A 71,641-nucleotide genomic window follows, 5' to 3' on the forward strand; every position below is an offset into this window, starting at 1 on the left:
GGAGGCTGGAATCAGATGAATTCTCTAATGAGGGTCTCTTTTAATCCTTCACCCTTGTGCTATATCCACCGAAGAATTTCATATTTCAGATAAGTAAGAACAACCATTCCAACAGGAATAACTATCTCAGCAGAAATAACTATCTTTATCCCACTTTTATGTGTTCCCGAATAATATATATGCAGCCTAATCATATGGACACCATTTTTCATCAAAAAGAAAAATTATATATTTGGTCACTAGTTTTATTTAGCCCTCAGAGCTGAACAATGAGAAGGCTTGTAACTCGTGGCCAGTCACAGGAAAAGGAGGAGGAGAAGAAGAAAAGGATTAGATTCTTAATTATCCAAACAAGCTCTTAAACATGCTAGCTTTCATCTATGCATCTTAGTTCTAGATCTCATGCATACGTAATTAAGTAACATGCCACTCTTTTACATCTTACGAAATTGCATTTACCATTGTCACTCTTAACATCATATATCTGAGTTTTACATCTCAATTTTAAGTAACAAACATTCCTTCTACATCACTCTGTTACATTAAAAGACAGAAGGATTTACCATTCTTACTCCTGATATTTTTTTTGTGATAAGAAACGGAGGTAGCGAAGTACCTCCCCGAAATTTATTGAGATACTTTTATTTTTATTGGCTGGATTGATTCTAAAAGGCACTAAAATCACACAGCATATAGATGAACCGGGAGCTTCGGCTCGACGACTACTTCGAGTGGCACCTTCCTCGGGGTCGTCAACCCAAAGATCTCCTCCATGCTCAGGTCCTCCACCTTCATCCCATCAGGTAGCCTCCATGCAAAGCCATGCAGCAGGTTGGCCAGGCTCAGCTGTATCTCCATGAGCCCAAGGCTGTAACCAGGGCACATCCGCCGCCCGGACCCGAATGGCAGAAGCTCGAAGTCCTTCCCCTTGACATCTATCGAGCTGCCGATGAACCGCTCCGGCCGGAACTCCTCCGGCGCATCCCATATTCCAGGGTCCCTCCCAATGGTCCATACATTGACCAGAACACGGGTCCCGGCCCGGATGTCATAGCCGGCGACACGGCAGTCTTCCCGGCATTGCCGGGGAATGAGCATGGGTACCACGGGGTGCATCCTCATGGTCTCCTTGATGATTGCCTCGATGTAGGGGAGGTGGTGCACCTCCTTCTCCTCGACCCACCGGCTCCTTCCGATTACCCGGTCGAGCTCCTCGGTAGCCTTCTTGAAGATTTCCGGCCGTTTGAGGAGCTCGGAGATGGCCCATTCCATGGTCACGGCGTAGGTGTCTGTGCCGCCGGCGATCAGATCCTGGACCATGGGAGCAAGGAGCCTGTGTTAATTGGACCTTAACAGAGTCTTGCGAGCTTTCAATTAAGAAGAAAAAACAAACTCTTATGAGCTATTTGAACCGGTCCGGTCTAAATGCTGGTTATGTTTCAAGCCGCTCTGATTTGTGGTCGGCCTGGGCCAAAACTAGATCCTGCTGTACAAAATAACTGCGTACTTAACAAGTATGGGGGTGGACGTTTTTATTTCTCACAAGAAAATATAAATATTTTTAATTGAATATAATTTTGTTCTCTATTTAAGCTTCAAAATCAAGTAGATCTGATATTCTAATTAATTAAAAGTAAAAGATCAAAATCAATTCTTATGGCTGGTCTTGATTTATATAATATACTAAAAATTGTATTATTTTTAGTATATTATATGGTATGTTTTTATGTAAAAAAAAAAGAAGAATAGCAAAACATGTTATATGTGCACGACTCTTGCGGTGGGCCAATCTATTATCATTGAGGACGTATCTAAAAAAATGAAGTAAAATTATTTTAGCAACTCAAAAATATAATTTACATTAATATCACTCAACTATTGCGACACAGTCTTATTTAGAGTTTAGTTTGGTAAATATCTAGACTATTTATTGATGCGGTAGGTAGGACGTCAAATTGGAACACAATATACACTAAAAAAAGAAGAAAAAAAAAGGTATACAAAAAGTAAAATTCCTAACAATCTCGACTATGGGTTAGGTGCAACTAATTGTAGCTTATTGTTAATTTGTAGCTAATATTTCTGGCCGTAAGGCACATATATATAATTGGCCTCTCCCTCGGTCAGGCTTATCGAGAATGACTCATGGGACCCATAAAACATGTTAGGTGCCAACATGAATAGAAATTATATCTTATACCATGTGCACCATATGATGGTGCGCCACATCAATCACCTCAGCTTGCGACTTTCTATAGCCCACAGTAATAAGACGAGGCGATTAGCATGGCGCACCGCCATATGGTGCACAAAGTGTAAGGTACAATTTCCTCCAAAATGGATGATATATTGTCAAACAGATTTCTAAGTTAATCATCCTAGTTGTAAGGTCTGTTCCGATATTCCTGCAGTTATAGACTAAAAATCCTGCAAAATTTGGGCTTAATCGATCCAACATATACTTTCTAAACTATGTGCACATATTATGCCTAATATTATAAAATATGAGGACTTAGACTTCAAAAAGTATCATAGCCATATTTAGCTAACAAGTACCGGTTGTTTGGGGTTACGAGCCTGGTAACCGGTCTAATAGTTGAATTTTCTTTTTTTAGAAGAAATTATTGGTTAGATCAGGTCCAACAGCTCAGCAGTGGGACAGTCCGACCGCAAACTAACATATTCAGAAATGGAGAAAAAGAAAGAGAGAGGAAAATGGACCTGCATGTTAGCTTTGCAGTTGGATGATCTAACCAATAATTTTACCCCTTTCCGGATGAGTTTCTTTCTCTAACAAGTTTCGAGCAAGCCCATATAACCTAACCCACACCTTCTTGGAGTATATGACCCAGTGTGTTTAAAAAATTAATTATCCCTTTATAACAGTTAGCTGTGCGTGGAAGAAGCCGTGACCAAGAAAAATACACCTGAGTGAACCCCTTGACACCACGCCTCTCAAGCTTGACCTCCAAGTTGGGATCGTCGGCAAGTAGCAGGAGAACATCGACCATGTCCTTGGTCACAAACTTCTCCCCCTCCCGTCGCCGCCTCTCGCCGTGTTCATCAAGCACATGCTCGAGGAACCTATCGAACTTCTTGCCAATCTTCTTCATCCTCTTGATGTAGCCTTGCAAGTCTAAGAAATCCAGCCATGGTATCGAATCTCCGATGTTCATGACGCCGTTAAGCAACATGAACTCGTCGAGCATCGCCTTGAACTCCACCGGCGACACAACTGAGCTCTCGGACTTGTCCAAATACTTCTTCCCCAGCACCATTCGGCTTATTATACTGAGACTGGCGTTTGAGAGGTGGTCGCTGAGGTTAACAGGCCTCCCTGAGGAGTTGAAGAGGTCCCGGAGGAGGTTCTTGACCTCCTCCACTCTTATGTACTTATAAGAGTCCAGCCTTCTCGCACTGAAGAGCTCCGTCATGCACATCTTGCGTGCCTGGCGCCAGTATGGGCCGTATTGGGACCAACCGATGTTGGAGTAGTTGTAGGAGGTCCACTTGCCGGCGGCGGTCTTGGGCCGGCCACAGAAGGTGACATCATGGGTCTTTAGGATGAGCTTGGCCGTGTCGACGGAGGAGGCGACGATGACCGGAAAGGAGCCGAAATAAAGGTGCATGAGGGGGCCGTACTTCTGCGAGAGAGCGTGGAGGGAGCGGTGGGGGAGGGAGCTGATGAGGTTGAGGTTTCCGATGACGGGCCATGGCTTTGGTCCGGGGGGCAGGTTTAGTTTACAGAGGCGCCGGCGCCGGCAGAAGAGGGATTTGAGGAGGAGGAGGAGGAGGAGGATGGATGCTGGTAAGGTTGCTAGATATGTGGCCCATGATGGTAATTCCATTGGTGGTGGTAGCCGAGGGTGAGTTGAGGAGGAGGAGGAGGAGGAGGAGGAGGAGGGGTGGTGGTGGCGATGGCTGGGAGAGGTGCTTGTAGTGGTAGCTTGCGCAGGGGGTATGGGGGTTATTTATAACGTGAGAAAGTCATTTGAGCTTCTCATTGCCCAATGCTTAAGATAAGAGTGTAATTACCACATGTTGTAGTATTAGAAAGATGTCCTTGGCTCATTGCTTGCTGAGCTTGTCGGTCTCTCTCTCAAGTTTTATCACCACTGAAGAGTCCAATTACAAGCTACCAACTTTTGTACGAAGGGGACCCACCAATCAATAATGGATGACTAGAGGGAGTCGCGAGATAACTGAGAATCTATTTGGAAGAGTTTTAGCGGATCAGAAAGTACTTTCCAACTGTCCAAAAAATATTTTTAAATAAAATAAATATATTTGATAAAAAAAATAAAAAATTGTTTTAGCTTTGCTAAAAAGCTAAAATAACTTCTTCGGAGAAGCTCCAAAATGTAGCTTCCACGAAAAAGTACTTTTAGCATGCATTAAAAAAACTATATTAATTTATAATATTTTTGGAACTAAAATACCTATGATAAAATATTATAATTAAAGAAAATATTTATTTATATTTATTAATATATAATGATAATAATTATAATATTTTATACATTTATTATTATATTATACTATAAATATAATATAATATAATATAATATCATAATACATTAATATGTTATATTATATAATATCAAATTATGTTATATTATTATGCTATAGTATATAATATTATATATCTATATTATAATTATATTATATTATATTATATTAATATTAATATTATATTATGTCATATATTTATGTATTAATATATATTTTATTTTATCATGCTCTGTTGTATAATACTATGCAATATCCTTTATAGTCATTTTGTTATATCAAATGTACTTTCTTAGCTTGTTTACAAAATACATATTAAAGTTTTACAGCATTTTAGAAATATGGTTAGTAAACGGTAAATAGCTTTTTATAAAAAAATTATTCTAAAAAATTCTACTTTTGAAAACTCTGCCGCCATCCGTTTTCGTCAATCGTTGCATCATACGATTGTAGAAACGAGCGGATTTCAAAATAGAAGACGGCAAGTCACGTTTTGCATATAAAAAATAATGTACTTTTTTATTTTTTTATGCACGCATCTCTTATTAGCTTGCGCTATGATTACTTCGAGATTATGCAGACGGATAACTCCACTACGACAAAAATAAAATATTCCAACTCTTATGTGCCGACGCAAGAAAGAAGCGTCGGCAAATTAGTGAGCGTGCCAAAATTTGCCGACACTTTTTAGTAGCGTCGACGGAGATTAAACTAAGAAATTAAGTTTATAAGACGACGCTTCTAAGCATCGTCGGAGGCCAAAAAACAAAAGAGCAGACGACGCCTAAAAAAGTTGTCGGAATCCTACTTACTTAAAAGAGCCGAATTCCTTCTCATGCCGTCAAGTTGCATGCAAGCTTAGGTTACATCGTATGGGTCGAGCATAATTTCTTGAACTATTATTTTCATGTTTGTTGCTTCTGGTTGATTAATGGGAGGTTTTTTCTTTGTATTTAGTCGACAGTAGATACAATAACGCCATTTCACCTGAATGAAATCTCGTGGATCAAATAAGTAGATATTCTTATTGTTCCAAACCTCCACATCAGCATTAATTCACCTTGCTGGATATTTTACCAAGAGAATATCCATTCTGGGCCAAATGCCTTTTGGATTAAATAACTAGATTGGATATCTGGATCTTTTATTCATGATATAGACTTTGTCGGCAAAATTTGCCCACACATAGCATGGACCTCAAAGCCTTTTTTTTCTTTTTTTCTGAATTGGCCTGCCATCAAATGCATCCCAAGTCCACGGCGTATGGAGATCTTGATATGGTATGAATCACGCATGTAGGGACCTTTTCACTCCATATGTATCAAGTTTAGCAGAGCAAAAACCATATGGGGCGGGCACAGGAGAAGGAAGTATGTGGCAGGCTTGCCATCTTTCACTTAGTGCCCATCTTAAAAAGAAAAATTCGAAAGTTAAAAATTTCTCCTGCTAACAAAGTCGTAAGTCTTATGATTAAAACAAAAAACATCAAAGAATGAAAAGTAAATCGCATGTGGCATTCTCTTACGTCCTCATCAAGCCTCTCCATCTGTCTTATTTCTTGTTAAGTCATATCTCACGTTCGTAAAGTCATCCTCTTTCTTTTCGACTCTTCCACCAAATCCAAATTTTTTTTAGTCCAATATGGAATAATTGGTCCACCACATATAGAGGAGTTTATTTTGGAGTAAAGTGCATGAGGACTAAATTAATCCATTTCCCCTCTTAGAGTAAGTGGATCAGGAGTAGTTTATTCCTGAGGTACCTATCCACCAAGAGCCCTTACCTAAATCCCCAGCACATTTCTGAAGTTGGACAATGTAATAAAACTACTGGGTCACTGGTTGAAGTGGGGTGCCTCAAGTTCCCTGACAAGGTATGGGATCATTAGGATTATACGGCAGTGATTACGACGACAACAGAATAGCGTAGCCTTCTCTTCTTTCTTCTCACTACTACTACTACTACTACTACTAATGCATTATACAAACCTAGTATGAATACATATAAGAAAATCAGAAAATATCACAAAGTGTGATTGAGAGAGCTAATGAAGTGGTCCATAAAATCTCTTTCGAGTGCTCCGCCACAAAGAAAGCAACCCAATTTGTCACATCATTTGCTGGTATGTTTGGCTACAAAGAAAGTGTTTTCCCTCAAACAGCTCCAAATATCGACCAAAAGTGGGTAGAAGGACGTTGCCCCTGCCTAACCCTCGATTCATCCGACCATAATGGCCGAGTCACCCTCAACTGTTATGCTGTCAGCCCTCAAGATCTGCCGAGCATAGATAATACCTGCTCATGCCGCTCTCAATTTTGCACTAGGAATCGAGATATCAAAACCGTAGATCTACCTATTACTGGTAGTCTCGAGTCTGAACCTCGGATCACAAAGCCAATCCCTCTTTTGCTGCCATCGTCGAATACATTACCATCAAAACTGACCTTGAGGAAACTTGAAGGTAAGAGTTTCTAGTAGGCAATTACATCGCCTAATCATTACTTAAAATAATTATTATTATTGCACCTTTATTGGCAGCTAAACTATGGTTCCAAAATTCAAGAAGTGTTTAGCATCATTGATCTTCTGAGATAAAGAAGCCTGCTTGCAAAAATGGACATGTCTCCTTTTTTTTTCTTCTTTTTTATTTACTGGATTTTGCATGTTTTTGTGGAGGACTTTTATTCTAACTAGCCTATTAGAGTCCTGTATCTTCATCGAGCGTGAGCATCGCATTCGTGGACCATCTAATCTTCAAGGTAAATACTACACAAGAGGGTGTAACAGATGAATTCTATGCGACTAACCTTTATGTACAATCTGATTGTGATTGTGTGTGTGAGAGAGAGAGAAATTTAACATACAACACTCAAAGATTTTGCATAGGCGCCATCTTTGTCGGCCCTTAGGGAATTACAAAGCTGTTTTGGAGCCATAAAATGTCACGCCGCGGATTAGGCAATAACACGAAACCCACAAAAAAAATATTCATAAAAAATTATAAAATAATATAATTAGTCCAATTTCATTTGCTAAACAAAAAGAGATGGGTAGAGAGCATCTAATCTAGTATTTAAATATTTAAGACTATATAACCCAAACTTTATAGCTATAACTATATTTATTGATAGTTTGCAGTTATACTTCGAGGTTTATTCTTTCATTCCTTATTCATACATAAGTATTCATGAGACAATGCTATAAAAACATGAATCGTAAAAACAATCATATACTTGATCCCATTGCACAGCCAATCATATCAATATCATTTATATTTTTATAGTCTATATATATTAAATTGACCTATAATTCGAAAATTAGTAAAGTTTGTGCCAGGTCACTTACTTTTGTTTGCCCAAAAATTACTAGGTTCAGTTGGACAAATTTGTTGTACCTATCAAAACCATTTAAGAAAAATATATTACTTGCTATTTATTATTTAAAAATTTAAATACAAATTAAAAAAACTCTAAGTAATCTAAAAAGGACTTAGGCCCTGTTTGGGGGAGCTGTTGGCAGTAGAACTGTTGGAAGTAGAGCTGTTGGAAGTAGAGCTGTCTGAAGTAGAGCTGTTATAAAAAGCTGTTTGTTGTTTGGTAACTATATTTTTAAAGTGCTGTGGCACTTTAACATATTTTTGGTAAACAAACTGAGAAAGTACTTTTATATGACAAAATTACCATAAAGGACATTGCATAGTATTATACAATAGAGCATGATAAAACATAACATATATTAATACATAATATACGATATAGTATAATATTACTGTAATATAAAATATTATTATTATAATATAGTAATATGATATTGCATAGCATAGCATAATGGCAATATAATTATTAGTATTAATTAATTTCTCATAATATAACATAATATTAAATTATTTAAAATAACATATTAATGTATTATGATATAAGGTAATATAATATAATATGTATAGTATAATACAATAATAAAGGTATAAAATAATATATTATTAGTATAAATTAATTTTTCATAATATAACATAATATTAAATTATTTAACATTACATATTAATGTATTATGATATAATGTAATATAATAATATATTTATAGTATAATACAACAATAAATAACTATTTATCTGTTTAATAGATTATCTTTTTACTTAACTATTTGCAATGGCGACAAATTCACCGTACTTATCAATATCATAAGGATCAGATTATTTGCCACTCACTCATTATTTTTCTTTATATTTATTTATTTATACGTTCATTCGTATATATATTTTTATTTATGCAATTATTTATTTATTATTTTATCCATTGAAATATATTTATTTATTATCTTATTTATTTATTCATTCATTCATTTATTTATATAAATATTTATTTATGCATTTATTTATTTATTTATTTATTTATTCTTTTCTTTTCTTTTCTTTTCTTTTCTTTTATTTCCTTTTCTTCTTTTTTTTCCTTTTCTTTTTTTCTTCTCTTCTTCTCCTTCCTTCCTCTGCCCCCTTCTCCGTTCTTCTCCTCCCGCGCACCCGGCAGCACCGGAAGGGGGCCAGGCCACGGCGGCCGCGGGAGGGGGCCGGGCCGTGGCCGGCGGCAGTCTCGGTGGCCGACGGCGCCGGAGGGGGTGCGGCCCTACGGCGGCGGGGGAGAGGGACGGGGTGCAGCGGCGGGGGAGAGGGAGGGGGTGCGGCGGCGGGGGAGAGGGAGGGGGTGCGGCACTGCAGCGGCGGGGGAGAGGGAGGGGGTGCGGCGGCGGGGGAGAGGGAGGGGGTGCGGCGGCGGGGCACTGCAGCGGCGGGGTAGAGGGAGGGGGTGCGGCGGCGGGGGAGAGGGACGGGGTGCGGCGGCGGGGGAGAGGGAGGCACAGCAGCGGCAGCGGCGGCGGTGATGCGGGGGGGAGGGGTGGGGGTGCGGGTGGGTTGGGAGGTGGTTTGGGAGAGGAACAGGGCCGGGGGGAGGGGGGCGGGTCGGTTGGGAGAGGAACAGGCGGTGAGGAACCTTTTTTGGGGAGGAATTTTTTTTTTACCTGGGGGTATTTTGGTCAAAAATACAGCTTTCCGAAAAAGCTGAAAACAGCATTTTCGGAAAGCTCCAAATTGGAGCTTCCTTCCAAAAGCTGTTTTCAGCTTCCCGCAAAAGCTGAAACAGCTTTTCAAAAAATTTACCAAACACCATTTTTTAGCTAAAAGTACTTTTGGAGGGCCAGAAAGTGCTTTTTGGCCCTCCAAAAGCTCCCCCAAACAGAGCCTTAAACAAGCTTCAAGTTTCGACTGGATAAATCGGTCTATGATCTACAAATCAAGTAGAGAATAAAATGTGGAACAAAACCTTTCTCTCGATTTTTTTTTCTTCTTTTCATTTTTTTCTCTATAGCTCTCCTCTCTTCATCGCAAAATAGGGGTGGGGGTTTAGATCTCACTGGGGTGCTCTGGCTACCCCAATAAGAGACAGAGGAGGTGAAGAGAAGGCCTTCGGCGCGACATCGGCTGCAGCCGGAGGAGTAGCCAGAGCACGGTATATGGCCATCAGGTAAGCACTTTTTTTTTTTTTTTTGCCTAAATTTAGTGACCCTTTGCCAGATTTTGGCCATCGCCGGTTCGATCGGAAAGGAAAAGAAGAAGGGAGGAGATGGACCTTTACCTTGACTCCAAGATGGCGTTGTGACCATGAATCTGACAGCCCGGAGCTTATTCGCCTCGGTACGGATCCTATTTAAACCCCTCTTCGAGTATTGGCCCAAGAGGACTCAATGTCGACCGACCTACAATTAATTTGAATTTTTCTTTCCTTGTCCTCATCTACTAGGCTTGCTTGAACTGATGGATTTTTTGAAACCTTGACAAGAAGTTACAGTCTTATAAATTCAGAATGATGTAAGATCTTGATTTGTTTAGGCCCAGAAGGGGAATAAACTTGATGGTCCATCTAGTTCATCGAGGCAATCCGAAGGAAAATTATTAAGTACTAACAAAAGTTGGAAGATTGCAAACTATGGTCCACGTAGCACATTGAGACACCTTCTTGTCTTCAAGGAAGGTCCCCGGAGGGTTGTGTCTTTTGTTTTTCGGTCATTTTTTTGTGAGGAGAGGGTTGTGGCAGCTTACCACCGTGCGTTTGTCTAAATAATCAGATAATAAATTGTGCTGAAGATGTAGAAATATTTTATAGTTCTTGGGCTATTCTAAGTAGGCCTGTTTCTATTTCTCAACCGTCAGCTAACTAGGAGAATGCATCTCATATTATTTTCTCGGTCCATTGTAATTTTTTTTTTATTTTTTAGTATAAAATAATTATTTAATTTTTTGATCATTTGATGTATAGATCATAGCATCACCAAATTATATATATTTTTATAAAAATAATTTAAAAATAATATATCACATCCAATAATTGCCCATGATGGAGCTTATGTTGTAGTTAAAACTTCATCTCGCCCACTATCGGCAATGCTTCGATGTTAGAGAGCATCCAACAGCCAAAGGCAAAAAAAAAAAAACAAACAAACAGGAGGGGAGAGAAGGAAGAGAGAGAAGAAAATGAGGGAAAGAAATAAGGGGAGAGAGAGAGAGAAAGGGAGAGAGGTAGAGAGAAGGGGAGGGAAATGAAAGAAACAAAGGAGAGAGGGGGGAAGAGGAAAGAAGGCCGGAGAAAATATATAATAGAGATATAACAAAATCGAATGCTTCCTTGGTTCGCCTTCATGTGCAAACTCCGCTTGAATCCATGGATCGCTTGCTGGCTACCTGCTCCTTCTCATAGACTTATCTGGTCTGGAATTGTGCTCTAGGCTTGGAGTCCCTCAAATTCCCCTCCGAGTTATTCTCTTCTTGAATGACTGGCTTCTTCAAAATGGACATGCATCCTCCCATTCTGTTGCTTATTCGTGCATTCGCTTGGGTTTGTTGGTGAGAAAGAAATGCTGGAATCTTCCTTTAACATGAGATCTTCACTAGCCGCAATCTCTTTGAAGTGTCTTCATCTTCTCATAGATTGGTCTCTCATATGCTCCCCAAAAGATCTTCCAGGCTTCACAAGGATTTGGGCAAGAATCAGAAGGTCGCTTGATGAATCGGTCGACGCCTAAACTTACTCTTCTGGCTCATCGGTGATCCTACTCTTTGCATACTTGCCTTGCTCTCTGTCTTTTTCTTCTTATTTCGATTCACCGTAATCAGCTGAACTCTCAGCACTCTGTTTCTGCATGTAGCGTACATTCCTTTTTTTGCTATAAAAAAAAATTCTGGGTGGCTTTGCAGCCTCCCTTCTCATTAAAAACAAAACAAAACAAAAACTTCAAGAAGAGTCTAATCGTTGATCTATCATTTTGCATACATATAGGGCCACCAATTAAGGACGCATGATGTGAAACAGATGAGTGGAACCTCTTGCTGTATATAGCCGGCCATATTCATCACCGGCTAGTGCTATGATGAGGTCATTTGCACATATGGTGATGTGTAAATAATTGGACTTTCTATCTAATTTTTTCAGGAATGAGAATGCAACTTCCCTTTGTTTTCTCTCTCTCTCTCTTTTGGAGAAAAGAATATAGGACATCTATATTCAAATATATACATACATACATACCTATATATATATATAGTGGATTATTTCCATATAACTGCCTGATGTACTTCTCCAGTTGCAACATTGTTTCCTTCTTGACTTGCTCGACAAACCACATATATACTACTTAGCAAAAGACTTCATGACCACCATAGAAATTAAGATGACCTCCTTAATTATGGCTCGCTCATTTTATTAGTTTGGTACATTTAACCACATACTTGGCAAATATATCGACTACATATGGTCAGGATAAGCCGTGTCCTCAAGCCTCAAGGTGTGCGACCAATACATACATACATACATACATACATACATACATACATACAATTTTTGAAAATCTAATGAAAAATGGGCCCTTTCAAAGTCTTTCTTTTTGGTCTTCTCCATGGCATACAAAATGCATGGCTAAGATTTAGATAATGCCCATGTAGCTGTAGAACAGCACGCTACTTGAAGTAAATTGACTACTTGAAGTAAATTGACTACGGTGGTCCAAGATTCAGAGCAAACATAAAAAAAATAAATTAAAAAAAAAAGAAAAGAGGCATTGTAAGAAAAAAATTAGGAAAGAAAAAATATTTTATTAAAAACAAATACCACACAAAAAGACTCTCTCACGCTTGACCAATGAGGACACCTCACGCTCTCTCTTTCTTTTTTTTTTTCTTACGCCATATTAAAGGAGATGTCAAAAGTCCTTTTAAATAGAGTATCAAATGCATGGAATGTTTCATTCCTACCTAAATTCAATCAAAAACCAACACCACACTAACTGTTCTAAAAACAATAACTAAGTAGAATAAAGAATATTTATTCTAAATGAGACAACAAAATAGAATAAAACTAGGAATAGAAAATTCTAGTATAAATGAGCAATGGTTCTCAAAAGTAGCAACGTCATATGTATAATGATGCTGCCATCATTTTTTATGCTTAGTTTAAAGGAAGATAGTTATGATAAGTGACACGTGTCATCTAAATTATAGACTATTAAAAGTTAATTATTTCAAAATTAACTTTCAATTTTCTTGGTGCTTAAACTGGATAGGATTCCCGCAATCATAGCCATTCACGTATCATGCGGCAATCCCCAATTGAATGGCCCGGAGCATGCCACAAAGCCCATTAGATAATGGGCCGTTACGCAATGCACGAAGGCCCACCCAAGCTTGACTCAGTTACATGCATGCACCTGTTCTTCTAGTTGACCAATACTATTTGTTGGATCGCATGCCCCCTAACGCGTTTGATTTGAGAATAAGGCACGGAATAGGCTTTATTAGACTAATCAGGTGTACCAAGATGAGGAAGAGCAGTTAATTCCAACAAACTTGCTTATACCTAAAATAACAATTCCGACAGGAGGCTGGAATCAGATGATTTCTCGAATAAGGGTCTCTTTTAATCCTTCACCCTTGTGCTATATGGACCGAAACACTCTGAGACCTAGAGTTATCCCAACCAGGACCGAAGAATTTCATATTTCAGATAAGTAAGAACAACTATTCCGACAGGAATAACTATCTCAGCAGAAATAACTATCTTTTTCCCACTTTTATGTGTTCCCAAATAATATATATGCAACTTAACTATATGGACACCATTTTTCATCAAAGAGAAAAATTATATATTGGTCACCATACTTTTATTTAGCCCTCAGAGCTGAACAAAGAGAAGGCTTGTAACTCGTGGCCAGTCACAGGAAAAGGAGGAGGAGAAGAAGAGAAGGGTTAGATTCTTAATTATCCAAACAAGCTCTTAGACATGCTAGCTTTCATCTATGTATCTTAGTTTTAGATCTCATGCATACGTAATTAAGTAATATGCCACTCTTTTACATCTTACGAAATTGCATTTACCATTATCACTCTTAACATCATATACCTTAGTTTTACATCCTTCTACATCACTCTGTTACATTAAAAGCCAGAAGGATTTACCATTGTTACTCCGGATACTTTTTTGTGATAAGAAACGGAGGTAGCGAAGTACCTCCGCCAAATTTATTGATATACTTATATTTTTATTGGCTGGATTGATTCTAAGAGGCTCTAAAATCACACAGCATATAGATGAGCCGGGAGCTTCGGCTCGACGACTACTTCGAGTGGCACCTTCCTCGGTGTCGTCGCCCCAAAGATCTCCTCCATGCTCAGGTCCTCCACCTTCATCCCATCAGGTAGCCTCCATGCAAAGCCATGCAGCAGGTTGGCCAGGCTCAGCTGTATCTCCATGAGCCCAAGGCTGTAACCAGGGCACATCCGCCGCCCGGACCCGAATGGCAGAAGCTCGAAGTCCTTCCCCTTGACATCTATCGAGCTGCCGATGAACCGCTCCGGCCGGAACTCCTCCGGCGCATCCCATATTCCAGGGTCCCTCCCAATGGTCCATACATTGACCAGAACACGGGTCCCGGCCCGGATGTCATAGCCGGCGACACGGCAGTCTTCCATGCATTGCCGGGGAATGAGCATGGGTACCACTGGGTGCATCCTCATGGTCTCCTTCATGATTGCCTCGATGTAGGGGAGATGGTGCACCTCCTTCTCCTCGACCCACCGGCTCCTTCCGATCACCCGGTCGAGCTCCTCGGTAGCCTTCTTGAAGATTTCCGGCCGTTTGAGGAGCTCGGATATGACCCATTCCATGGTCACGGCGTAGGTGTCTGTGCCGCCGGCGATCAGATCCTGGGCCATGGGAGCAAGGAGCCCGTGTTAATTGGACCTTAACAGAGTCTTGCGAGCTTTCAATTAAGAAGAACAAACAAACTCTTGTGGGCTAATTGAACCGGTCCGGTCTAATTGCTGGTTATGTTTCAAGCCGCTCTGATTTGTGGTCGGCCTGGGCCAAAACTAGATCCTGATGTACTTGGTAGAAAATAACTGCGTACTTAGCAAGTATGGGGGTGGACGTGTTTATTTCTCACAAAAAAAATAAATATTTTTAATTGAATATAATTTTGTTCTCTATTTAAGCTTCAAAATCAAGTAGATCTGATATTCTAATTAATTAAAAGTAAAAGATCAAAATCAATTATTATGGTTGGTCTTGATTTATATAATATACTAAAAATTGTATTATTTTAGTATATTATATGGTATGTTTTTATGTCAAAAAAAAGGGTAGTAAAACATGTTGCATGTGCACGACTCTTGCGGGTGGGCCAATCTATTATCATCGAGGACATATCATGTTTCTTAAAAAAAATGAAGTAAAATTCTTTTAGCAACTCAAAAATATAATTTACATTAATATCACTCAACTAGTGTGACGTAGTCTTATTTAGAGTTTAGTTTGGCAAATATCTAGACTATTTATTGATGCGGTAGGTAGGTCGTCAAATTGGAACACAATATCTGCTCAAAGAAAGAAAAAACAAAAGGGTATACAAAAAGTAGAATACCTAACAATCTCAACTATGGGTTAGGCACAACTAATTGTAGCTCATAGTTAGCTTATATTTCAGGCCACAAGGCACATATAATTGGCCTCTCCCTCGGTAAGGCTCATCGAGAATGACTCATGGGACCCATAAAACATGTTAGGTGCCAACATGGATAGAAATTATATCTTATACCATGTGCACCATATGATGGTGCGCCACACCAATCACCTCAGCTTGCGACTTTTTATAGCCCACAATAATGAGATGAGGCGATTAGCATGGTGCACTGCCATGTGGTGCACAAAGTGTAAGGTATGATTTCCTCCAAAATGGATGATATATTGTCGAACAGATTTCTAAGTTGATCGTCCTAGTCGTAAGATCTGTTTCTAGAAAAAATTATTGATTGGATCAGATCCACCAGCTCAGCAATGGAACGGTCCAACTGCAAACTAACATATTCAGAAACGAAGAAAAAGACAGAGAAAGGAAAATGGACCTGCATGTTAGCTTTGCAGTTGGATTATCTAACCAATAATTTTACCCCTTTCCGGATGAGTTTCTTTCTCTAACATGTTTCGAGCAAGCCCATATAACCTAACCCACACGTTCTTGGAGTACATGACCCAGTGTGTTTAGAAAATTAATTATCCCTTTATAACAGTTAGCTGTGCGTGGAAGAAGCCGTGACCAAGAAAAAGACACCTGAGTGAACCCCTTGACACCACGCCTCTCAAGCTTGACCTCCAAGTTGGGATCGTCGGCAAGTAGCAGGAGAACATCGACCATGTCCTTGGTCACAAACTTCTCCCCCTCCCGTCGCCGCCTCTCGCCGTGTTCATCAAGCACATGCTCGAGGAACCTATCGAACTTCTTGCCAATCTTCTTCATCCTCTTGATGTAGCCTTGCAAGTCTAAGAAATCCAGCCATGGTATCGAATCTCCGATGTTCATGACGCCGTTAAGCAACATGAACTCGTCGAGCATCGCCTTGAACTCCACCGGCGACACAACTGAGCTCTCGGACTTGTCCAAATACTTCTTCCCCAGCACCATTCGGCTTATTATACTGAGACTGGCGTTTGAGAGGTGGTCGCTGAGGTTAACAGGCCTCCCTGAGGAGTTGAAGAGGTCCCGGAGGAGGTTCTTGACCTCCTCCACTCTTATGTACTTATAAGAGTCCAGCCTTCTCGCACTGAAGAGCTCCGTCATGGTTACTCAGGAGTTGGGGGCTTATAGGCCTGTGGTGGTGGGCCCATCGATCTCCCACTTGCTTTTTGCGGATGACTGTTTGTTGCTAGCTCGTGCGACATGTCGTGATGCTCGGGTGTTGGGTAGGATTCTACTGGATTATTGTGCCATGTCTGGGCAACGGGTTAACTTCTCGAAATCCGCAGCTTGCTTCAGCCCGTCTACCAGGCAGGAGGTGAGACACTCTATCAGTGAGATATTAGGGGTGGGTGAGCATGGAGGTGTGATGAGATACTTGGGGGTCCCGCTCTCAGGCCGGCGTCTGCGAGGGAGCGACTGCTCTTTCCTGGAGGCCACAGTTAGGCAGAGGCTGGAGGGCTGGCAGATGCACTCACTATCCATGATGGGGAGGGTCACTTTGGCTCGGTCGGTACTCTCTTCGATTCCCATTTATTTGGTTTCACATGCTTTTATTCCAGTGTCAGTTTTGAGGTCCATTGAGCAGCTGGTTAGGAATTTCATCTGGGGGAGGCAGGATGGCAGGGGTGGTATCCATTTGTTGGCCTGGGAGGTGGTGTGCCAGCCCACTAGAGATGGAGGTTTGGGGGTGCAGTCACTATTGGTACGGAGGGAGGCTTTATTGGCTCGTCACGTAGCGAGGTATGTTTTGGAGCCTGATTGTATGTGGTCCTCTCTGCTGAGGGCCAAGTATGGGGCCTTGGTTGCTGATGCGAGAGCTGGCCGTCGCCATTCGGTGGTATGGCGGGAGATGTGCGCCAGAGCACGGAGGGTTCTACCGGAGATCAGATGGGTTATAGGTGATGGTCGCTCCGTTGATGTCCTGGAGGATTGCTGGGTGACTGATGTGCCGATTAGCCGTATGCCGACATTGGTGGACTCGGTGCGTCTTGCGGGTCGGAGGGTCAGCGACTTGTTGGATCCAGACGTGGGCAGTTGGAGGGTGGGGCTTGTTCGAGAGGTGTTTGGGGCGCAGTTGGCTGAGATGATTTTGGGTCTTCCGGTGCCTTCCCAGGGGGAGTCTGACAGGTTGGTATGGGTGCCGACGGGGCGATCACAGGTGCGAGCGAGGGATTTGGTCGCCCTCTTCAGTAGAGAGTCACCTAGACGGATGGAGGGAGGCTGGATCTGGAGGATGCGGATACACCCACGGGTGGCGCTATTCATCTGGAAGGTAGCCTGGGGCTGCCTTCCCACCAGGAGTCAGCTAGTCAGGCGGGGCATGAGGGTTCCTCAGGAGTGCGAGGTGTGTCCGGCCAGTGAGGAGACCATTCAGCACGTGCTTTTGCAGTGCCCTAGGGCTCGAGAGATATGGAGGTCGTCTTCAGCACCTATTCCCCACTTCGTCGGGACGACACAGGATTTCATACAGTTATTGCGGGCTTCGGTTCGGAGTCCTAGGCTGGTGGAGGTGGGCATTACTAGGGCATACCTGGCCTACCATATCTGGTTGGACCGGAATGCTCGTATGTTCGAGGGCAGGAGGTTCTCGGCGAGGATGGTCGCAGAGAGAGCCGTGCTTCAGGCTGGGGAGGTTATCTCTTGCTTTGGCGAGTCTTCACTTGGGATGACTAGGGACATCTGGGGTACCCGCAGTGCTATTTTAGCGCCCAGGTTTGCCATTGTGTCCTGGGTACCCCCACCCCCTGGTTATCTTAAAGTGAATTTTGATGGCAGTGTGATGACGGACAGGAGGTCGGGAGGGGCTGGATTTGTTATACGGGACCATTTTGGGAGTCTGGTCGCAGCAGGAGGCTGGGGCACGACGGGGCTCACGGTCGTTGGGGCAGAGCTGTGGGCTGCCTGGGCGGGTATTTCCTATGCGCGGCGGGTGCTCGGGGCTGGCCGGCTGTATCTTGAGGGGGACTCCTCCGTAGTCATAGACTGGATCCGGGGTGCTGATAGATATGGGGATGGACATCCGCTCATTCGGGAGACCCGCAGACTGGCGATGGAGATGGACGAGTTTATGGCAGCGCACATTTTCCGGGAGGCAAACAGGGCTGCTGACTGGGTTGCCTCCCATGTTGCACGACATTCTGGGGAGATCCATTGGACTTCCACGGTGGAGTTACCGCCACAGCTGTATTATTTACTTTCTTCTGATTTGGCAGGATGTACTCACGTTAGAGCTATATGAATTGCCGTTTTGACCAAAAAAAAAAAAAAAAAAAAAAAAAAAAAAAAAAAAAAAAAAAAAAAAAAAAAAAAAAAAAAAAAAAAAAAAAAGAGCTCCGTCATGCACATCTTGCGGGCCTGGCGCCAGTATGGGCCGTATTGGGACCAACCGATGTTGGAGTAGTTGTAGGCGGTCCACTTGCCGGCGGCGGTCTTGGGCCGGCCACAGAAGGTGACATCATGGGTCTTTAGGATGAGCTTGGCCGTGTCGACGGAGGAGGCGACGATGACCGGAAAGGAGCCGAAATAAAGGTGCATGAGGGGGCCGTACTTCTGCGAGAGAGCGTGGAGGGAGCGGTGGGGGAGGGAGCTGATGAGGTTGAGGTTTCCGATGACGGGCAATGGCTTTGGGCCGGGGGGCAGGTTTAGTTTACAGAGGCGCCGGCGCCGGCAGAAGAGGGATTTGAGGAGGAGGAGGAGGAGGAGGATGGATGCTGGTAAGGTTGCTAGATATGTGGCCCATGATGGTAATTCCATTGGTGGTGGTAGCCGAGGGGGAGTTGAGGAGGAGGAGGAGGAGGAGGAGGAGGGGTGGTGGTGGTGATGGCTGGGAGAGGTGCTTGTGGTGGTAGCTTGCGCTGGGGGTATGGGGTTTATTTATAACGTGAGAAAGTCATTTGAGCTTCTCCCTGTGTGTTTAGTTATAATCTCATTGCCCAATGCTTAAGATAAGAGTGTAATTACCACATGTTGTAGTACTAGAAAGATGCCCTTGGCTCATTGCTTGCTGAGCTTGTCAATCTCTCTCTCAAGTTGCCATCACGACTGAAGGGGACCCAATTACAAGCAAACAACTTTTGTACATCGGGGACCGACTAATTAATAATGGATGACTAGAGGGAGTCGTGAGATAACCGAGAATCATTTGGCAGAGCTTTTAGTGGCTCAGGAAGTACTTTTCGTCCAAAAAATATTTTTAAATAAAATAAATGTGTTCGATAAAAAAATTAAAAAACTGTTTTATTTTTATCGGAAAGTTAAAATAACTTTTTGGAAGAAGATCTAAAATAGAACTTCTTCGAAAAAGCATTTTTAGCATGCATTGAAAAACTGTAATAATAATAATTTTTTTCTTTTTGAACTAAAATACCTATGATAAAATATTATAATTACAAAAAAATATTCCTTTACATTTATTAATATATAATGATAATAAGTATAACAAGTTATACATTTATTATTATATTATACTATAAATATAATATAATATAATATAATATCATAATACATTAATATGTTATATTATATAATATCAAATTATATTATATTATTATGCTATTGTGTATAATATTATATTACTATATTATAATTATATTATATTATATTAATATGAATATTATACTATGTCATATATTTATGTATTAATATATATTTTATTTTGTTTTGCTCTGTTGTATAATACTATGCAATATTCTTTATGGTCATTTTGTTATACCAAAAGTACTTTTTCAGTTTGTTTACAAAACACATATTAAAGTTTTACAGCATTTTATAAATATAGTTAGCAAATAGTAAATAGCTTTTTATAAAAATTTTATTCCAAAAAATTCTACTTTTGAAAACTCTACCGCCATCCGCTTTCGTTAATCGTTGCATCATACGGTTGTAAAAACGAACGGGTTTCAAAATAGAAGACGGCAAATCACGTTTTGTACATGAAAGAATAGTGTACTTTTTTATGCTCTATTATTGGATTGCGCTATGATTACTTCGAGATTTATGCAGACGCATGACTCCACTACAACAACAATAAAATATTCCGACTCTTTTGTGCTGACGCAAAAAAGAAGCATCGGCAAATTAGTGAGCACACCAAAATTTGCCAACACTTTTTAATAACATCGGCGGATATTAAACTAAGAAACTAAGTTTATAAGATGACACTTCTAAATATCGTCGGAGGCCAAAGAACAAAAGAGCAGACGACGCCTAAAAAAGACGTCAGAATCCTACTTACTTAAAAGAGCCGAATTCCTTCTGATGCCACCAAGTTGCACGCAAGCTTAATTAGGTTACATCTTATGGGTCGAGCCTAATTTCTTGAACTATTATTTTCATGTTTATTGCTTCAGGTTGATTAATGAGAGGTTTTTCCTTTGTATTTAGTCGACAGTAGATACAATAACTCCATTTCACCTGAATGAAATCTCGTGGATTAAATGAGTAGATATTCTTATTGTTCCAAACCTCCACATGCATGTGAGGTTGTTGTCCAACTTCCATAGCATTCCTTTGTGAGGCAGCATTAATTCACCTTGTTGGATATCTTACCAAGAGAATATCCATTCTGGACCAAATAGCTCTTGGATTAAATAACTAGATTGGATATCTGGATCTTTTATTCATGATATAGACTTTGTCGGCAAAATTTGCCCGCACATAGCATGGACCTCAAAGCCTTTTTTTCTTTTTTTTTGAATCGGCCTGCCATCAAATGCATCCCAAGTCCACTGTCACGCCCCCGCTTCCGCGGAGCACGTGAGGCACCTAGTGCCCACGTGAGGGCCACATGAGGGGGGAAAACACGGAGCTCCCCTGCCAGATATTGTCCGGTTCCGGAGCTTCACGCAAGCATCCTTCACCCCTCTCCGGTTTTGTTTTCCACCCAAAACGCGTCTGCAGGATTTGGAGACACCCGCCTCATATGCCCAGGCTCTGGAACGAGTCTTTCCGATGTGGGACTATTGGGTCTCACATCCTTCCCATTATCGGACAGAGCCGTCCTCGGCTCTGATACCAAAATGTCACGCCCCCACCTGCGCGGGGCACATGAGGCACCCAGTGCCCACGTGGGGGCCATATGAGGGTGGAACACGGGGCTTTCCTGCCGGATATTATTCGGTTCTGAGGCTTCACGCAAGCGTCCTTCACCCCTTCCCGGTTTTGTTTTCCACCCAAAATGCGTCTGCAGGATTTGGAGACACCCGCCTCATATACCCAGGCTCTGGAACGAGTCTTTCCAATGTAGGACTATTGGGCCTCACATCCATGGCGTATGGAGATCTTGATATGGTATGAATCACACATGTAGGGACCTTTTCACTCCATATGTATCACGTTTAGCAGAGCAAAAACCATATGGGGCGGGCACCGAAGAAGGAAGTACGTGGCAAGCTTGCCATCTTTCACTCAGCGCCCATCTTAAAAAGTTAAAACAAAAAACATCAAAGAATGAAAAGTAAATTGCATGTGGCATCCTCTTATGTCCTCGTCAAGCCTCTCTATCTGTCTTATTTATTGTCAAGTCGTATCTTACGTTCGTAAAGTTGTCCTCCTTCTTTTCTAATCTTTTTATATTTCTTTAAAATTCTTCTTTCTTTTTAGATCTTTGCGCCTAAAAGCTCATAGAATCTAAAAAATAATATAAATATTTGCTTACGTCACACAAAACTAGAAACCTGTGTTGTGCACTGGCATTAATTTACCGATTTTTATATTATGTTCTAGAAATCATATATCGATTTACCAAGAGATGTATAATAGCTTATTAGGTGACTAATTTACTTGGTAAAAAATATATTATGAAAACTATATATCAATTTATCTGAAGGCGTGTATTAGATCACTGCTAAGTATGTATCAAATAAGCTTATAATATGTATCAGGAAGTCGATGAGTATGTATCACTTGGACATATAGTGTATACTGGTAAATATAATATTCTGCAAATTATATATCAATTTGTTTAAAAATATATAATGAATCGTTAGATGACTAATTTACTAAGTATGTATCATTGGCTATGTACTATATACTGATGAATATCTTGTTTTAGAAACTATGTATTGATTTACCTAGAGGTGCATATTGGCTTGCTAGATGACTAATATGTCTAGTGCGTATTATTTGGCCATATAATATGTGTCAGTAGAAGGCATATTCTGAAAATGAGAAAAAAAAAAGAAGATACTGCATACAATTTTCTTTCCTTTTTTATTTTTTAATTATGGGACTGATTACTCCGTTATTAGGAGTCCCTAGCTTTTGAGTTTTTTTCTTTAAAATGGGCACCAGAGAAAATATGGCAAAATAGGAAGCCCGTCTTATTTTTTCTTGTCTGGTACCTGCCCAATACGATTTTTGTTCGGTTTAGCATTTCTCTCCTGTTCAATCTCACATGCCATGCATGCTACATCGGCAGAGTTTGGTAGTTTTTTATGTACTAGTAAAAATCAACACCTCAATTTTATATAATCAAGTGTTTGCTAGTGTAGATAATTCTAAACCATTTTACCCCAAAATGAATTAGCCCATCCTATACGATGGAATAGTTTAGTCTAAATTAGGTGAAAAAGTGGCTTCGCAAACTTCTTAAAAATGTTTATTATACCCATAAAATAAATTGCTTTTCTATCATTTGGTGGGTTAAACCGTAAAAAAAAAAAAAAAGGCCTTCACTCCATCTAACCTTCCTTTAATTTACAACAAAATGCGAAAAAGTCATTATTTTATTCCAAGGACAAAATGGATGTCTTGAAGTTGCTAAAGCCACTCTTCCACCAATCTAATTTTTTTTTATCCAATATGGAATAATTGATCCACCACATATAGTGGAGTTTATTTCGGAGTAAAGTGCATGAGGATTAAATTAATCCATTTCCCCTCTTAGAGTAAGTGGGTCGGGAGTAGTTTATTCCTGAGGTACCCATCCACCAAGAGCCTTTGCCTAAATCCCCAGCACATTTCTGAAGTTGGACAATTTAATAAAACTACTGGGTCACTGTGGTTGAAGTGGGGTGCCTCAAGTTCCCTGACAAGGTATGGGATCATTAGGATTATAGGGCAGTGGTCTTTGCTGGAGTCTACGATAAGAACAGAATAGCGTAGCCTTCTCTTCTTTCTTCTCTCTCTATTATTATTATCATTATTATTATTATTATTATTATTATTATTATTAGAATAGATAGTGCATCATATAAACCTAGTATGAATACATATAAGAAAATCAAAAAATATCACAAAGTGTGATTGAGAGAGCTGACGAAGTGGTCCATAAAATCTCTTTCGAGTGCTTCGCCACAAAGGAAGCAATCTAATTTGTCACACCATTCGCTGGTGCATTCCCTCGAGCTGCTTCAAATGTCGACCAAAAGTGGGTAGAAGGACGTTGCCTCTGCCTGACCCCAATTCAACCGACCACAGTGGCCGAGTCACCCTCAACTGCTATGTTGTCAGCTCTCAGGATCTGCCTAGCATAGATAATACCTGCTCATATCGCTCTGAATTTTGCACCAGGAATCGAGATATCAAAGACCGTAGATTCACTTATTGCCGGTAGCCTCGAGTCCGAACCTCGGATCATAAAGCCGGTCTCTCTTCTGCTGCCATCGTCGGATACATTACTATTAAAGTTGATCTTGAGAAAACTCGAAGGTGAGAGTTTCTAGCAGACAATTACATCGCCTAGTCATTACTTAAAATATTTATTATTTTGGCACCTTTATTGGCAGCTAAACTATGGTTCCAAAATTCAAGAAATGTTTAGCATCATTGATCTTCTGAGATAAAGAAGCCATCTTGCAAAAATGGACATGTCTCTTTTTTTTTCTTTTTTATTTTAGTAGATTTTGCATGTTTTTGTGGAGGACCTTTATTTTAACTAGCCTATTAGAGTCTTGTATCTTCATTGAGCATTCGTGGACCATCTAATCTTCAAGGCAAATACTACACAAGAGGGTGTAACAGATGAACTCTATGCGACTAATCTTTATGCACAATCTGATTGTGATTGTGTGTGTGAGAGAGAGAAATTTAACAAACAAACACTCAATATTAGGGATGCAAAATGGGCCAACAAAGGGGTTCAATTTTGTATGTGCTTCGGCTGGTTGTTGCACAAACCCCATGAAGATTTTGCATAGGCACCATATTTGTCTGCCCTTAGGGAATTACAATGCTGTTTTGGAGACATAAAATGTCACGCCGCGGATTAGGCAATAACACGAAACCCTCAAAAAAAAAATTCTTCATAAAAATTTATAAAATAATATAATTAGTCCAATTTGATTTGCTAAACAAAAAAAGCTGAGTACAGAGCATCTAAATCTAGTATTTGAATATTTAATACTATATAACCCAAACTTTATAGTCATAACTATATTTATTGATAGCTTGCAATTATACTTCGAGCTTTATTCTTTCATTCTTTATTCATACATGAGTATCCATCAGACAATGCTATAAAAACATGAATCGTGAAGATAGTCACATACTTGATCCCATTGCAAAGCCACTCATATCAATATAATTTATATTTTTATAGTCTATATACATTAAATTGACCTATAATACAAAAATTAGCAAGGTTTGTGCCAGGTCACTTACCATTATTTGCCCAAAGATTACTAGGTTCAGTTGGGCAAATTTTTTGTACCTATCAAAACTATTTAAGAAGAATAAATTACTTACTATTCATTATTTAAAAATCTAAATGCGAATTAAAAAAACTCTAAGTAATCCAAAATGGACTTAAGCAAGCTTAAGTGTTGACGGGGTAAATCGGTTTAGAATCTACAAATCAAGTAGAGAGTAAAATGTTGAACAAAGGAGGAGACCTCTTTCTTCTCTTATTTTTTTTCTCTATAACTCTCTTCTCTATCATCGGTTGAGAGCCCACCCTAACAAGAGATAGGGGAGGTGAAGAGAAGGCCTCCGGCTCGACATCGGCTGCAACCGGAGGAGCAGCCAGAGCACAGTAGACGGCTCGTTTGGTTCGCGGGAAAAGAAGGGGGGAAAGTGTGGCCAACGGGAAAGTAATGAGATGCCTCTTGTTTGGTTGGAGTTTTCAAAGGAGAGAGAAGGGAAAGTTGTATTCCCATGGGAATGTGATTCCCACATTTCATGGGAAAGTCTTTCCCATGAGAAATATGGGAAAGTTACTTTCCCATGAGGCGGGAATCACTCCATTTTTACTTTTTCCCAAAAAGTCCCTTCAGCATTAAAGAAGCATTAAAGAGGTATTAAAAACCTAATTTTTATTAAGGGCAGAATAGGAATTATATAAAACTTTCCTAGAAAAGTGGATGGCTAACCAAACAAAAGCACCTTGGAAATTTGTCACTTTTCCATGGTCAACCAAACATGCCAAAAGTACTTTCCTAGGCATCCTCTTTCTAGGAATTTGTTTCCCAGGAATCATATTCCTAGGAAGAAAAATGCTTTCCGCGAACCAAACGAGCCCTAAGTAAGCGTTCTTTCTTTTTTTTATATATCTAAATTCGGCGACTCTTTATCAGATTCTGGCCATTGTTCGATCGCAAAGGGAAAGAAGAAGGGAGGAGACGGGACCTTTACCTTGGTTCCAAAAAGGCAATGTGACCATGATTCTGACAGCCCGGAGCTTATTCCCCTCGGTACGGATCCTATTTAAACCCCTCTTCTAGTATTGGCCCAAGAGAACTCAATGTCGACTGACCCACAATTAATTTGAATTTTTCTTTCCGTGTCTTCATCTACTGGGCTTGCTTAAACTGACGGATTTTTGAAACCTTTACAAGAAGTTTCAGTGTTATAAATTCGGATTGATGTAAGATCTTGATTTGTTTAGGCCCAGAATGGGAATAAACTTGATGGTCCATCTTGTTCATGGAGGCAATCCCTAGGAAAATTATGAAGTACTAACAAAAGTTGGAAGATTACAAACTATGGTCCACGTAGCACATTGAGACACCCTCTTGTCTTCAAGGAAGGTCCCCGGAGGGTTGTGGCTTTTTTTGGTGATCTTTTTATGAGGAGAGGGTTGTGGCAGCTTACCACCGTGCGCATGCTTGTTTGATTAGTCATGTTAGGTGGTGAGTTTCTCAAAATAATCAGATAATAAATTGTGCTGAAGATGTAAAAATATTTTATAGTTCTTGGGCTACTCTAAGTAGGCCTGTTTCTATTTCTTAACCGTCAGCTAATTAGGAGAATGCATCTCATATTATTTTCTCGGTCCATTGTAAATAATTTTTTTTATTTTTTAGCATAAAATAATTATTTAATTTTTTGACCATTTGATACATAAATCAAAGAATCACCAAATTATATATTTTTTATATAAATAATTTAAAAATAATAGATCACATTCAATAGTTGTTTATGATGGAGCTCATGTTGTAGTTAAAACTTCGTCTCCCCCACCATCTGCAATGCTTCGATGTTAGAGAGCATCCAACAGCCAAAGGCCAAAAAAAAAAAAAGAGAATTGGAGAGAAGGAAGAGAGCAAAGAAAATGAGGGAAAGAAATAAGGGAAGAGAGAGAGAGAGAGAGAAAGGGAGAGAGGTAGAGAGAAAGGGAGGGAAATGAAAGAAACAAAGGAGAGAGGAGGGAAGAGGAAACAAGGCTGGAGAAAATATATAATATAGATATAACAATTATGGGCTACTGTGGCTTCTTATTGTACTCATGCTTTTGTTGAATTTCTAACTTATTTATTTTTTGATTAAAAGAGTGGTGGTGCTTCAGCCACCATTTTGCTACAATTGAAGGAGTCCTCTTGAGATGAAGAAGTAGACAAGTGGTTATAAAATTGTTAGGCTAGAAATGCCAAAATATTATAGTTGAATCATGGCTCTCTATCAATCAAGCATTCATCACATGCTTCACTTACACTTATTACTTATCTATTTTATAATATTGAATTAATATATTTCATATATCCAAATAATATTTCAGTAGTCTATAGGATCATGACTGCCTATCAATTGTAATTTATTTTTATTGATCACACACAAGATACATCTCATTAATAAGATTACTAGCTTGTATCACATGTATGATCGTCTCTTGACCAATCAAATGCATCTAAGCTCTCAATAAACTAATATCTCTCAGCAATGGACCTCCTCCAAAAATAACAATTTATTATTGAAATTAAAATATTAGCTATTATTTGCCTAGCAAAGCACTGGATCTTTAACAGAGAATCCCAAACAATAAATAGTGTATAATTTCAGATTGAATCAATGGTTTTTTTGTTCATGTTACTAATCATATAATTGGATTTATTTATTTGTTTAACTATATGAAGATTAAAATTTTTATATGAATGGAATAAGCATTAAAATAACCATCATTATAACTAGATAAAGGGATAAAGAACAGCCGTTTCCATAAATAGAACCCCCAAAAATGAATGCCTTCGTAAGCTACCACTCCTCTTATATTTTACACCATGCAAGCATCACACATGCCGAATTCCAAACGTAGCCACGCGATCTCAAAATTCACCAATGCCACCATAAATAGTAAAATTATAAAACAACCGATGCACGAGATGACAGGACCTGCCACTTGGCCTGCTCTTGGGCGCAGATCACTAAAAAAATTAGAAAAACCGTACCCATCCTCGCGTGGCACAACTTGCACTGCACTGCTGACTTGGCACCTGTCGATTGGTCGGAAATAGAATCTTTAACCTTTATATTATATATATATATATTGAAAAAGTTAGAAACATCTACGGGATCGGATCTCAGTGTTAAATTTTAATTTATTTTCAACGTATCAGTAAACTTCTTCTTTGAAAAGAATTAATAAAAAACTTAGAAACCTCACCGAATTTAGAATAGAAGCCGACCACTTCCTGCTCCCTGGAAAGAAGCTTACGTAATGGAAATTAGTAATTAATTGAAGCAGATAAAACAAGGAGTAGTAAACTTTTTTTTTTTTTTTTTTTCTCATGCATATCGGATGGTGACGTAAGAGGACAAGCCCCACGTGGATGGAACACGTGTCGAGCGATGGGGTTTGCTTGGCTGTACGTCGCACTCTGCCCGAGGGCGTCACACGTCAGGCGTCGACTTTTGCCCCACCGGCGCACGCCCTGGTCCACGTCTGGTGGGTCCCGCTCGATATTTTTTTTGTCCCGGTTTTGCCCCCCGGCTCGCTGTTCCTGGCGGGGCCCGCGCCGCGACAACAAGGATCTCACCCGGTGTTCGTGCGGTCCCGGTCGGGGGCCACCGACGTCCGTCTCTGCTCTCGAAGATGGGCGGGAATCTCGAGGAGATCGAAAGGCGCGGGATCTCCGTGCGGGCGCGACAGTCTGCGCCCCGCTTTTAGATTCGGGACCATAATCCTGCTGTGCTCTGCTCGATTATCTTGTGCGATTCCATCGATCAGACGGTGCAGAAGCATGCTTCATCTGTCTTGGTCAGACGCACGGGTTATGCACACTGTTGGGGCAAATTTGGATTACGTGGATCCACTACTCCGTGATTAATCTTGAACTAAGGCTCAAATCCCACCCAAGTTGTGATCAGGCTCACCAAACATGAACAAATTAGTCTGAGAGTGCAAGTCAAACTGATCATGAAACATATAACTATTCTAAATTTAGAGTGCAAATGGAGTTGACCCAAGTAAAGCAAAGAGAGTAGCAATTCCAATTTAGATCTCATGGTCAGATTTTTTATTAGATTGATAAGAATTGGCCCACTTGCTCTGGTAGCTACCAGTACTAGTCAACACTATCATCATGGGGACCAACATGTGGTTCTACTGGACTTCAAAGAAGTGCGAGCAAACTTAGCCATCAATGCTTCAAAAAAGCTAGTCTCTCTCATGAGGCCACGTAGGAGCGAAAAGGGCGTTTGCTGTTTGATACCAGACAGGAAACCGACGTGAAAGGAAGCTCTCCATCTATCAAATCCGGCGGTCCCGTGGCCTCTGGCCTTTTCCCGCTCTCCAACTCCAAACTCCCAAATAAGTCGTCTCCAGACGTCCGCATAATTCTAACAAACTCTATGGGTCTCTTTCCGGTTGCGCCCACGCCGGCCCCACTTCTTCGTGAACGTCACGTGCGCGTCTGCAGTGCGGGCTCCCCCCGCCGCTCCCTCCCTCCCTCCCTCGGCCGCGGGTTGTATCTTTCGCGACGCCGACGGTTGGATCGCGCCCTGCGCACCCTCCTGCACGGATCTCGAAGCGACCATTGTGCGATCCAACGGTGAATTCGCAAGAAGGAAGGCGGATCCATCTTCCGGGAGAAAGACAAAACCCCTATCTCTTTCTCTGGCATCGCGGCCCAACACACCACGAGAGATCATAGTGAGAGAAATAATTTATTTAGGGTGGGGGGGAGGAGCAGCGCGCTGCAACGCCCTCTGCCCGTTGGGACGGCATCCGTACGAGCTCGCGCAGGCTTTTGAATTGCCCTTTTCTTTCGTGAATATTTTTGCCTTCTCCCTTAGTGTATCCATCGCATTCGGCGCACTGTTATTGCAGCGAGACCGGACAATAAGCACGCTCGAGCCGGGGCGAGCGAAGAGATATGGGGGCTGTTTGCGCGGCGTGGAATGGGGCGGTGACCGCATCGTTGCTGTTCCTCCTGTCCTCCGCCGCGTACCGCATTTATAACCCTGCAGTACCTCCCCTCCCCACTCCCCCTCTGTGCCGGGCTCGCAGTCGGTGTCCCCTCCCCTCCTGCCCCGCGCGCCCAACTTACCGCGGCGCGCAGTAACGCCCCCTTTACTATTACTTAAACTCTCCCTCGGATATATGCTGCTGCTGCTGCGGCTGCTGCTGCTATTCACGCTGCGGAAGCATTGGATCCGGTGAGTCGCCAACGATAATGGCGGCCGCGGACCCGCGAGCGACGATGACGACGCCGCCGAGCCCGAAGTCGCCGCCCAGGTACCCGGATCTCTGCGGCCGGCGGAGGCTGCTGCTCGAGGTGCAGATCTTGAACCGGGAGATCGGCTTCCTTGAGGTAATCCGAAGCTATTCTTGGCTCGTTTCTTGATCTCGCTCTCTGTGTGTTTGATCTGATTTCTGGAGGGAAAGCCGAGTGATTTGAAGACAAGTGGATGTCTTGAAGCTGCGGTTGTTATCGGACTGGCGTTGTCTTATGAGATTAGAGGGGCTCGAGGAGATTAGTTTTTCTTTAGTTGAGTGAGTTCGATGGCGTCGTGTAAAAGTTCGTGGAATAAGATGGGATGAGGTCAGGATTTTAGCGCTGCGAAAACGTAGCTGGTTAGCCAGCGGAAAGGGGAGAAGGAGTTCGGCAGTAGCTAGGAGCATCCTTACTCTCGGACATGCTTTCTTTGGTCATTCTTTACTCTTCCAAAGAAGCTATTCGCAGTACCATTCTTTCCTAATCTCCGCAAATTGGTCGAGCTTCTATGCGATGTGAAGGAAAAAGAGCAGTTTTGTGAGATAATGATTGGTCTTTTGGAGTGGTGATGCCATTATTCGCAAATCAAAGTGGTAGGTCGAAGGATTATGAGCGACGGGGGATTGTTATGATTCAAACTAATTTGAGACAGGAAAGTATTTTTAAATTTTACGTTTTTTATGATTTCTAGAAAGTGATTTAGCATATGGTGCGGTAAAGAATATTGATACTTTTTATATGACAGAGGCACACAAGTTTGAGACTAAAGGTTGCTAGATACTGCGGTTCCTTTTGATGCTATGATTTGCAAATAGTAGCACCAGCTTGAAACCATAAAACGGCTTTATGAATGTAAAACAAAATGTAATAAATGTTGATAAAGCAAAACGTGAATTAAATGGATACCCTGTTATTATACCTGTTATTCGCTATATTATGCTTACGATAATTCTTTTCAAATTAGAGAGCTACAGAATAAGATTGTAAAGACATAAAATAACCTGACAGTTAATCTTTTGGGTTTGAAATGGGGACAATGTTTCCCAAGTGATTATTATAGCCATTATGTAACACTATTGAAATGGTTAAACATCCTTTGAAGGGATCATCATTTTATTTGGAAGTAAAAAAAAGTGAGATATACTTGTTTATTATGCATTCAGATTTTAATTTCAACAAAAAGCCATTTCTCCACATTCAAGAGAGGGATACACTTGTATTTGCGAAGATTTCAAAACATGTCTTCTCAAGGAATTAAGAATTAAATCAAGAAGATTTCTGCTTTCCTGTTCTGTCTATGGACTTGAGGGATAGAACTGTGAGCCAATTTTATGGGGCGTATTTTCAACAAATAGTATGTAGAATGTTGGACCTTTAAGTGAGTCTATAATGACGAAAGAAGTAGCCTAAGGTGCAAGCAAAATGTACATTAATGGGACTTCCTGATTTTGTATGTATTCTACATCTCTACTATTCAAAGCATTTCCATTCATTGCTCGACAGTAGGATAAAACATTTTGGGTTAACATTTTGAATTCTAGCCTTACCTTAACGTACTCCGTCATCCTTAATGTGGAGGTTTCCAAGTATTTCTTTATTTTGTGAAGACTCTTTACTGTGACATTTTAATGAACCATTTTTTTATTAAGAGGTAATTACATTCCAAGGGATTACGTTTTCAGGCTGGGCTTAATAAGAAAGGCTGGATCTTAACCCCTAAAAAGTTTCTTGAGAATGAGACAAATGAAACTTAATATGATAAAATAATAAATTTATCTGGCTTGCCATAAAGATCTGTAATTTGATTCCCAAATAAGGAGAAACACAAGCAAATTTTGGCATGTTTTGGGAGTTTCTTTTGACAAAAGAGTGAGTGTGATGTATCCAACCTTTTCTGTGTCTTATTTTTCGTTTTTTTAATAATTTTTTTTAGGGCACTTGCTTTCTCGTGCACTGTATGTGTTCCATTTGAAATAAATATTTTACATTCTTTCTTTCTTGCTTATTCATTCTATCTTTCTATTGCAATTTTAGCATTTGGAGGTACTTGCTAGCTTGTTCTTTATGTCTTTACCTTCTTATCATCCATGGTTTGTTTTGGTAAGGTTTCCTAAGGATCTTAAAAGAATAAATATTTTAAAGTCTCTTCTGCTTGCTTGCTCATTTTATCTTTCTGTTATTGTATTAACATTTGAAAACTCTTGCTAGCTTGTCTGCAATTTCTTTACCATTTTATGTAACTTGCATCATAATTTTTAAGGATTTGAATGGAAGAAATTGCCTTCATGAGGCTTAGGTATTGAAATTGAAAACTAGGAATCTCTTTGGCTGGGATTGATGATGAAGTTAATTTCTTTATTGTTGTATATTTTTTTGTATATGTGTTCGTGGGTTGTTGGGGGTTGTGAGGTGGGTGGTTGCAGTGCTAGAGATTTTGTTTCTAGCATGCAGAAGATATACTTAACCCCAACAAATTTTTATAAACACAACAGCAGGTCAATGTGTTGTGTTTCATGCTCAATGCGTCACATTTTCTACCTTTCTTATTTGCTTTTAAGTGTAAATTTGGGCAATAGGCAGTATAGAAAACAACTCATCTGTTTAGATGATGTCAGGTTCTGAAGGCATATGCATGTCCTGAATGACAATATAGCAAAATCCACAGTTCTGCACTCCCAATTGTATTTAGTGAAATTATATTACATCAATTGTTTCAGGTATTGTAGGTCACTGTTAGATTTTTCATCTCCTCTTTTGGTATTTACCTTGTTTTGAGCCCTTCGTTTGCACACAAGCCATCTGCCTTTCAAAGACATAATCTTTAAGGCACCTTTGTGGTCTATTTTCAAACAGATGTTAGCTTTTAAATGAAATTTGATGATTTAAGGTGATATAGCATTATTCCTGAGTTTGTTCTTTATATAAGCAACAGGATTATAGGAATGAAGTAGAAAAATGGACAAACTTGGAGGCCAATACATGGTCTAACAAGTAGAAGGAATGAAGAAGACCTGTCCAAGGGAGTCACATGGGCAGTTGTATTCTCATCCTTGATTTTTTAAGTTTCCCACTTTAGACTTTTTCTAATATAGTGCTGAAAAATGTTTTTCATCAATATGTCACCCAAAGAAGTGATATCTATCTTCTTCAATTCTGATCTACATTATTTGAGATCATCAATATAACTGTGATTGAGCCCATAAAAACCTCCCAGGCACTAATGCTACTATGTTATTTATCTTGTTTCTAATTTAGTTTTCAAAAGAACAAAAACTCATGAGAATTTCATATTAAGCAGGAGGAGTTACAATCGCTTGAAGGACTTCAACCTGTCTCACGGTGCTGCAAGGAGTATGCTTCATTAACTTGTTTCTTATTTATGCAGCTTCCTGTTTTTTTCTATTGCTTAATGTCAGATGCCCTTCAGTTTCTCCTCTATAGTCCTTAGACCTCAATTGCCTGGCTAAGTGATAAATGTACAAAATCAAAAATTTATGTGGCTTTCCTGATAAATGCTTGACAACATGATGAGGGGATAAAAATTAAAATCTGAAAATGGAATACAGCAAATACTCCACACAAAAAAATTCTTGTTCATATGGGTTGAGTTGGGTCATTTGAGTCTTCCTAATAAACTTGTCAACTCCACTGAGTTTCAGACCAGGCTGTTAACTTTAATTATGCTGAAGACTATTCTTTTTCCTGTTAAGAGTGGAAATTAGCTTTCTTCTTTCTAAGAATATCTGATATTTGCTTATTGATTTGATCTATTGATAATCTTACAGGGTCAACGAATTTGTGGGGATAAAACCAGATCCTCTAATACCTATGTATAGTTCTTTAAACTTGTGCTTTATATTTTGACCTTTATGAATATCATATCTTTATGTTTTTTTTTCTGCTGAACAGAAATAAGAAGAGACACAAGTCTTGTCGCATTTGGAGGTGGCTTGGGTACTTCCTAAAATCCTTTACCTTTTCCTTGTCTTGCACTCTGATGCTCTGTTTCATTCATGAATGAAATCAGAGTAAAATAAGGGATGTATTCAGCCAAGTGCATAAAGTTATTTTTACTTAATTCACATAGCTTTATTCTGCTTAGCAGGTGCATAACCACTTTTTGCCAAATAGAATATTCACCGTTGTGCTCACATATGTACCCTGTGGTTGGGTGTGAATGATTCTATTTAGGTGTGTTATTCCTCTCAGTTTCAGCTTATTCCAGATTTTGAACCAAACAAAATTTGGACTTATTCCTGGAAGAACAGGATAAATTAGAATATAGATTAATTTAAGAACTCATCGAAGTTTGCTTTATTCATGATTATCTGGGATGTTCCTTTAACATTTGCATGGACGGTTGAACTTTTCCTGCAGTTACTGTTCTACAGGGATAGCAATTCTATTTTAGTCCATAATCTAACTTTGAGGACATGGCTACCATTTTTGCCCAACCTTGTAATTACCTTAGTTGATCTAATATCTGCTCAAACCCTTTTTTTTACTAGTATTCCTTACCAGTATATGCTACTTAGTATCTATCAAGATAATGCTTGTTTTTGAAGCTAATGTTACTGTTACTAATGATTTATTATACGATAAACACTTCTGGAAGATAATCGTATAATGAGATGTTAAAACTGTATGTTTGTTAGATACGGTACATCCTATGAAAGTGCTTGAGTGTTCTGTAATCATAATCATCTAGCTTCTCTCAGTTATTGGTGTTAGCTTTTAATGATATTTCACCATCTCTATCAAGGCTATGTCTCATGTCATAACAAGTTTTCCCAAATGCTGTTCATCTTTAGTTCTTATCTCTGACAGAAGTCAACTCTCTTTACTACATCCTCCTTAGATGACCATAGCAAATGTTCAAACCATTGCAAGTGGTTTTCCATCACTTCGCCTTCGATAGGCGCAACTTGTATGCGCTACAGGACCACCAGGGCATGTCGTATTTATGCTTGGGTGGACCTAAGGATGGGATTAGTTTATGCTTTGTCGGTTCGCAAATAAGAAAAACAGGAATAGAAAAAGTTTGTGCCTATGGGAATAGTTGTATAATGAGTTAGTCCAATTCTTGTTTGGATACAATTTTTGGAATAACTTTTGGCTAAGGGTTCTTTTGTCCATAAAAAATAGAAAGTAGGCATAAATGATAGATTTATGCATGGAGTAGCTTATGGCAACCTCCTTTTGGAATAGTTATGTGTGGCAAGGTCTATAAACTTTGTACTGGGTATCGTAGGGGTACCTTACCAATATGGTATGGTACAAGTCGATATGGTACAGTACACACCCCATACCAAAACAGCTTTGCAACCATTTTTCTCGATTTTTGATCTTGGTACGTCTCAGTATGTGTTACGCCCTAAACTCGCCATCTATGTCATGCCCTAAACTCACCATCTATGTCGACCGCATGACATAGCCGCATGAAGCCTAGAGCTGTGCCTTAAAGTTCATGCAAAAATTTGCCTTTGCTTAGGCATAAACCAAAAATAAATTGCCATAGAAAGAATTCCTTTTTGGCTCTCCCGGTTGAAAAGGACTCTCCTTAAGCATCCGTGTCAAAATCGCCATAGACAATTTCTTTTTGGCTCCTTTGGTTGAAATGGACTCTCCTTGTGCACCCGTGTTAGGCCTACATGAACGGTTTCCAATGAATTCCATAAATTTAACTCAAGAATTATAACCAAAAGGATCCAACTACTAATTTCATCATAATTCAAATATTCAAATACAAAATTATAACAGATCATTGGCATCAGAAAATAAACTAGCTAACTAGATGATGACTGTCGCTCGAACTCCACGCCAACCCATCCAAAATCTACGCATCATGTGACTCTAAAAAAATATGCAAAAAGAGATATGAGCTTCATAGCCTAGTAAGAATTTCTACACATCCACACCAACACAATAATATAAGTTTGAAAATAGCAAGAAATTATTACTGAAATCACAAACCATCAAAATTGCTCGAATAACAATATACACATGTATATCAAATATCAATAGAAACCCAACCACTCAAAGTGATATATCGTACGATATCTCATAAATCTTCTATAGTATTTTCAAACAACTTTTCGTTTCGTTCCTTTTTAAATCGATCCGAATCTAGAATCAATTATCTTTTCGACTTTGGGCCAAATTTCGGTCAGATTTTCCACTCGTGACGGGGCAATTAAAAGGTGTCATATTTTCCGCCCGTGATGGGGCAATCGATATTGTTACATTTCCAGCTTGTGACGGGACAATCGATGATAACGAGATTAGTCTAGACTTGTTCATTCAATCAAGTTCACATTCACACCAATTTTTTTTTATTTTCAGCATTAGACTAATCACGGCTACGTTTCTCACCCTGACGGGGCAATCGATAAGTCACATTTTCAGTCTGTAATGGGGCAATCGATAAGTGTTACATTATTCGCCTGTGACGGGGCAATCAAAATAACATGGTTAGTCCAAAGTACTACATTTATTAGTCCGATTATATAAGTGTAAATTATACTCATATATGCATCCATTATACTATCAATTACAAGCATACATAATCAAAACATGGTTTAATATAGAAACCAACATAAAAGAATTCTTGCATCTTTCTTATCTTAATCAAGAGCATATCATACATACGTATACAAAATATCTATAATCATGCAAGCAAGTGTATAAGGATTCTTACCTCTTTGCTAACAACTCAGACAGATTAATCACTTGTCCGCATCGCGATCTTTAGACTTGGGTGCGCAGAACCTTGTTCAATGTCCTGTTGTCCAGAAGGTTGTTCTCCTACATAACCAAATCAATATAAACAATTATATGAGGTATCTGACAATCCAGAGCCCTCTACTGGTCCATTAAAGGGTCACCATCACGTGGTAGTCTAGGACTACCCTCTGAGTCCCTTTTTCCAAAATTTTTTCTAGATTAAGCTGGAGGAAAAATACCAAGATAGAGAGAAAAAGGAAGGAAGAGAGAAACTAGAGAAGAAAGAACCGTGAGGCTCTCTCTAGAACGGAGGAGGATGCTTGGCGGCAGCAGCCGCTCGTGGCCGGTGACCCCCAGCGGTCGATGGCCATACAGTGCCAGCGGCATGCCATGCCCGGCTATGGCCGGCTGAAATGGGAGGAAGGAAAACGAAACATGGGAGTCCCTATTTATCACCGATCCGGCAACTTGCAGGCCGGATTCAAGGGGAAACGATGGCCCTAAAGAGTGGAGAATGGAGGGAGGAAGCTTACCATGCCTCCGACAATCTCCTTTGGTCAGATTGACGGCAAAAACCCCAAGTACCTCTCTCGGATTACTTAGAGTCTTATGCCTCAATGGAAGGACCCTTAAAGTTGATGGCAAAGGAGAGGGAGAGAGAGGTCCTTTTATGGATGAAAATCGACTCAAAGAAGGTAGGATTTGAGCCCCTTAGACTCCTTCTAGCAGACTTGGAACCGGAGAAGAGGAAGACTTCCCTTAGAGTCTTTCTCCCTGCCACACTTGCCAAGCACATCTTGTGGCCTATTGACCGGCCCAAGCCCAAAAATATGGTTCCTTACAGTACAGGTCGGTATATATCTTGGTACACCATGGTATAGGGTGGTACAGAGTAGTATGGGGCATGTATCGATCCGAACTTAAGTTTTGAACCGGTTCTCACGGGATACTGCAGTCATGATGCCACAGGTGTAAGTAGATTTGACTGGCACAATGCACAACTATACCCTGCTTATACATGTTCCTTTAAAAGCTATGCCAGGCATAAGGATTATTTTGAACCTCGTGCCTGTTCAATTCCCCAACCAATTCCTGCCTTAAGAGCTTAAGCCAGATTGGCCTTGCTGCCCCAAACCCATGGGTCAGACAGAAGTGGACAAAATCAAAGATAAGGAGAGATCAGAAGGCTTTGTAGTCTTATTACAAGGGTTTAGAAGGTAGATAAAGGTGCTAGGTAAGCTAATATAGAAGAATTAGGTTTAGTAATGATGGTCCATAGTAGACTTGTTAAATAAAGGAGAAAGCGCATTACTTAAAAACTAATTCAAAAATGTCTCTAAGAGATCAGTTTAAAGGGAATGCAACAGCAAAGAGGTAAATATAATCCATAATAAGAAGAACAAAGGAGATGGAAGAATTAGACAGGAAGAGAGAGACTAAGATGAAACAGGAGGGCTGAAGCTGGCCTCTATTCTCCAAACTTTTTCACAAAATAAAACCAGCATACAGGTCGTCTTGGCCGCTTAATACCTCATAGTAATAGCTCAGACGGCGCTATATCTTTTCCCAGTCGGAGTCTTTAATATACCCCCCCTCCCCTGAGAAAGAAAAGATCCAAGTCAAGTAGCTTAAAGATTTAAAGACCACTAAACCAGTGAAGAGTCAATATATTATCATATTTGATATGTTAGATGATTTTGATGCTCCAATATGCTTGTTGAATGCAGAAAAGGATATATGTGAACCTAGCAAGCCCTCATAATTCCACATTGTGGAGATCCTTCCTATTGGGTTGTCATTTGTGTCTCTTATACCCTCCCTTTACATTTAATGAGCTGCATTATTATACTTTCCATAAATTCATTGCTGGCCAACGGCCCTATGATCCAATAAAACTAGCTAGATTTACTTGATATAATATTGGGTTTGATGTCTTTTATATAGAAGTGCCTGGCATTGATTAGAGATGGTGATGCCATCAGTTAAATGGTTTTTAGCGTAATGAATTTCTTATAGTATCATAGAGTGCAAACATACCATGCATAACCCTTCATACTTTCCCGCAAATCCACTTTAATACTATCATCTCTGCTGCCCACTCTGGTGTGCTTAAAACTTATATTGTTTTCCAGAAATCTAAACCATGCAACATTGTAGATCCTGTTAGCACTTACAAATATTTCACTTGAGCTGCAAGACTATGTATTGCTTATATAACATCAGATATGTGCCTCTCATCTTCAACCTTCTAGCTCTGTTCTATTAGATACCTTCCTTTGTTTAGTATTACTAATCACGAACACTGGAAATTTTTGAGCTTTTTGCATGGATTGAAAAAGCAAATCTCTAGAAGTCACCTTCTCCAAAGAAGTGCTTCACTTACCAATGAAAGAGAAATGGTTCAAGGTTAAGCTTGGTATTTCTAGAAATTTTATGCAACATGGGTTTCTTTGGCATTGAAGTGGTGATAAATGCTATGGGCAGCTAATATGCCCTTCTGGACCTATCATAAGTCAATAATTTGAATGGACCAAGGTTCTTTCCTTGAGAAATGACCTTGATTAGATGGAAACATTCATCCGGAATAATCATACTATGGATTTATGGAAGGTGACTGATGATTTCATTTGGTGGGCTTTGCATGGTGATAATAGCCATTGAAAAATGTGAATAGTGTTGGTTGAAGTGAAAGACTTTGCTTTTTTCTTGATTGCATAGGATTAAGTTGGGGAATGCTAAACAATTGGTATACTGTCTTGTTATAGAGAGAATAGGAGGGCCTGAATGTCAAATCAGATTTACTTTTTCTGAAGTTTTCTTCTTCCTTGTTGAAGAAGATTTATGTTTATTGCCTTTATTTCATAGGTCTGCATCTGCAAAAAAAACAGAGAGTTCAAATTTTGGTTGCTAATATAATGAGTTATAGAGCTTGCAATAAAAGCTGAGTTATATTGATCCATGGTTGGTTAATGACTATAGAGGTGTTCTTGAATGCTGAGTTGGAGATGAGATAGCACAAGAATACACTCACCAGTCACCACCCTCAACAAATCCAGCAAGGGGATAAAAGCCATGAGATACTAGAAGTCTCCCAAAGGCCAAAATGTAGAATTTCGTTCAAAATAATAACTACAATAACAATCCACAGTATGATTATGCCCAATGCAGGTTCCCATGATGTTTACTTGTCAGTTATATTATTAAATATGAAAACAAAAATGTCGCCTAATTCAACTACTAAATGGTCTAATAAATGATACCTACATGAGATTTAATTAGGTGCTTTATGGTATGAGGGTTGTCAAATGGTCTCATGAAATGGACCTCCTTGCTGGGTTGTCTTAAGGCCAAGTTTGTCAGACACTGACGGTGTCAAACTCTCCTGATTGGTGAGAAATGGCATCCATCCAAATGGGCCAATAATATGTAACCGGATGCTTCATCGTAAAATTCTCGATGAATTGCAATTGAATGTATTAATTAGTATGAGATCACAAGGATCTTCAAAATCTTGGATGAAGTAAAAAATCATGATAATCAATGAGGGTTGCCATCACAATATTATCCAAAATCAAAAATTAGCATAGGTTGCTCCCGACAATACGCTCATTTTTGTGGTAAAAGTTTCCTTCATATTGAAACATGAAATTAATCACATCCAATGCATCCTTTGCATAGGAGGTTTAGTACAATATAGAAAATTTTTTTCCTCAGATTAGAAAGCTCGTTTCTCACAATTGCTGGAGATGCCATGCTATGAAAAAGCTTCATAGGCATTGCTTGCAAGATGTCTTGTGCATGCTACATGAGTTGTTAAGATATCCAACTTGACATCACAAGCATTGTTATGTGATGGTTTAGCCTCTGATGCCAATATTTGATGCTAAAGGTGTCCATGGATCATGCTTAAAGAAGCATTTTTCATGAAGCCCACTCCATGAAACTCATTCTATGCATCTCCTTTCTAAATCTCATGTGGTTAGCACTTATTAGGTTGGTGGATAGTCATTTTGGTGAATTGGCTGCTGTATTTGACTTATATAATTTGTATTTTGGACTTACAGTTACTTGTGTTGTCTTCCATGAAAACATGAGGAGGCTTTTTGAAACTTATCCTGTTGATAATGCATGTAGAGAGTTGGAGAATCCTATGCCAGTATAATAGTAGCCATGTTTGAGAAATTGTAATTGAAGTTGTTGTTTTGAATGAAATTCTAGCCTTTGGCTCTTCTTCTGCTTCTCTTATCCCCTTTGTTGATTACTTGATGATGGTAATTTTATCTCTTTTTCTGCTCTTGTGCTGCCTTTTCATATCCATCTTGGTGTTTGATCCTGAACCATTATATATTTTCAATCTGTTACTCAGAAGACATTCACCTGCATGCTTTCAGAAACATTACTTCCTCAGCTCAAAAATGTCTGCCGTAGGATTTAAATAATGCAACTGCTATTCATAGAAACTGATGATGATCATAGAAAGTTGATACCTAATGTTTTTGTTATCTTCAAATTCTTTTGAGTACTCTGTACAGTTATCCTGTTTATCACATTGTAGCCAATAAAATGCATGATACTTGTATGCTATGCTTAGCAACAATAGATCAATATCTATAAATGATCATCCAAGACACAGGTTTGAACTGTGCCAGTGAAACCACAGCAAAGCACACATTGAACTGCTATCATCATAACCTTTAAAAAGTCAAACCATTTTTTGCTGCAGTTTGACAGTTTGTGGTTTTGCATCATTAACTTGTGGGTGATGGTATTACTCATGTGTGGTCACATCTGAATGATAGTGGTTTTGTTTCTGAGCAGATCGAAACTTTGCCTCTGCTTCTCATGGATGTGCTGCTCCAGCGGAAGCTTGCTAGAGCTCAAAAGACCGAGCTGCAAATGCCCATGCTCAAAGACTAGCAGCTGTTGCCAAAGGAATTGCAACTGTTACCCAGAGAATTGCAGCTGTCGCCCAAGTATCTGCAACTGTTGCCCAGAGAATTGCAGGTGTCGCGACTGTTTCCCAAACAACTGCACCTGCTGCCCTAAGGACTGCAAATGCGACTGCTGCCCTAAGGACTGCAACTGCGACTGCTGCCCGAGCTGCGACTGCTGCCCTAAGGACTGCAACTGCGACTGCTGCCCTAAGGACTGCAGCTGCGACTGCTGCCCGAAGAGCTGCGCGTGCTGCCCGAAGAGCTGCCCCTGCTGCCCGAAGAGCTGCGCATGCTGCCCGAAGAGCTGCAGCTGCTGCCCGAAGAGCTGCGCGTGCTGCCCGAAGAGCTGCAGCTGCTGTCCGAAGAGCTGCAGTTGTTTCCCGAAGAGCTGCGCCTGTTGCCCTTCCGAATGTGAATGCCCTTGTTGCCCTTGCTGTGAGGTCCCATCCTGCAGACCAAGCTGCAATTGCTGCGAGGGTTTCTTCTGCAAAACACATGGCAGCTGCCTTGATGTTTCCTGCTGTAGGCCCTGCTGCAATTGCTCGGAGCTTTCCTGCTTCAAGTCTGTTTGCTGCAATTGGGGTGTTTCATGCTTCAAATCCCAATGCTGTACCAGGGGATTTTCCTGCTCCAAACCACGTTGCTGTGGTTGGGGTTTTCCTTGCTCCAAACCACGATGCATCCTTCCAAGCGTCTCCTGCCCTGAGTATTCCTGTGGCTGTATCTGGTCCTGCCCAAGATGTACAGAGGTACGCCTGTGCCCAAGATGCTCTAAAACTTGCTGTCGTAGTGGATGTCTATGTTAGGTTAGATCATGGCATTGTATTCCTCTTAGCGTCCAGTTTTTTTGACATGCATATTATTCTATTGGAATTCTGAATCATAATATATTTGAAATTAAAATTTTTGTCCTGTTATCAATATCACAATGTTGCTAGAATCCGTCGTCCTCTTTTCAATTCATTCTTCTGATCTTGTTTCAGAAATAGCAGGTGTTTTTGGCCTAATACTAACAATTTTCAGTTTAGGGAGGATATTTTTTTTTTTTCCTTTTTTCTGTCCCCATAGCCTCTATAAAGACTGCCAAGAACATTAGTAATGAAGGAAAAGGAAACTGGGACAATAATATCTACCCAAGGTTGCATGATAGATCCTTGGCGCTCCTGATCACTGTAAATGATCTTCAATTGACAATATCCTGCTCGAGAATTGTGTCCAGGCCTTGTTTGTCTCATACTTTCCAGTTGTGACTGCGACAGGGACAACTTCCTCCCCTTTTCTGAATCATGAGGATAAGAAAATTCTTCTTATGCTACCGAGGATGGTTGCACGGTACCTACTAGGATTTGCGCTCAATGAATCTAGGGAAATAGAAGTTATGATCCAGAAATATTCTAGGAAAAACATGGATGGATAAAATTCAGAGATGATCATGTGTGATACTATGAAGGATGAAAGTTGGTAAATAATGAGTTCTGTAAACGTTTTTTAATCATGTAATCAATGCTCAGATCTGCACCTAGAGTTACATATATTGGTCTGAATCACCATATTGTTGCACTCAATTGCCAAATCAGAAGCGTTGCAGTAAATGCGATGTAGCTTTTAGTAAGAATAATTGGTGTACAAAGATGGAAAACTGAACCCTTTGGACGGGGCTTGATGGTTGTGCATACAACTATGGTTATTAACTGAATGGATTATGCATGGAAATCTGAATTATATGTTGGAAAAGTTTCCTTCTGATTAATTAAAGGTATGTTACAGAGATTGAGGAGTACAACTGCAGCTGTCAGGTTCATCAAGAGTGCTAGAAAGCTCACTTACATTGGTTGTGAGGATTGCCATTACTCAGAAGGAGGAGATTGCAATGAAATGGAAAGTATATCAATAAATCAATACATGAAATTGAAAATAAGCGGCTACTTTTAAATATAATGAAAATTATGATAGGAAACAAAATTTACCTCGAAAATGTTTTCATTAATTACCTTCTAAGATCATTAAGCTTCCTTCAACTTGGCTCTCTTTTGTGCGTTTGCGCATCGCAGTGGTGGTTGTCCGTCTTGGCTTGCATGTGTATATTAGAGGTGATGCCCTGGAAGTGTTTGGTTGGTTGTAAGCAAGCAAACTGAGACCTAGTTTGTAGAAGCTATTTTGATTTATGAGAGAAGCCATTTCAAAGTATTTTTGAGCTGGATTTCTCATAGAGGTGACTCGGTGGGGAAAAAAAAAGAAAGGATGGTTTGCTTGGCGAAGTTATACTTTGAAAATCAATTGAATTAAAGAATTTTTTTTTCGATGAAAGAAATTCTTTCGAAAAAGAAAATTATTAACATGCTAAAAGCTGCTCTTACAATATATTATGCATGTATTTATAAGAAATGATACTCTAAGTTTAGTTTAGATATTAAATCCGATATGAAATTATACTCGAAATAAAATTCAATAATAAGAAAATATTTTAGAACTATTACAAATATAAAAAATTAGTCAAAATTTGATACTGTTTTTAATTAAAAAACAAAAAAACATGCCGAAAATCTCTAAGTTTTTTAAAAAAATTTGCTCGCAAATATGCTACCTACTTCCATACTTGCCTTGATTTATTTGATCCTAATAAATGCACCCTGGGCTGCACCAGTGAGTTCATTCGGGTTTACTTCCGAGTAATTTTAGGAGAACTAAACGTTTGATTTCCCGCCTGCCAGAAACAGCGCCATCCGGCCTTTTGTGACGGCATTTTCCGTGTGACAATCTGTCCAAGGAGGGCCCCATTTTTAAATCCTGTCCTGTTCCATTCTGCTGTTGTACGTGGCAGAATTCTATTTGCCACAGCTCGGTCCGTAGTAAGTGGAAGGACAGCGCTTCGATTAGCCCTCCCAAAAGAAACGTGACGTCTCACGTGGTCGGATCCCTTTTCCACTCGCCCCCACGAGCCAAAATCCTATCCCTAGATGCAATTATGCGAAGCATCCCGGATAACAGCCACGTAATCCAATCCATCCAACGCCCACTATCAAGCGGATTGACTACGTGCCAACTATCCACAAACTCCCTCATAGATGGGTCCAAGGAGATCCCAGCGATTGGACCTTGTGGAATCTTTTCCGTCCTCTATCCTACAAAATAAAGAAGAACCCCAATACGTCCTCTAATCACAAAACTGCCATACAACTACAAAGAGTATAGGGAAGCCGAAAGGACAAATCCGTAAATAAGTCGAAAATATCTGGGCAAACTCATTTCCATCCTGTATTACGGTGTATCCGAACCCTTTCTGATCGGCCCATCTCTTCCTCTCTCTTTCTCTCTCTCTCTCTGCCGACGTTTCCGAGGTCATCGCCAACTCCCACCTCATCCCCGCCACGATGGTCGGTGCGTCGCCGGAGATAAGATCCGGGACTACATCGAGACACACTCTTCCTCCACTGCCACCATTGTTTTCCGAGGGACGGCGATCAGCTCGCCGCCCCCCTCCCCCAAAGGTGGCAGCTTTCTCGAGCCGGGGGCCAAATTACCGCGCTCTGGAGATCCTTTGGTCGGACATGATTGCCCCTGGCATCAACATTCTGGCGGCTTGGACGAGGGCGAGCAGCCCGACCGACCTCGATATCGATCCGACGAGAGTGGATCGAGTTCAATGTAATCTCGGGAACCTCCATATCATGCCCCCATGTCAGCAGCATCGCCGTCCTACTGCATAAGGCCTTCCCGAGTTGGAGCCTGGCTACGGTCAAATCCGCTCTGATGTGAGCCCAACATGAAAAATTTTTAATAATAAAATTAAAAGAATACAAAGATAGAATTCAAACTCAAGATTCCTGCTCTGATATCATGTTAAAATCACCATTTATTTCAAAAATTTAAGCTTATAAAATAAAATAAATTTATTTATATATTTTATATTTTAAAAAAATAAAAATATATAAATAAATTTACTTCATCCTATCAACTTAAATTTTTAGAATAAGTGGTGATTCTAACATGCTATCAGAGCAGAGGTCCCAAACTAGGCCTCGGCAATCTCAATTCCTCGGCTTTCTTTTTTTTTTTTTTGATGAAAACGGGCATTTCATACAACACGGGTACGAATACACCCAATAGAGTCAGAAAACAAAAAGCCCCGAAGTGCTCCGGGCAACTCACTCTCCCCAGACCATAGGGTGCCTCCTGAGTGGCTCGCAACATATGCCGCCACCCAGTCGGCCGCCCCATTGGCCTCGCGATATACATGCATGGCCTGGAACGTAACCTCCCTCGCCATATCCCAAATGTCACGGATCAGAGGGTGAACTCCCCCATAGCTGCACGAGCCCTTTCGGACCTAGCTGATCACAGTAGCAGAATCTCCCTCTAGCAGGACTGAAGTCGCCCGAAGCACTCGCCGCACATAGCACATACCCATCCAGGCTGCCCGCAGCTCTGCCCCAGGAACTGAGGTGTCAAAAATCTGACAGCCCCCTGCCACCACCACACCAGAGCTCGGCCCCCTGATAACGAAACCAGCCCCTCCTCTCCTACCTCCATCCAAGACTGAGCCATCAAAATTGACCTTGAGGAAACTCGGGGGTGGGGGCTTCCAGGTAAAAAATACCCTATGTGAAGCTGCCGAAGCAGTATGGGGGCCCCAGATGTCCCGAGCTGTCAAAGGTCTATGGGCTGAATCTACATGTATAATCTCAGCTGCCTGAGCACTGGCCCGCTCCATCACAAACCGCGGTGACGGCCTACCCTCGCCAAAGACACGGGCGTTCCTGGCCAGCCATATCTGATAAGCTGTACAAGCTGCCCGAATAGCCATGCTGCGCATCTGAGGGATACCAACCCATCGCTGAACCCTCTCCAAAAAACAGTCCCTCCGGCTCCAAGCATCCTCCGGAATCCCAGTCAGCCTCCAAGCATCCCGCGCCCGATCGCACTGGAAAAGGACATGATCCACCAACTCGTCCACCCCACAATCCGGACATAGAGGAGAGAGACTCACTCCTCGTCTGCTCAGCACTGAACACGTCGGCAAACACTCCCAAGCCACCTTCCAGAGGAAGAGAGCAGCCCTCTGGTGTAGCCCAACCCTCCACACCCAGCCACAGTCTAAGCTCGGCACTGACTCCCGCTGAATAACTCGGGAAACATCACCGACCCCGAAACTCGCTCTGCAAGTAGTGCTCCAAACCCTGACATTCGGACCTGCAGAACCCGGAATGGGAAGTGCCCGAACCCGCTCTGCCAAATGCTCTCCGAACAGCTGGTCTAGTCTATCACCATCCCACTCTGCCGCCCCCGGCCTGAGAAGGTCAGAAACCCGGAGTCCCTCTGCCCCCGATCCACTAAACATCGTCGGCCATAATCTCAATGGGAGCACATCCACCCACGAGTCCTCAGTCACATCAATACTCCGTCCATCGCCAATCAACCATCTAGAATGAGCCAAGGCCATCGGCAAGTGCCGCCCAATCTCTCGCCATATAAAGGAAACTCTGCGGCCCCCTACCGCCTGTGCAGTAAATCCCGCACGACCGTATCTAGCTATCATGATCTGGCTCCAAAAGCCCTGCGGCTCCAAAACGACCTGCACAGCCCGTCGTGCCAGTAGAGCCTCGCGCCGCGCCTGGAGTGACTGCACCCCTAACCCACCCTCCCGCAGTGACAAACATACCCTCTCCCAGGCCATCAGATGTACTCCGCGACCTCCCCCACGAGAGCCCCATAAGAACCTCCTCATGAGCCTCTCAATCTCCTCCAGTACCGTCTTCGGCACAACAGTGTGTGCCATCAGATAAATAGGCATAGAACATAGAACTGACTTGATCAGCGTCAATCTGCCCATCATAGAGAGAGAGGACGCTCTCCAACCCTCGAGTCTGCTCCGCACCCTCTCCACCAAGGTAGAGCACTCCGCCACCCGTAGCCTCCTCCCTGTAAGGGGGACCCCCAGGTAAACCAGGGCCCCCTCCTCCTCCTGCATCCCTAGGATCGCCACCCTCCGCTCTGTGCTCGGACTGAAATGTATGGCTGATTTTTGAAAATTGACTCTCTGCCCAGACATCTCGCAGTACTCTGTCAAAACCCTCCGAAGGGCTCTCGCATCAGTCTCTCTCGCCCGAGTGAGCAAGAGGCAGTCATCTGCAAACATTAGGTGAGAAATGGGGGTGCCGGGAGCTGGACTATAGGCGACCAACTCCCGGTTCCCACAAGCAGCATGCAAGGCACGAGAGAGTACATCAGAACAAATAATAAATAGATACGGGGATAGAGGACATCCCTGACGCAGACCCATAGTAGCTCGAAAGAACGGCGATGGCGTGCCATTAATCAAAATAGAGAAACTGGGCCTCTGCACACATCCCAAAATCCAGTCAATCCAAATCTGGTGGAAACCAAAGCTCTCCAGCGCCCGCCGAAGAAAATCCCACCGTATCCGGTCGTAGGCACGCTCCATGTCCAACTTCACTGCCATCAAGCATCGCCTCCTCGAGGCGCGCACTAGGTCCCCCATCAGCTCCTGAGCTAGCAGAATGTACCATAGAATGGTTCGAAATGTCGGAGGGCTCGAAGATGCCGTGTGCGAGGCTGAAATCTCCAGCCCACCTGGTGCGAATGTCATGGTGACTTCTAGCAAGCTTGTATTTGATTCAGTAGAGCAGATCTCATTTGCTTCTATAACCGACGCAGCAGTTGCTGATTCACATAGCTTTGGATGGATCTCATGGCGTGATGGTACGCATAGTGTGAGGAGCCCCATTGCTGTGAGCTGGCGCACGAGTCTTGGGTCTTCCGTTCAGGCTGGCTATGTAATAGTCTCTGAGAGGTTCTACGTTTGATTAGGAACAAGGGAAAAAAGTTTGGAAGATTTGAATTTCTGATTGGCTCAGCAATAGCCACGGGATTTATGACTAAGTAAAGAAGAAATCCAGCAGATGGAGGCTGTAAAATTCTCAGGTAGTTCGAATGATCAAATGGGAAGATCAGAAACTGTCAGAATGTGAATATATTGTTAATTGAAATAAGAGAACCCAAAGAGTGTGTGAAATTTGAAGAACCTGCTCTTCAATTAAAAGGTATCTTTCCCTTTTTTTTCCCGGTTGTTGATAAAGGGACATTAGGCACCTTAACAACCTGCGTCATCATAAAAGCCGGAGCATTTCATACTTTATGCTCCTCTTATAAAACAAAAACCTAATCCCAGATAGTTGAGATGACATTGAACCATCAGGGATCGCTGCATGTCCAGTTTGTGTATCATCTTAATCATCATCACAAAGGCATCTCATTCTATAACAAAGTATTATAGCACAAAGGCAGCAAATAAACCCCCAAAGCTCACAAATCAGTAAGAAACATATCAACTCATTTTTTTCAAGTTATCATTTCTCAATACTAATTCCATTTGGCATAAGATTGTAACATAGTTCTAATTATTATTGCAACATAATAGCCAGAAGTCTTATATCCAGATTCAAAACAGCAAGTCATATCGTTGCAGCGGCTTATTCTTGAATTTTTCAAAGTGCCAACGGGCTAAAGTCACTAGGTGTTGGATACCGGGGTTCAATCCCACCCTCGCCCTGATATTGGCCAGGCTTCAAAACAACAACAACAACAACATAGTAGGAAGCAACTAGAATTGTAACAAAACGGACACATTCTCACCCAACTGGTTGAACTATAAGCCAAAGCCTGCATGATTATACCAGCAGTAAATAACTGTCAAGAACAACTACTGATTCCCCAACCAACCATCGGAATAGAATTGGAACATTTTTTACAATGCAGCCAAGTTATAACTTCCACATATGCAAAACATCTGAAAACAAGAATCACATCATTATGATAGCAAAAATTGTCTGAAAAACACAAGTTCAAGAAAGAATCATCATAAATCCAAAGACTCCATATGAAACACCAAAAGTTCATAATATGATACATTAAAGATTCAAAAAATATATCAAAAGAAAATAATATGATCTCCGTTCAATGATGCATATCCACTGATCTGCTGTATCTTCTTTTTCCTAGAAATCTCTTCCTCCACCCTGTTATCATCTACAGTTTTGCTGAAAACAACGCCATAGATGAAACATCCTAAATACCCCTGATGTTGAAGCAGACCACGCAGATTGGCACCCACAACTGCTGAGCAGATAAAGAAGAAATTGAAACTGAATTTAGGTGAGAGATCTGCAGTGTGCTGGCATTCAATCTGTTTTACAAGAATGGATGCATTATGTGTGATAATCACAGGGATGCACGACCATTCTTTCAATCCATGTTCCTCTTCTGATTCCTCTGGATCTGTTTTCTTACGAATTTGACAACAAGATTGATGTGAAATGAGGTAGTACAAAGGACTACAACAGCATAACCAGCCTTAACTATTGCTGGCCTTCAACCACCAGCGACACAAGCTCATTTTCTTGCCATTGACCTCTGGGCCTTAACCAAGCAGGACAGAACCTTCTAAATTTCTCAGGTATCCACCTGTCAAAATTATGAAGTACAATATTCAGCAACAAAATGGTTTGCTACATAAACCAAGGTTACAGTCAGGAAACTACATAGACTAAAACCAACTCAAGAAAACAACAATAACAAGGCATTATCTTTACAAGTGGTAGCACTTAATCGTCCTTGAATTGTAACTTACGTATTGATTCTTTCTCCAATAGCTCGCCTCACGGAAGAGTTAAGCCCATAAGCAATTGAATTGAATAGCCCCTAAATCAGGAAGACGTGAAATAATAAACTGGAGCAGACATGAAACAGATATACATAACACAACTATTGACAAATACTCTGAAGATACATGACAATGTATATACAATAGGACCATTCCTAATTACGTTCCACTTTACTCAATCTGCAAGCTTATTGATTATGAAAATATGTAGAACATTCTTGTACTAGATCCACTCTGCAGTATAAAAAAACTTAAAAGGTTACTGCTTCAACATGGTCTTACACAAGTTTTTCACTAAGAGAATATTACAGGTTTCATATTGCTGGACTCTACAGAGAAATCCCCCTGATAGGAGTCCTGACAACGCCAATATCCAAAGTTTCTGGAACAATTACTCAATACAATCTGAGGTTCTCATCTAAATGATTAGACAAAATAGTATATTCACCTATATCCTCATATAAACCAGAACCACATCTAGTCTGCCTATTCAGGTATCTGATCTTAGGAAACCAATTCTCTAAATATTTATAACAATAAGAGTATGCTCTCAATAGAGACATGGTTTGCATTTATCAGCGTGTAAAGAAGGGTCTTTTTAGTTTTACCTGCCAAAGGATTTTCTATTGTGTCTTTACCAAGCCCAGCTCTTACAACAAGAATATCAGGATAAAAGGTATCATGGACAAATTTAGCAGGCACTTCTTTATTAAATGTACTTTCAAGCACAGGCAAGTCAGGAGGACTTATCAATATAGGTAAAGCAACTTGTATGGACGATTACATACAGTTCTAGACGGTAACCAGTTCCCTAGCGATGGTATTCCATATAATACTAGAATGTTTCGAAAGATATTTGGAGACAGTTATCAAGTATATCAAATGCAAGAACCATATCATTTTTAGACTCAACAGAAAAAAAAAAAACAAAGCTTACCAGATTGACAAGAATATCAGTGTCTAAAATTATATTCAACTATCGTGGGCACATGCTCTGCACACGATAGGAATTAGGAAGTATGAAATGTCCCCATCTGCATAAAACTTTTTTTCTGGTTATTTACCCAACTTAAAAGTAAGAACATAACAAAGTCGGGTATAATTATTTAAGATGTGAGCAGATGTAGAGTTAACAAGAGTCATGGGTTTGTGTGGAGGAGGGATGCTCGGTCTCATTTCACTTGAAAATGATCTCATTTTTATTATAAAAAAGAAGAAAGTGATATTGGATTCTGTGCGAAGAAAGACTTGAAGGTTTTCACATTATATAATAGAAGTAATATAGCCTTGCTTTCTATGATTGTAAGAAATGTCTGTCAAACTTATTCACACTGTAAATATACTTCAGCCTAAATAATATACACCTCAGTACTTGCGCTGGTCAAGTCAATAAAATAGAGACTATAAGACCAGACCCAAGAACCATTGGTCATTACGGATCTTCTCTATCACTAACCAATTGCATTAGCCGGATGTGTGATCAAGTATAATCAACATGAGTTGCTTATGAGTAAGTAAAAATCCCTGGGTTGTTTTACTCTTCTTCCTCTGCCATTCACAAGTCAAAACACTGTCTTTTTGGTGCCTTTGACATGCTGGGCATGTGTTTCTCAATGTCTACATACATAATTTATGAGGACTATAATAATACCATTTACACACATTGGTTGCTTTAAATTTAATTAGAAATATTGATGGTATGGATTGACAAAACATGATATATCTTGACAAGGATCCTATTAACATAGTAACTAGTTCCAAGATTTCTAAATAACCAAAAGTTCAAAAATTGCATCAACTATTTGGTTGTCACAGGTCCTCATGTCAACTAACAAGTATAGCTCAGGTAGAAACAGAAACATATTTGCTGAGAAAGAAGACAAGCATTCACTTAGTTCCTCAAAATATTAAAGGGATGCCATGTTGAACTTTTAATAAGAAATAGTTGGAATAGCTGTATCTCATATCTTCTACCATTCATTTGATCCAGTCAAATTATAAAGAAAAAGAAAATATAAGCTGCAGAGCATGAGAAATTCAAAAAAACAATTGAAATTACAAAATTAAGAGAAGATGTACCATAAGTCCAGCAAACCCAACATCAAGAAAAGAAAGCCAAAAGATCTTGTGCCCTGGATTAATGAAGTCATATAGACGGTTGATTGTTCCAAATGCCCAAGACCCTATCAAAATCAAAGGATAGTAGCCCCACCTATTTACTGCCTACAAAAGAAACAAAAGTAGATATCAGCAAAAATACTTTGATTTGCTTGCAGCATAGGTCATGATATTTTCAATTTACTTGCAGCCGACAATTGTATACAGTTTAGCTAATACAACAAAAATATCAAAATGCAACATATCTTGGTATGCCCATATGGAAGCTTTGCATATCGATAGTTCAAAGTTCGGGCAACCGGCCGTGACTTTCGAGCTAGAACTGAGCATTTACCAGGCCAGGCCAGATTCGAGCTAGGACGAGGTTGCGCCTGGCTGACCTTGACCCAACCAGGCCTGACCTAACTAGGCCTTCAAGCCACAGCAGGAGAGAGTGATCATGGAAGAAGAGGATGCATCGGCCTCCTTTGCCTACTTTTGGCTATCCCCCTTCCCTCATCGGACCTGCCACTACCATTGTCTATTGTCTGCCACCCCATCACTATTAGTGTCTTGCCCGAGAAGAAGAGAGAAGAGGGGAGAGGGGGCAAGACTTACTTTCAGGTGGGAGGGATGCCTGAGAGTGAGTGAGTGAGTGAGAGAGAGAGAGAGAGAGGAAGAAAAGGATAGGAGAGAAGGGAAGAAAGTGAGAGAGGGAGGGGCAGCCGGTTTGCCCCCTACCGGCCTTCCCTCTACTCTCTCCTCCTTGTATAATGCCCCTATCTTCCCTTGTTTGCTTCATTTGCCTCCTCCCTTCCACTCCACATAAATTGAGGCAAGATCTAGCAAACCACTCTCCCCTCTTTGAAGATTAAGTCAGGATCCAGATTAGAGGTGATCACGGGCCTTCTGGCCCGCCCAGCCCGCCCGGCCTGGCCCGAAAATTTTCGGGCTTGGGCATTGAAAAAGCGCCCATGGGTCGGGCCTGGGCAGGAAAAGCGGCCCGACCAAAAAAATCGGGCCGGGCCTGGAAACTTTTAAAAATGGCCCGGTTCGGCCCGGCCCGACCATAAAACATTAATATAATATATTAAAAAATTTTTTTTTTAGAAACCCTAGACTAAAGTCCTAAACCAAACCCACCCACCCACCCCCCTCGCTGAGAGCCGCCGCACCCCTCCCCTTCCCTCGCAGAGAGCCGCCGCACCCCTCCCCCTCGCTGAGAGCCGCCGCACCCCCCTCCTTCCCTCGCTGAGAGCCGCCGCACCCCCCCTCCTTCCCTCGCTGAGAGCCGCCGCACCCCCCCCCTTCCCTCGCTGAGAGCCGCCGCACCCCCCTCCCTCGCTGAGAGCCGCCGCACCCCCCCTCCCTCGCTGAGAGCCGCCGCACCAGGAGGAGCAGCGAGCGACGATAGCGGTCGACGACAACGACGAGGCGGTGATCGCCGCGCTCCGCGCCTCCCGCTCCAACATCGTCTCCATTCTCCGTGCCTCCGCCCGCAAGGACAAAGGCCTCGCCGCCGTGGACGCCCGCCTCTCCCTCGGCCTCGACTCCCTGGACGCGGTCACCGAGGCGGTGGCACCGCTCGCAGGCCATGGCCACCAAGGTCCTCCACGCCCGCATCAACCGCGCCGTCCCCCCTTATCTCGACTTCGTCGACTGCGTGGACCGCCTCCGCGAGACCATCGCCGCCGTGACGGCCGGGTGCGAGCCGGCAGTCCTCCTCCTCTTCGAGCTCGATCCCGGCTACGAGGTGCAGGATGGAAGAGAGAGAGAGAGAGAGAGAGAGAGAGGGTGGGGGGGGGAGGGAGGTGGGTGTCGAGTCGGGCCTGTCGGGTCGGGTGTCGGGTCGGGCCCGTCGGGTCGGGCCTCTCGGGTCGGGCCTGGGACCAGATTTATAAGGTTGGGTCGGGCCTGGACAAAAATTTAAGCCCGACAGTCGGGCCGGGCCGGGTCTGGGCATAGCCATCGGGCCTAATTTCTGCTGTAGAGCCCGGCCCGAGCCCGGCCCGAGCCCGGTTTTGATCAGCTCTAATCCAGATAAACTTCTCTTGCCTTTTCCTAGATAGGACCAAAATGGGCTTATAGCCTAGGCCTCCTCCCCTTCATTCTTCCACTCCTCAAAAATTGAGGCAAGATCTAGCCAAACAACTCTCCCCTCCTTGAAGATCAAGACAAGATCTAGCCGAAATACTCTCCCCTTTGCCAAGATAGGAGAAAGATGGGCTAGGGGCCCTGGCGTCCTCCCTTCTATTCTCCCTAGATCACCAAAATAGACTATTTTAACCAATATAGATTATTAGTTCAAGCTCCTCGCCAGAAGGTGAGCCATCAAATCAAGACCCACTTGGGTTTTAGCTCAAGCTCAGGCTGAGGCTCTTAGAGACTTTTGAGCTTAGGCACAGCCTAGAGCCCAAACAATTTAGGCTAGACTTGGCCAAAGGGTGGTCAAACACAAGCCCAACCCATTTGCAGCCCTAAACATGTGAGGATATTTTATTGTTGAAAAAGGCAAGACATTTCCATACATCGACAAAAATCACCTGTAAGGTTGTTTTGTGGATTCTCTATATCTGTATTGCTTATTAAACCCTTGGGAACGCTGAGGGGAACGTTTTGAGGAGTGCCAGATGATATCATGGAGAAATAATTTTTGCTCAGGTTTATAGGTGGCACTTACAATTACAATCTTCTAAGATTACTGAGTGGAATCACATAAAGAGAAGCAATGAAGGATATCATGGATTCTGATATCTTTGTAGTTTGTATTTTATGTGTGCTTTATCTCATCATCTTTTTGTACTCAAATAAGAGGGCCAAATGCTGATATAAGTCTATAAACTATTGGGCTATTAACCGGTAACAAATTTACAGCATATCTTGTTTTAAAAAAGATTGCCAACTTCAGTGGCTCTTCTGACCAAAACCTAAAGTACAATCTAAGAATGGAAGTTTTTACTAGGTCTAGCTATCAAGTTCAGCTTATTCTACGCTTGGGAATCATTACATTGCCACAAAAGATTAAAAAAGTCCACCAGGCATTGCCGCCTAGATTGACCTTCGTTCATTCCCCCATCCTAATGGTAAAAGTTGAACAATGAAGATTATCAAGGCCATCTAGGTTATAGCTGGTGGCTCAAAAAATCCAAGAAAAACCTAAAAAGCATGATTTAAAGTTCTTAAGATAAAAGATGAGAGTAGTTCCATATATAGGTGGATAAGATACAACTACAAAAAGAATAAGCTGTTCTTAGACCAAGGAAATCCACTAGAACGGTTATATCACACATAGGATGTGAAAAACAAAGGTGGATAACATAAAATTCTATCATATCCATCTTTAGAAAAGTAAGTTGTTTGTAGACCAAAGGAAATCCACTGGAAACAATCATAACATTGCAGGATGCGGACACAAAGGCGGATAGTTTAGAAAATCTATCATAACTATCAAGCCTTGTCCAAATGGGCCCCCTTAGTGTAAAAGAATCTAATAAAACAAAATAATCATGTCTTCTGAACCCCTAAATCCGTGAACATAATCCTCCACTAGTACAAATTTTACTCACTGACTTGTTTTCTCTCTGACTTTCAAAATCTATACATAGCTTGAACTAGCAGAGTGATTGTTCTAATTTGACACACAAAAGCACAGTCATGATGAGCCAACAAGGTGAAATTACCGTATCAGCAGACTAATTAAATTGTCCGCATAATTCTGGTTCTTAGAAGATGGATTAGAAGTGTGTCAACTGTCAGGTAATAAGAACAAAGTATCAAGGAACGATCACCTATTTTACCTGCAATAATTTTCTTTAAAAAAATGTTAATCCATTACAGGGTAAAGTAGTAAACAGCATCTGAAGCACATCGACTTTGGAAGCTTACTTTTCTTTGTTGTGAACTATATATTCATATAATGGTAATATATTCATGTTACCTTTTCTGCCCTTGTATCAAAATGGCGTGACTGATCTGACATGCCCACAGCCATCTGCAAATTGGTTATTGAAACAATAGCTTACACATTGTAAATATGCCTGGAGTTACAGCAGAATTCTCAACTAAATGATTTTGAATGACGATGAACTGTTCCAAGACAGCAATCATCCCATTACAAATTTAAGGAAACGCCTTAAAGTGAACTTACCCGTGTTGCATTGTTTAGCATGCGAGTCACTTGAAAGTATGTAAATCCATTGTACAGAATGGCACTCCAGAGTGGACCATAAAATGTTATTAAGTGAGCTACCTGCAAAATAAAAATATACAGTCTCAAAACTCATGCAATAACTAATTAAACTAACCGAAAAAAATAGAGGAATGTGCAGTAAACTATACGTATCAACAGTCTCTCACAAATATGTATAAGAAATTGGTTTATGGATCCTGTTAAAAAAAAAAAATTCTGCTTTTGCTGCCTAGGCATGGCCACCTGACAATAGCCTAGGCACTTGCCTTTATATTTCGCATCAAGTTTGTGTACAAAGAATGAGATTAATTGATGAATTGGTATTAACTGTTGCCAAGTGGGTACTTCCTATCAACTCGTTATACTCATTTCTCCTTGTGTTTTTTTTTCTTTTTAAATTTATTATTTGGCTGCCTTGATGTTTTGGTATCTGCCTAAGCATGCACATAACACCTAGGTGCTAGTGGCCACCTGTCTGTATACCATCTTTTAAGACAAATTGAGAGTAACATATTTCAGAAAAACAAATGAGCATATGCATCCCAGTGAAGTTAAAACCAAAAAAAAAAAAAATAGACATCATGTACCAAAACCTATGATCTCATTTGCCATGATGTAATTACAACAGCTAACAACTCTTGTTTATTAAATTACAGCATTTGCTTGCATAACTTCTAAGAAAATGAATAGGCATATATATATATATATATATATATGCCAAGTAAGAAATTGCAAGAATAGAACTCACAGTCTGTCACTTGTTCAATTTCAGGTAGGTTGCAAGATAAACTCTCAGGATACTTTTAAACACCACATCCTGCTTCTAAAACCCTTGTTTATTAATCTGGTATTTTAGGTGTGCCAGAGATATTGATTGTAAGTAGTTGCATAGTTCATCAGTATAAGCCATATGTTTACATAAAATTTGTGAATACAATATGTAATAAAATAACCGATGACTGTTCCACTTGATGATTTTTTTTTGATCATGCAGGAAAGTTCATTACATATCCAAGGCTAAGCAAACACCAGCCAGGTGTTGCCATATTCTATCAAGCTTGCCTATGTTGTCATCGGGCCTAGTTGCTATGTTAGTGGGCCTGAATATGGAGTAGATATATGATCATGTCCATGATAAATTATAAGGGATAAATTGTCATTCTCCCATTTCATATTTCACAAGCTCACTTCCTTCAATAACTTGTACAGGAAGCCACGTATGATGAATATATCTTGAAGTTGCACTTTCTCCAACTTCCTTTATTTTCCTGTGTCTTCTATCTCTTCAACCTCTATCACTGTAACCCATTTCTTTTCACTCAATTCGTGGTACTTTCCTGGTGCTTGAACTAACACCTGGAGAGCCAATCCTTCACTATGCTCCAATGCTTTCTTCCTTTTATAAGATCTGATTGAGCCTATAATAGTTTCACAAATGTGTGAATCAGTCGCATAATTTTCTTTATGCCCAGTCTGTTTGCGATTGATGACCCCCTTTTAAACACCTAAGCAGATACGAAATGCACATTATCATCCCACAGATTTTTCTCAGCACTTATGGTCAACTGAAGCACAAAGCACTTGTGTACAAAGATATAAATCAACGGAAAAAAATGTCAGTTGCTGTCAGATTTGTTCCTGTTCAAGCAAACAAAAGATTTCCTTGTTCAAGTTTGTCCATTCTTACTATCTCTGCTGTTTAATCCAACTATGTAAGTGAAAATTATAAGTAACTTATCGTGTGCATTTTACATCCATTTTGTTCATTTTAACCTTTCTCCAAAGGTCAACTAACACCCATGCTTCCAGTGACCTAAGGCATGCTAAAAGATGTGACCTCCTCTCCTCCAATAGCTGGTGATTATGACTCTGATGGATAGAGCCACGTAAATAGTTGTCCCATGACTAGGCTTTCGAAAGCATGGAACTGCAAGTCAGTTCCATTATAAAATTCATTTTGACATATTAACTGAAAAAAAGAGACCACTTATTGAAATTAGATTCATCCAACAGTATCACAAACATCATTATCTTCATCATTTAATATTGTGTCAGAAAACTATAGTTCTCATACAGGCTTGTTTCAGGAGTTGAGCAAAAAATAAAGAGATTCAATCCTTCAGCCCTTTTTTGTTCTTTTTACTAACATTTGCCCCTTGCTTATTTCGGTTATATCTCTATTACAATAACTGGGGATTAAAGTTTCATAAATGTGTCAAATGACTTCTAAGATTAGCCGTGCATTCTCTATGTCCATGCTTCAGTCATTACTATGGATATCATGAGATTTTTCAAATAAAAATATTGCTAGTTCATCACTATGGATATCTTTTACTTTATATTTCAAAGAACATAATTTACATATTCATACTGCATCTGTCACTTCTCAGATTGTCGTAAAAAATTAAATTATATGTTAGACTCTGCAATTATGTAAATATGCTTTTTTTCTATATTTGTATCTTTTATGAATTATCTTTTTATAAATTCTTGATAGTTAATGTTTCAACCAAAATTATAACCAAAGATACATAGTGTTGTTTAATATATGCCGTTGACTAGTTTTACTTATAGTAGCTATTTTCTTTATTTGGGTTTTTATAGTGTCTTAGGTTTTTTTTCACTAAGCATTGGCCAAAACAATCAAAAAACTAGAGCAAGATTTCATACTTTGTTTCCTAAGAGAGTTATCATGTTTATCTTTAAAAAAGTGCATCCACCAGGAGGAATAATCATTGAATGAAATTGTTTCCTTTACATATACTCTTCAAAACAAAAATATAGATATTTTTTAAAAAATAATACTGGGCGAATCAAGGAATGGTGTCTGAGGGGTTCATGGAAGGCAAGAAAGAATTCACCTCAAGAAAACTAGCTTTTGAATAAAACAATAGTGGGCTTTCTCCCTAAATGGGCTTGCAAATCAATGATTGTGCAACATCGAAAGGCTAGGATCTTCAAGCTACAACATTCTAATATTTTAGGAAAAATTCTAGGGTTCGAAAAACAAAGAAATTTTCAATGACTGCACTTCATAGAAAATTCTATCAATTCCATTTTTCAGTATTCTCCATATTAAAGCTTTCAACAAACTTTATTGAATCCTTCTTCATCACCTTCAGTGTTCCAATCAAGGATTCATGTTAGGAAGAAAACAATTACCAGGATGGGTGCATGAAACCGGTGCTCTCTTGAACTATGATATCCCAAACATCCAGATCTGTCCTGACTATCTTGGCGACATCTCAACACTTAAGACACACCAGAACGGTTGGGATGGAGTAGGACGAACTAGGATAGTTTTTTCTTGTCCTTCTTACTCTTGTTGTTAGTGTCTGTTTCGTCCATCCTGACCATACCTTCCTAACCTGGTTCCCTACCATCCTAGAAGCAAATTGAGATGGATCCGGATACCGAGATTTAAACCCTCGGTTCGAATGGTATGAATTGAGGAAAAGGTAGAAATGCTATCTTGAAATACAAATATCTGAAAAGGAGGCCTTTTTTCTCCTAGTATACCCATGATGCCTTGTGGGTCCTCAAAAACCAAATACGCAAATATGTGTCAGATCCGTCAAAAGTAGCAAACAGTTTTATGTCAATCATTTACCACTACATAATGCATGAAGACTGATTAAATGTGCTAATGGTGTGTAAGAAACTAGAGGCCTTGAGATGCAAAGTTTTATGAGAACTGGTTATCATTTGAAGGAAAAACGAACAAGTCAGTAAGGTTGCACATCTACACAACAAAGTATAACATGCCTTTCCTGTGCGTGCAGGTTCACTCCAACACCAGGCACCTGGTCGTCCATACTCACTGCCTATAGAGCGTATGACAGTCGTAACTAGTGAAGTTCCTGTCAAAAGATAGTAAAAGAATAACTGCATCCTTGAAAATGTACATCATTATTCTAGGCAATATCAGTAGTGGAGAATCACAATCAAGAAAGCAGGCTAATTAAATAGATGGATATAACAAGCTGCACTAAGCAAATTAAACTCTACTTATAAAATAATGTTAACATTTTTGAAAAAAGTTCACCAACAACATTTAACTCTCAATATCTGTAGCATTACATATGAATAGCAATTCAGAAGAGCACATAACAACAGAAGCACAACTAACTAGATGAATAGACATAAGCAACTAAAATGAGTTTAAGAGTTCATTAACTGCATTAATGGATATGTACTTTTTTACACGTCACAAGCATTTCTGTATCAAATAATAGGAAAATGCCAACTTTAGACAATCGACAAGAGTGGTTCTTATGGAAGAAAAGTTCAAAGGAATGTTCCCAGGTGACTATAATTGACAGGCCATAACCACAACTATCCACCTTTTTCCCAACTAGTTGGGGCTGGCTCCTATCATTGGCAGGCCAAGACACTTAAATTCTTGCTGGATTCAGTCCCAGAAACTGGTTTCAGGAGAAATGATACTGAATTGTAATGGGGAAAGCCTAGTAGTAGAGTACTCGACAACAATTTGTAAAAGATAAAAGAGGCCTGAGGTGCACCCTTATCCAAAATTAAATAAAATGGAGGCCATTCAATGCATAAAAGAAATTAGTAGATAAAGCCATATGCATTATGTATGTCTCAAACATACATGGTGTGGAAGTCTGTAGAATAGTCGGCACAAACATCATGTAGCACGTGCTGTCTTTTCCTGTAGACAGAACATCTTATGGCAATCTCTACCAATAAAAATAGCTTCTATTGGTAGTTCAAATCTCAAGCCTTCATAGCCAAAAGAAAGATCGAGCAAAGCTAAGCAAGCCACAATATACTGTTTGGAATTTCATCCATGCTGACTATGAAAAGGAAATAATAAAATATTCAGATTGAGTCATGCAGTTCATAATAAGTTGGAACTGCATTTACTAATTGCAGTTCAAATAGATTCTGTTAGAAATCTCTACCATGAAAATAGCTTCTAATGGCGGTTCAAATCTAAGCCTTCACAGCTAAAGAGAATGATCTAGTGGAACTAAGCAAGCCACCATGCTGTTTGCAATTTCATTCCATGCTGACAATGAGGGGAACAAGGAGATAGATACTCGCTTTGAATCATGCAGTTCACAGTAAGCTGGAAGCACATTTACTGATTAGCTATAGCTCTATAAAACTTGCCACTCAGGATAAGGTCCTGAGATTCTCAGGAGCGGTAAGAGCCAACTCATATAAGCAGGTGGTACCTAGTCCATGTGCTTCTATTACTTGATCAACATCCGTTTGAGGAAACAGAAAGGAGCTATCACATAATTATGCAATATTTTCAGAGAAGAAAAGGTACCTCACCACAGGGACCACTTTGATTTAATAGAACTGGCTTTGATGTATTTCAATTGCATAAGTTCATAACTACAAGTAAGTCTATGAATGTGGCTGCAAAAAACATGTTTATATATGATCATTTTTGTGAATTTAAGTTCAATATGAGCTGTGCCTGTAGAAACTCCAAAAGATGAAATTAATCCTTTTTCGTCCTTCATCTGAATTTTTCTCTTTTTTTTTTTAGAGAGAGGGGGGGGGTGTTTCTTTTTATTTTATACATTCATTTTAAGTCTTCAAATGCCTCTCTCATAAATCATAACTACTCTTCTCCATCCCTTCATCTGAACTTCAAGCCATTATCCTTATTTTTGTTGAAGCTTTCAGTGCATACTGCAAAACCATTACACTTCATCTCTGAAAAGGCTATTCATTACCCAAGATATTATTCAATTCGAATTGTATTTTTGCCAGATTTTTATCTCCATACATGCTATTCTTAGGCTTCATAAGATAAGCTTAAGATATAGGTTTAGTTTCAACCCTAGAATGGGGAAAGGGCTTCAATGAAGTTCCTAAAAAGAGTCAATTATGGATTTTTAGAAGGGTTTTCTGCAGAAAAGTAGAATGGGAAGAGTCAAACGAAAAGCATACCCCAAACATACAAGTGAAAAACTGATTCAAAATCTTCAACATCCGTTTTGTGTCGAACAACTGTTCGGTGGAGAGTGAATGCAATTGTTGTAGTCCACAAAAATGATGCTACACAGAAGAAATGTGCAGTATAGTCTTGAGCATAGCAGAAAAATCCATTTGACGGATCCCTGCAGGATGAAACAAGAAAACAGTGTCATTCTGGAGGAGTCATTAATATAGAGAATGATTACAGAATGAGGGCATCATTAGATAACATTAATGAGGAAAACATTGCAAGTTTCAAAAATTTAATCATAGTCATGATTTCATTTAATTGAAATTTATATCCACAAAAAAGCTACAGATATGATAGCATGAAACTAACTATATTACCTCAGAACTATATGATAGCATGATTTCAAAATTTCTTGGGCCTGCAACAATCAGTTTTACAAGCAAGATGCACATTGAATAGCACAGTAAAGCTGCCCATTTAGCAAATCGATAGCCATATCCAGAAAAATCAAATATCCTGATTAATGGGATAAGCAAACAGGTTTCTATCTGATGATTTGATCTAGTTTCGGGACTGAACAGATCTAAAGCTCAGAAACTATATTAGATCAAGGGTTCTTATTTCAGATCTGCAATGAGACAAGGCTGTTCATCTTGGAAGAAAGTATCTGGCAAACCTCCAAACTACTGCACAACTAAAGTGCTGGGGAAAGAAAGGCCAGGATGGTTCAGCCAAAATAATAATAAAAAAGAAAGTAGTGTTTTATTCTAATTAAAAACTCCATATGTAAGCCAGCCAGTGTAATGCACCAAAGGAAAATAAAAAAAAACTTTGGTGAGGGAGATATAGATATTTTCCTCATCAAAAACAATATATTGATGTTATTAAGCAAATTATCTGTTTGACCCACTAAAGAGCAAAATAAAAAATCCAGAAGGCAATAGTGCTAATTTTGCCATTAAAATCAAAGAAACATACCCAACTATAGTGAAGAAACTGCAAAACATGTCCTGCAACATCAAAACACTTGATCAGAAGAAACCTTGCAGTGTAATAATTATTCATATGTAAGAGATATGCATAGAACCGAAATGTAGACAAAGTATTGACTAAACCTTTAACAAGAAACCAAAGGGAAACGAGCAAAAGAAGAATTCCAAGCTACTATAGAAAGAAAAAAGTTTGCATTTTTAAGGATGTACTGCATGTACATATGAAAATAATGATTAATTCTAGATTAATAACATGTTTCTTCAGCTTAAAACAGAAATCAGACTAAAATTTACAGTAGGCATTTCATTTAGGATTAGAGCCATAAATACTTAATGCATGTGCATGTGACCACTTCACTTAACTAAGATACGAGGCAACTTTGTAAACCATGTCCAAGGAGTTTGATGGCTTTCTACTCAGCCTCCCCCTCTCTACCAATTCCTCTTCCATCATCTCTCTCATGTTTGATCAGCTAACCTGGTGGTTAAACTGATTACCCACTAACGCGGCTCCTGCTCATTTAAATGGCTAGTCTGGATTTGATAACTCTGACCAAGACCTAACTCGAAGGCAAGGAAGCTAACTCATTGCCCTTGGAGGAAACCACAATAGGAATACTTGGAGATGGAGCATAAAGTTGACATTAAATAACCGGGATCAAGTTTGCTGGTTATGGTTACGATTATCTTTAAAAAAAAATAAAATAAGATATAAAAAATACATGCTCACATAAATATCCAAATCAACATAGCTGTGTAGCTGAAATTGACATATTAAACCTGCCAACCGTACCAGCATCCAAGCAAATGCAAAAGAAAATCATTTGTAACTCCTAGAACCTACAGTTTATAAGATGGATATCATTCGTTTCCTCTCTTGACATATTAAACCTTGCATCATTCAGCATTAATGCATCTTGAATCTACTAGAGTGCAGCATCTTCATGTCACAACCTTTCATGTGCATCGAGCACAAGTAGTAACTTCAGATTCCTATCCAGCAATAGGCCATTCATCTCACTTCAGCCATGAAATAATTAAAGAAAAACTTGAGAGCATGCTGAAGCTTAATTGTATGCAAGGAGCTGTCCCAACCATTGAATTAGGTTAGCACATTGTCAAAGTGCCCAGCCGATCCTCATAGTTCAGTGCATCTGACGACCACTTAATGGTTATAACAACAAAATAGTACTCAAGTTTTCGTTGTTGCCCGCAGGATCTATTCGTTCTCCGACATTATTTCTGTATTCATGGAAGTAAATATTGCCATACATAGAGACTATAAATCTATAACTACTAAAAGAAAGAAAGAGAACTAGAACCCTAACTGCATACCTCATCAGAAAGAAGTCAAAGGATATAAAAAAGAAGAGCAGAGAGAAGAGGAGATGGGATTACGGAGAGGGCGAGGAAGAAGACGAGCTTGAAGGAGAACTTGTGGAGCTCTTTGAAGAGGAGGTAGCAGAGCACGATGAAGGCCGATCCCCCCAGCGAGAGCGCCGCCGTCCCCGTGCTCACCGCCGCCAGGATCCGGCGATCTCCTATAGTCAGGCTCGCCGCCACCGTCATCATCGAGTCGATCACGCCGGTCTCTCTCTCTCTCTCTCTCTCTCTCTCTCTCTCTCTCTCGGGAAGACCGGGAGAGGAGAGAAGGAGATGCCGTTAACGGAAAGCAATGGACCGACGACGGCGGCTTTTATAAAGTGGCGCAACCCCGCGTATTTTAGTAGAAAATGCTCACGTTAATGTATTGGCCCATGGGCCTGGATTGATCTTGTTTCTAGTTATTTCAGTCACTAGCAGCATTTTTTTCTTTTTTGGGAGCATAATTTGACAATTGATATATCAACATTAATTTGGGAGTTGGATCCTAAATATAGACAGTAAATTGCCCAAACAGGCCTCATAATAGGATTGTTAGCTTTACCATCATTGCACCCTAAGAAATAATTCTATTTCTTCCATGCACAATGTATCTTTTCTTTGTGGAATTGAGATTTTTTTTTAAAAGAAAATCATTGCTTTTGGATGAATTACACCTTGGTGAGAAAGTGAAGTTAATCAATTCTCCTCAGTCTTGAAGATTATAAAGTGCTGAGATAGGAAGATGGATAGGTAGTGATTTGGTGAGGAAGATTATATGATTGCCATAGAGCCGATTCATTGGTTCAATGGCTCACAAATGGCATCACACAGATTATTTAGCAGGTTATATGAAATATTATGTCATTTAACTCCATGCGAAGACCCTATCTCGACACGCATTTGTATTAAGATAAAACAAATGTATTAGCAATTCACTTTTTAATCAAATTTAATAATCAAATTATGTTAAATGTTGTGTAAATCTTAATTTCTCCTGAAAAAACATAATGAATCATAAGTTGAAATAACTAATTAAGGTGGTTTGAGTTGAGTTGGTTCTTAATGTATATGCCAATCAGCATTGTCATCACATTTCAATTTCAACTTTATTGAGATTATTTAACATCTAGTAGCTTAAATATGAGGCTGGTTAATTATCCAAGCAACAATTAAAAAATTCCCATAATTTTTTTTAGATGAATTAAACTTCAAACCAACGAATAATCTGAAGTTAATCAAAGGTATAAAGATTCATTTTCCAAATATAGCAAGAAATGAAGTATTCTCCAATAGTCCTTAATAATCGCTATTTTAAAGCAAAAGCGTGAATCATCTCTGATTATTTTTTTGAATTGGAGAGGTTTGGTTCAAAACACTTGTCTTCAAATGAATTAATCAAGATTCATCTTCCAATATGTACCCATCCAATTCAGGATTCATCACCGACGAAGTGAATTTGCTGTTGCCCCATTCAGCAAATTGAACCGGGTTAGGTCCAATTTTAAAATCTTCCTTTTATTTTATTTTATTTTATTGCTAGAAAAAAAAGGGAAGACTCACTGCCCCTTCTCCCCCCACGAGCACCACCTAAGTAACGGCAGACCAGATAGCGATTTCATCGGGCAAACCAGGCGGGGGACATTCGGTCTCTGCATTTAATCGACGCCCGTGCGTTTCGAATCTGTGCCACTTCGGTGAAATCAAAGCTTCGTTCCCACCGTGCTACCACCTCAGTGGTTTTAAAATCTTCTTCAAGACAACGTCCTACCACTTATGGTTGGTTCTAAAGACTCCAACCTGAAGTCATCCCGTTAATTAAAAGAACCCTCTCTAACTCACGAGCCAATCTCTTCCTTGAGCCTTATGTTTCAAGAGTAAATGATTGAAGAGAAGAGCCCAACAGGACTCTGACGGCCAGGTCACTATGTCATCCCCCAGGTAAAAGAAGCTCCCACTGGCTCAAGCTTGAGAATCTAGCTTCATATTCAAATAAAGCTCCGATTAGAGCCAAAGGGACACATAACATAACAAGTTATAGATTAAAAAATTCCCTAGAATCTTTGTTTAAAATATACGGCCTCAAGTAACATAACCATCACTTAAAGTACTAACTCCTCTATTCCATAGATTCCATTTTCTTCTTCTATTTGGAGTCTAGAGAACGCTTGGTGCGCAAATAGAGTTCTTCCCCCCCCTTTCATAGGTTAGGCAAGTTCATCTCTACTAACTAAGAATGCACTATTATCAACACTATCTCAAAAAGCTGTTCACCATTCTCATTAAGGTTTATTAGCCAACTAGCTGTATGTTCCCTGGATTAGGTTAACCACAGTGATTGAACTTTCTTTGATAACACCTCACCAGCTCCGATGGCAATAGACTAATGATTCTCTCTCTCTCTCTATCTTTGTATAATGTCTAAGTTTAGGATGCGTTTGGTTTGCGATCGAAATAGAAATGAATTAGAATGGGTATCCGATTGGCCATATTCTCTGATGCATTTGATACATGACTAGATTCAAAATTGGTGTCGAAATAAAATTTGAATACTAAGGAAGAGTTGGAATTGGATTTTGGAGGATTATGGCAATTTTCATTTCTTTGGAATCAGAACGGGAATGGTAGTCCTCCCAACCAAATGATTGAAATAGGGTCATTCATTCTCATTCCTATTTTAGAGTCCAACTCTTCCCAACCAAATATATTGCAAAAGTATTTGTCAACATTATAGTCCAAGCAAGGTCCAGGTTTCATAGAAAGATGTCACTTGGAGTGATTCTACATAGACATTAGTTTGTTGAGTGCTCATCAACAGTAACAAAGGATTATGTCGAATGCCTAAAATTGATAACAATATTGGAAATAATAGAAATATTCATCACAAGGTTGTTGTGTTTTAGACGGCATAGTTTACTTTTTCAAATAGTTATTTCTCCATTTGATAAGAATTGGACAGAAAATGCCTTAAGTAGGATACTGTTGACCACTAGAAATATTATAACAGCCATTTTTTGCCTCAAAAAGCAGCATTTCAAACTTCTAATATTAAATAGTAACTATTACAATTGCTATTATGATGGTGTTATGATGGACAATAGTGGAAAATAATGGATTATCTTTTCTTTCACTTTTTAATGAATAATTTTTTTATTGTAAAATTATTTTTGGAAGGAAATTTAATGTAAAAAAATTAATTATTTTTAAGGGTGATATATTTCTTCTTAAATTTCTCTTTTTCTGTTTGACTAAAATTAGATAAACATTGTTGTAGAACTTGTATTAGGACATTGTTAACTTCCTTGTCAATTGTGCAAATTTTTACCTTCCTTTTATCCAATATTTTGTACGGTCTGGCCAGCACCTAGTAATTGTTGATGAGTAGATTGAGCTTTATGAAATGCAAACTAGCTGTGTTAGTATAAGCTCTTGTGGTGACAACAGATGCATGGATTATATAATTCTATCCTGCCCTCATTCTGGCATTCAGAAATGGTGTATAAAGTATTCCTCAAGCTAAAACTAGCTTTATTTCAGTTCTAACTCCACCCAACACTGCAATTGCATGAAACATGATGGACACCTCCAATTGAATAACACTAAAATGTGGTCCACTTACTTGAATTTAAGATGTCACCCTCAGCTAACCTCATTTTGGTAGGAGAAAGCTTATCTATGATCATTATTTTTATCTTGTCGCCTTTTCAAGATTCTTATCACCAAATGCATGCCTTGTAGGATGATTTCCAGTGCACGCTGCTCTAATGGACAGACTGGGTTGTCCAAAAAAAATGTAACATAGACAGATGATAGACTTGATGCCACTTGGCTTACCCATAGCTACATTTCTATTTAATCATCACTCCATCATGTCCCTCCATCCAAAGTATTAGGTAGACTTAATCTAGCCATAAACTAGTCCATTCAAATCTATTATAATACTAATATACTATTTTAAAAATTCAATTAAGTGCTATATTGGGTACAAAGTGATTATTATTTCTATTTTATAAATTAATTAGGGTGTATTTGGTTGAGATAAAGTGGAGGAGGTCAGTAAACCAACTATGGATGACCTGGGATTGTCCTCTACATAACTATTAAAGCATAATCTACAGTTAATATTCATTGCATGAAGAAGGCTCGCTTTTTCAACAAAAAAAAAAAAAGGCTCACTTTTAGCCAAACGGTTCGGCAGCCAGACACTAAAATAAAAAAAAAGTCTCCTTCCGTGAGGACCGCACTTTAGAAAATAGAAAGGCGACCTTTTTCTTCTTTAAATTTAACCCGCGGGTAAGCAGAACAAAGTCTCTCCCGTTTAAAATCCCAGCCCACCACATCAACACTAAATCCTCCGCCACCCACCACCACTACAACCACTGGCATGCTGTTCCGCCTCCTCCCGCGCCGCCAGTCCCCGCCGGCACTGCCTCCTCGGCGTAGAAGGATTGCGGTGGTTCGGCTGGGAAGCCGGCGGGGGTGGCGCAGCGGCCGGAGGTTCTTCGTGGGCTTCCTCCGGCGGGTGCGGTTGGGGTGTCTGGTGGCGCAGTACCGGAAGGCCTTGAAGCGGGTGAGGGCGCGCTACGCGGCGCTGATGTGGGATCTGATCGATGGGGCGGCGACGATCGAAGCCGTCCATTCCCGGACGCTCACGGAGTCCTACTTCCCGGCTATCGTGGGGCCGAAGCCGATCATCGTCGCCAGCTGCCCTAACTACTATAAATTCTGATAGAGAGATTATAATTTGTCTTCCCGCGCGCGCGAAAGGATGTTAGTATATGTAGTAATAAATGGGAAATGAAATTTAATAGGAGAGCAATATCCATTTCTCTCTTCTTCTTCTTCTTTTCTTTTTCTTTTGATTTTATGGGTATTTTCATGTAAATAGATTACGATATATTAGATATAGATGGATCCGCTTGATCTTTTACTTAAATCTCTAAATGGTGAGGATTTTTTTTTTTTCGATTGAAGAGCATTTTAGTTTGCTGGTTCTGCTTCAGGATTATAAATAGTTCTAGGAATTACATCCGCCTCAACTCATCATCATGATTTGCAAAGCATGATATAGAGGGATGCTAATCAGTTGAGATAACACTAATTGTTAAACTCATTAAGTTTTATTGCAGATTGTATTGAATATTATCTAAGATTTGGATCTAGTTAATTTAACTCATAGTACGACTTGACTTGTATCATATTGGAGATGAAAGGAGATACATGAACATGTATTGATCTTAATTAAGAAAAGTTTATGGAACCAAAAGTTTAAATACATTAAATCAAATAAAATATGAGAAATATCACAAATCTCTTCCCGGCTCTTCGTTTCCTAATGTCTCTCACGAATCCAAGGTAGAGAAATTTTTTTGCATGTTCAGTATCTCTCTCTCTCATGCATGCACGCACACACAAATACGCATCAAACTCGCTAATTTATAACTTGCATTAATTATCATCTTTGTAGTTCATAATTTTTACCAGAAAAAATAAGAATTTTTATATGGCTTGCGCTCAGAAATCTAATACATATATGAGATATTCTTGCTAAAAAATGATGGTAGGTTGATGATAGATATATGCTATGTGGAAAAAGAACCAAAACGATCTTCCATCTACTAATTAGATGCCTATTTGTTCGTAGTTTATGGACAACAGTTAAAGTGCAACTAAATTTGAGAGGATGGCTTACCAGCATTAGTGATTTGTGGACCAAATGGAGAAACAGAAAATTCTAACAACAAATGAGAAAAGTTGCGGATCAGTTGATTGCTGTTGTCTATTGCAAAATATAGAAGAAGCGAAATGCTCGATTTTTTTTAAAGAAATCAAATTCTATCTATTGTATTTTGTAGAAAATCTTATCAACCTTCTTCAGTTAGAAGCATTTGTGTTTAAGAAACTGCTTGACTCTCATCTCAAACTTGAGAATAACTTCGCAGCATTGACGTCGCACGTTGAGAGACGTTGATCTATTTTTATAAAAACGCTGACTTATATTAGGATGCAAAGTTTATATAGTTGTACATTGAAGATACAGAGATCCTTCAAACTACGTATGAGATTGTTAAGTTTAACAGGTCTACTTATAGACCACTACCTTTTGTAAAAAATTTTAATTACTTTTTTTAAAAAAAATTCTTTATAAATAATTTTTATAAACTCTATTTTTCTTACAAAAGCCGGGTGGCTTTGCCTCCCTCTTCGTAAAAAAAAAAATCTTTAGGTCCTACCTAGTCAAATTAGAAAGTCATCATTCAGACAGACATTTGTTCCTTAGGCTCTTTTTTAATGTTTTCATGTG

General features: G+C 40.0%; 4 protein-coding genes and 1 long non-coding RNA gene across 7 annotated transcripts; 2 read left to right on the forward strand and 3 right to left on the reverse strand.

Annotated features, from left to right (window-relative positions):
- Window positions 1-432: 432 nt before the first annotated feature.
- LOC120112372 (trimethyltridecatetraene synthase-like) lies at window positions 433-3,931 on the reverse strand. The gene is made up of 2 exons (XM_039131516.1): window positions 2,928-3,931; window positions 433-1,311 (listed from the first exon to the last, which is right to left on the reverse strand). The coding sequence occupies exons 1-2, from the start codon at window positions 3,846-3,848 to the stop codon at window positions 682-684; spliced, it is 1,551 nt and encodes a 516-aa protein (XP_038987444.1). The 5' UTR covers window positions 3,849-3,931; the 3' UTR covers window positions 433-681.
- A 5,894-nt stretch (window positions 3,932-9,825) lies between these two features.
- LOC120112373 lies at window positions 9,826-10,663 on the forward strand. The gene is made up of 2 exons (XR_005513867.1): window positions 9,826-10,195; window positions 10,302-10,663. It is a non-coding gene; the product is annotated as an uncharacterized LOC120112373 (long non-coding RNA).
- Window positions 10,664-13,879: 3,216 nt separating this feature from the next.
- Window positions 13,880-19,401, reverse strand: LOC103703407 (trimethyltridecatetraene synthase-like). Its single transcript, XM_039131515.1, has 3 exons — window positions 18,902-19,401; window positions 16,156-16,663; window positions 13,880-14,752 (listed from the first exon to the last, which is right to left on the reverse strand). The coding sequence occupies exons 1-3, from the start codon at window positions 19,312-19,314 to the stop codon at window positions 14,123-14,125; spliced, it is 1,551 nt and encodes a 516-aa protein (XP_038987443.1). The 5' UTR covers window positions 19,315-19,401; the 3' UTR covers window positions 13,880-14,122.
- Window positions 19,402-29,919: 10,518 nt separating this feature from the next.
- Window positions 29,920-43,025, forward strand: LOC103703290 (guanine nucleotide-binding protein subunit gamma 3-like). 2 transcript variants are annotated; one of them, XM_008786090.4, is made up of 5 exons: window positions 29,920-30,524; window positions 33,724-33,779; window positions 34,214-34,258; window positions 34,338-34,382; window positions 41,970-43,025. In XM_008786090.4, the coding sequence occupies exons 1-5, from the start codon at window positions 30,387-30,389 to the stop codon at window positions 42,889-42,891; spliced, it is 1,206 nt and encodes a 401-aa protein (XP_008784312.2). In that variant the 5' UTR covers window positions 29,920-30,386; the 3' UTR covers window positions 42,892-43,025. The 2 variants fall into 2 exon arrangements, with proteins under 2 accessions (XP_008784312.2, XP_008784313.2); XM_008786091.4 differs by having other exon boundaries at window positions 29,921-30,524; window positions 33,727-33,779.
- Window positions 43,026-49,893: 6,868 nt separating this feature from the next.
- Window positions 49,894-65,649, reverse strand: LOC103703408 (G-protein coupled receptor 1). Of its 2 annotated transcripts, none has more exons than XR_005513868.1 (9): window positions 65,374-65,649; window positions 63,962-63,993; window positions 62,986-63,155; window positions 60,817-60,911; window positions 57,010-57,111; window positions 56,800-56,853; window positions 52,845-52,988; window positions 50,733-51,799; window positions 49,894-50,566 (listed from the first exon to the last, which is right to left on the reverse strand). XR_005513868.1 is itself a non-coding variant. In XM_039131517.1 (9 exons), the coding sequence occupies exons 1-9, from the start codon at window positions 65,545-65,547 to the stop codon at window positions 50,461-50,463; spliced, it is 948 nt and encodes a 315-aa protein (XP_038987445.1). In that variant the 5' UTR covers window positions 65,548-65,649; the 3' UTR covers window positions 49,894-50,460. The 2 variants fall into 2 exon arrangements, 1 of the variants encoding a protein (XP_038987445.1); XM_039131517.1 differs by having other exon boundaries at window positions 50,733-50,803.
- Window positions 65,650-71,641: the final 5,992 nt, after the last annotated feature.

Source organism: Phoenix dactylifera, chromosome 11, assembly GCF_009389715.1.
Source record: "Phoenix dactylifera cultivar Barhee BC4 chromosome 11, palm_55x_up_171113_PBpolish2nd_filt_p, whole genome shotgun sequence".
Taxonomy (NCBI): Eukaryota; Viridiplantae; Streptophyta; class Magnoliopsida; order Arecales; family Arecaceae; genus Phoenix; species Phoenix dactylifera.

Bases quoted from the DNA above. Each gene is read 5' to 3' on its own strand.
- LOC103703290 (XM_008786090.4), top strand. From the start codon at position 30,387: ATGGCGGCCGCGGACCCGCGAGCGACGATGACGACGCCGCCGAGCCCG. The intron at 30,525-33,723 runs GTAATCCGAAGC...TTTCATATTAAG, and splicing joins GGGAGATCGGCTTCCTTGAG to CAGGAGGAGTTACAATCGCT. The intron at 33,780-34,213 runs GTATGCTTCATT...ATAATCTTACAG, and splicing joins GTCTCACGGTGCTGCAAGGA to GGTCAACGAATTTGTGGGGA.
- LOC103703407 (XM_039131515.1), bottom strand. From the start codon at position 19,314: ATGGAATTACCATCATGGGCCACATATCTAGCAACCTTACCAGCATCC. The intron at 16,664-18,901 runs CATGACGGAGCT...CTCCTGAGTAAC, and splicing joins CGCCAGGCCCGCAAGATGTG to CATGACGGAGCTCTTCAGTG. The intron at 14,753-16,155 runs GTGTCTTTTTCT...CCCATGGCCCAG, and splicing joins GTGTCAAGGGGTTCACTCAG to GATCTGATCGCCGGCGGCAC.
- LOC120112372 (XM_039131516.1), bottom strand. From the start codon at position 3,848: ATGGAATTACCATCATGGGCCACATATCTAGCAACCTTACCAGCATCC. The intron at 1,312-2,927 runs GTGTATTTTTCT...CCCATGGTCCAG, and splicing joins GTGTCAAGGGGTTCACTCAG to GATCTGATCGCCGGCGGCAC.
- LOC103703408 (XM_039131517.1), bottom strand. From the start codon at position 65,547: ATGATGACGGTGGCGGCGAGCCTGACTATAGGAGATCGCCGGATCCTG. The intron at 63,994-65,373 runs GTAATCCCATCT...TTGATGTTGCAG, and splicing joins TCTTCTTCCTCGCCCTCTCC to GACATGTTTTGCAGTTTCTT. The intron at 56,854-57,009 runs GTAAGTTCACTT...ACCAATTTGCAG, and splicing joins TGCTAAACAATGCAACACGG to ATGGCTGTGGGCATGTCAGA.